This window comes from Brachyhypopomus gauderio, chromosome 9 (assembly GCF_052324685.1).
Source record: "Brachyhypopomus gauderio isolate BG-103 chromosome 9, BGAUD_0.2, whole genome shotgun sequence".
NCBI lineage: Eukaryota > Metazoa > Chordata > Actinopteri > Gymnotiformes > Hypopomidae > Brachyhypopomus > Brachyhypopomus gauderio.
Window position 1 is genome coordinate 14,579,653 of NC_135219.1, and position 60,818 is coordinate 14,640,470.

The window sequence follows — 60,818 nt, forward strand, 5'->3', positions numbered from 1 at the left end:
CATGCGCATTGGCCACGAGTTTGTGCACCTCTCGATTTTTGTGCGTGCGAAGTTACAAGGTGGAATTCATTCACTTGTACGACACTTTGAAGGTCAATTTTCTGTATTTTCCAGCACTTTCAGCTTAATTTACATATTTATACAAATACACATATACTTGAAATTATTCCAAATAGTTCGCTTTTTATCTCATTAAAGAGATGGTACCATGTTTGGTAACAGCAGAAGAGCAGCATAAGTGCTTTATAATAAGCTTGTTGCCGTTTTAAAGTACATATATTGGCACCTTCCACACCTTCAACATCGAGTGATCGTGGTGGTGAGGGTAAGGAAAAAGACCACCCTGGCCCTACCTAGAGACAGTGTTTGCGTTTGCTGGAGTGAAAGTAAATTCCTATAGGATGAAGTGCCATCTCTGCCTCCCTAAAGAGGGTGAAATATTGGCCTTCAAAAATTCACCTTCGAGAGTGCTGAGGGTAAGAGCACTCTGTTACACTAGGCTACTATACTTGGGTCATTTAGCTTTCTCATTTAGCTTTTTTTTTCAACTGATACATCAGTTGCTTCCGCTAACTCTAGGGAAGTCCATAGTAGGAGATACACACATGTGAGACAAAGTAGCCTGCTGGGCGCCTATGTTTTGGAACATGCTGTTAGAACTTGTTAGAACTGCTGAATTGTGTTTAAGATTGTATATAAGCAGGGGGACTGCCCCCCTGCCTTCAGAGTTGTCATGCTTGAATGAGACTCATGTCTGTGTCTGTCTGTCACGGTACGGCGGGCCCCCTACTGGTCGCCCCCGTCTACAGCTGCAGCTGTCCTGTCAATTGTTGCATTATGTGCGTCCCTCGGGTGGGCGGAGCCTGTGATCCGTCTCACCTGAGGGTCGTTTGTTTGCCTATATCTGTCTTGTCTTTGTACCAGTTGACCGCTGGTTATTATATCCTTGATTTGGATCAGTTCACGGGTTTTTGGTTTGTGCACTTTCTATATTAAACCATCCTTTTTCCCTGAGACTTGGCGTGATCGCTTCCATTTTATTTCGCTCACCCTGCCCGTCACACTGTCTTTGTCCTATTTATATATATATTTATATTTTTGTAATAAATTAATCATTTAACCACGTCTGAGTCCTCATCCATTTCCAGAAAATTTCCACGACAACATGATGAGATGATGGGGGCTATGATGCGAAGGTCTATGGTGATCTGTAGTCACGGGCAACCAGCTAGGCTCCCAGAGCTCAAATATTATCAAATGTAGCAGAGCAGTGTTAGTTTAGAAGGAGCCAAGAACAGTTCAAGCAGCATGCAGCCACAGACCAACAATCTGCCCATCCACATTAACAGTGCTCCTGTCAGGAATACCAGCCAGCAGTATACCAGTTTAAATCACCTCATATCATGCTGCTTAAAATATGTTTATCATTATTATATTAAATATGTTAATATAATTATATGTGTCTGTATGTCTTCATGTTCAATAAAAAAGCAGTTGTCTGAGTGTCTGTGCATGAATGTGTTTGTATGTCCACTGGTGGATGGTGCTCTGTCACTAGGGTCTGTCCTCTCTCCCCTTCCTGCACCCCATTCAGTCCCCCAGGGGGCTGAGGATCCCAGTAGAGAGTACGTTGTGCGCAATTGGCTGCCGCTTCTCGCCGGTGTGTGAATGGTAGTGTAAAAGTTGAACCTGTATTAAAATTGGAATTGGAATTCGGAAAAGGCGCTATATAAATCGAACATTCATTCGTTCATTCAATTGTAAAGCGACTTTGAGTACCTAAAAAGGCGCTATATAAGTTGAACATTCATTCATTCATTCATAATTATTGTTAATCCATTGTTCTGCCTAATATAAGTCTATGTGCAATCATATACCACTGTAGCACTGTTATTTTCAATGGCACATCTACAGTATTGAATGACAGCATGAAACCAAAAGGTGCAGCTGAGGTCGAAGGTCACTTGAATTAAATCTTTCAAGTGGCTTTTCACAAGCTTCTTATAATACTTAGGTGGAATTGACACCCACTACTCCTAGCAGAATTGGTGTAACTGTAGTAAGCCACCTTGCACAGACATGCTTTTCAGATCAGTTCACAAAAAGTCAAACCTCATCAGTCTCTTTTACCCCTTTTAAGACACACACACACACACATACCACTTAGCAAAGCACACTTCAGGCAGAGTGAATAGATACCTGGAGCAGTGAGGAGTTAGGTGCCTTGCTCAAGACACTGTAGCCATGGTTACTGCTGGTTGCAGGGATCAAACTGTAAACCTTTTGGATCCAAGCCAGCATCTCTAACATTTACACCTTTACAAGACTGTAAATCAGGGGTGGGGAACCTCCGGCCCGCGGGCCGTATACGGCCCGCCACTCAGCCATATTTGGCCCGTCGGGTAGTTTCTATATTTTTAAAAATATATATTTAGGATTTACGCAACTATCTACAACTCAATTAGCATATTTTCTACGAACCAATCAGCTGCAAGAACCATGATTGTAGGTTCATCCAATTAGATGCATCTTTCTGACATGAAGTAAGCTTGTCCGAGTTGGAAAAATGGCGAAGCGGAGGAAAGTTGGTGATGAATGTCGTGCCATTCAAGAAAAATGGACGACAGAATATTTTTTCGTTGAAGTGAAAGGAAAGCCAGTATGCTTAATTTGTAGAGAAGCCCTCGCTGTTCTCAAGAAAAGCAATATTGAAAGACATCACACCACCAAACACGCAAGTTATACTACACTGCAAGGAGCAGTACGAGCAGAGAAAATAAAGGCGCTTAAAAATAATTTGCTTACACAGCAAGCGTCTTTTACACGACCCAAAAAGGAGCTGGACAGTGTGACTGAGGCGAGTTACGTGGTGAGTGAACTGATAGCAAAGAGGAGGAGAGTTTGTGAAGGAATGTATGGTTGCTGCTGCTCAAGTGCTCGCTCCAGAAAAGCTGAAACTGTTCCAGAACGTCAGCCTTTCTCGTCGGACCGTGTCTGACCGTATTGGCGATATGGCACAGGATATTGAGAAATCTCTGAAAGATTCTGTCAAGGATTTTGAGTTCTACTCATTGGCTTTAGACGAGACAACAGACATAGCCAGTTAGCAATTTTCGTACGTGAATTATGGCGGATTTTAACACAAGAGAGGATTTTCTTTCGTTGGTGGGCATGCATGATACAACCAAAGATGAGGACATTTTTGAGAAGCTAATAATAGCAATGCAGTCCTATGGTTTATCTCTCAACACATTAAGTGGACTGACAACTGATGGTGCACCAGCTATGGTGGGGACACATAAAGGATTGGTGGCACTAATTAAAAAAGAGATGGCACGTGTTGGTGTAGATACCAGCAGTATTATTCACCAAGAAAATCTGTGCTCACAGTCACTGTGTATGAAAGATGTAATGGCAACTGTTGTTTCCTGCGTTAACTTCATTAAAAGTAGAGGGCTAAATAATCAACAGTTCAAGGAATTTTTGAAAAGCCTGGAAACAGACTATGGAGATTTGGTTTACTACTGTGAGGTGCGATGGCTTAGCAGGGCTAACATGCTCAAGCGATTTTATGAACTCCGAGATGCTGTTAAAAGTTTCATGGAAACAAAAGGGAAATGTAAAGAAAAACTCAATGATGTCAAGTGGATCTGTGATTTGGCCTTCATGGTGGACATCACAAGCTATTTGTCAGAGCTCAATGTTAAACTGCAAGGGCCTAATCAGTTCCTAGTCTCACTCCTTTCAAATTAAAGTTGTGACAAGTGCAACTTGCAAGGGGCAATGTTGGGCATTTCCCTACACTTCAGAATCACAGTCCTGTGCCAGAAAGGACAAAAGAATATGCAAATGAATGTACCTACTTGCTAGAAGCATTTGCTCAGAGATTTCAAGATGTGAAAGCAAAAGAACAAGATCTTAACATTTTTGCAACACCATTCAATGTAAATGTGGCTGATGTACCTGAATGCATGCAGCTAGAAATCATTGAACTTCAGAATAACTGTCAGCTAAAGGCCAGGCACAGCAACATGGACCTGCTAGAATTCTACAAACAGAATATAAGTGCTTGTGAATTTCCAAATTTAAGGAAACATGCATTTAAATGGCATAACTGTTCGGAACCACATACCGCTGTGAACAATTCTTCTCAAAGCTGTCACATGCAAAAAACCGAGTTTGTTCAAGATTAACAGATACCCACCTGTAGAATCAGTTACGTGTAGCCACAGCATCTTTGCTCCCAGATATTCCACAGCTGGTCAAGACCAAACATTCTCAGCCCTCACATTAAAACTGTGATAAGGTAAGGTATTTTTATACTACTATTATCATGTATTATGCCCATTCTAGTTAGCTATATGTTATGTCATGGTAGTCTGTGGCCCGTGACCTGATATACAAATATTTATCTGGCCCCCAATGGAAAAAAGGTTCCCCACCCCTGCTGTAAATGAACACTGAATGCACTGGGTTTATGACCTCTGCCAGCTAGCACAAACTGTGGTATTATGTGCGTCACAGATACCTGGCAGAGGTCAGAGGTCAGACCGTGCAAGCATCCTGGATGGATTCACCATTGTGTGTGTGAAATAAGCAGATCCACATATCATTAACAACCATGGTATTAGTTATCATCAATATGCAGATGACACTCAACTTTACATTTCTCTAGAACCTAAAGCCCTAAAATCTAAAATTTGCTCACTGTTTGACTGCATAGATGATATACAGACATGGATGTCTGACAATTTTCTGCAATTAAATAGAGAAGACAGAGGTTCTTGTTCTTGGTAGTGATTCACAAAGGAATGATGTCCAGACTTATTTAAATCAGATGAATCTGAATGCCAACAATGTGTTAAGAACCTGGGCATGACCTTTGATAATGAGCTCAGCTTCAAATCACACATCATGACTACATGCAAGACAGCTTATTTTCACCTTCGAAACATCGCTAAGGTCCGAGATATGCTCTCTCCTGCTGACAGTGAAAAACTTGTCCATGCATTTATCACATCAAGACTAGATTATTGTTACACTGTTCTATCTGCTCTTCCAAAGAACTCTATTTCTCACCTACAGCGAGTTCAGAACGCTGCTGCAAGGGTTCTGACCCGCAGGAGAAAGAGAGATCATATTAGACCTGCACTCCACTCACTGCACTGGTTACCTGTCAGCTTTAGAATAGATTTTAAGGTTCTAGTGATGGTTTTTAAATGTCTTCATGGTCTTGCTCCTCTTTACCTCAGTGAAATGATGGTTAGATATGTTCCAGTCAGGTCTCTCAGGTCTTCAAACAGTAATCTACTGGTGATTCCTAAAAGCTGATTAAAGATTGGCGAGGGTGCTTTTAGCCACTATGGTCCAAGCTCTAGAACTCTCTTCTTGAAGAGTTCAGAGGCATTTCATCCCTGCACAGCTTTAAGAAGACTGATGCAGGTGGAGGTCGTGAAATGTAAAGGTATGTATGTTCTTTTTATTCTTTCTTCTTACATAATATGCTCTGTATTATAGCATATCATATATTAATATCAAGGTATTTTTTTCTGTTCCACCAGACCCGGCGACCCTGGCTGCTTGGCGTGGCGTGGCGTGGTTGTCACTTTATTACATTACACAGGGTTACAAAAAATATTATTTGTAAATTGTCTATGTTTTGAAAACTGATTTTGTGACGCTTGCGGCATGGCGAAGGACGAGGCACGAGTCCCACGGTTTCACAGAACGTCACTTTTAATAGTACAGAAAATAGCGCAGACAGCGCACGAAGAACATGTATACATAAAGTGAGGCGAGACTCAAACAAAGACGAGCACGGGACACTGCGCGAAAGCACATTAAATAGACAAACCACAATAAACCCCAAGTGATGACGAGACGAGCTACAGGTGAGATGGATGAACACATTAAGACGCAACCGCACCCACGGAGATCCACAGACGCAGATGACTAGACGTAGACAACGTGAACACACACCCAAAAGGGAGGGGTCAGGGGCTGTAACGTGACAGATTTAGGACAATTTTGCACTGCTGAATCCGAAAATGACATTCTTTTTTTTTCATTCAGGTCAAGTTTTGCGATAATTAGATTGTTAAAAATCCAATTTTCTGTCTAAATGGATTACATTTTGTGACATTATCGGCTGACTTTTAGCAATATTTCTGATCCAAATTAGATTTCTAAAAGAGAAAATGTTTTCAGATACAATTTATTAAAGAATTGAATGTTATAGTGGGCATTGGTAAAGGTACGTACATGTTAATTGCATGTTACATCGTCACTGTTGGAAATTTAGGGCTAGAACTATCGTTTTTTGGAAATCCTAGAATGCTCAGCGACAGGGGTGTCTCTCTTCAGAGTCCAACAGTAATCAACCATCATGACTGCATCCCAGCATCCCTGATACCTGGTCTCCATCTCTTTAATGTCCTGATGAAATCTCTCCCCCTGCTCATCGCTCATTGATCCCAGATTCTCAGGAAATCAATCCATATGTAAGAAAAGTAATGCATTTTGATGGTCTTGTTGCATCTGAGGTTTCTGAAAGCAGTCAGCATATTGGTGACAAGTTCTGATTAGTTGCTGGCTTTGCTGTTGCCAAGAAAGTTCTTCATGACCAAAACAAAAGCCTTCATGATCTCTGATGAGCTGACGGATATGAGGACCATCAAAGATTCCAGCTTTCAACTTCTCTATGGTCAATCCTGGCACAAGTAAGTGACCACTGACAGTCACCATTATTGTTTAGAGATTTAGTAAACTGTTTGATCAAGCCAAGCTTAATGTGCAGTGGTGGGAAGAGTATCCTGTCTCTATCCACCAGAGGGTTGTTGATGACATTCCTTGCTCTGCAAGGCACCAATTCCTCCCTCACAGGCCAGTTTCTCTTCATGTAATGCTAAGCAGTGTCCCTACTATCCCACATGTACAGAAAGCATGGGTACTTGGTCAACCCATACTGCTGTCCAAACAAACAGTTAACCATCTTTGGGTCAACACAAATGAACCACTCATGCTGATCATACTGAATTTTCTCCAGCACATACTTCACAGCTTCATACTTCTTCTTTAGTGTAAACGAGTGAGCGAGGGGTACAGAGACAAACACATTGCCGTTGTGCAGCAGAACACATTTCAGCGATTGCTTGATGCTATCGATGGACAGTCTCCAGTCTTCATACTGGGTTCATACTGTGGCACTCCAAGCTTATGTAGGAGCTGCCTTGTCCTTGTCTTCAGAGAAAAAATGGAGATACTCTTGATGCCTGATGCCTGTTGCGGTAGAAGGTGATGCGAGAACTGTCAGAGAGGAGATTCTTTTCCTTCAATCTGGATGCCAACAGTTCAGAGAACTTTGACAAGCCGAGATCGCGAACCAGCTCAAAAAGCTGACCTGATGCAGCAAAACCAATGTGATTTTTGGATTCAGCAACTAAAAATTATACAAAATCAGCTAAAAAATTTAGACAATAAATTTTGTGTTGACCAGTGTCTTTTATTGTGTTTGTTTCCTTTTTATCTTTTTGTCTTCTTATCTTTGCTTCCTTTTAATGTTTATTATTGTCACGTTGTGGGGGGGCCCCCTGCCGGTCGCCCCCGTTTACAGCGGCAGCGGTCCTGTTTTGGTCACGTGATGTTTGTCCCTCAGGTGGGCGGGACCCGTGATCCGTCTCACCTGAGGGTCGTTTGTTCGTCTATATATGTCTTGTCTTTGTACCAGTTGACTGCTGGTTATTATCTCCTTCATCTGGAACAATGTCACGGGTTTTTGGTTTGCGCACTTTCTATTAAACCATCCTTTTTCCCTGAGACTTGGCGTGATCGCTTCCTTTTTAGTTGCTCACCCTGCCCGTCACAATTATTTTATTTATTATGTAAAGCACTTTGAATTGCATGTATGTATGAAAGGTGCTATACAAATAAAGATTATTATATTACAAATTACAAATATTATTATTATAACACAGCATCCAGCATTACAACACAGCATCCAGCATCCAAACACAACATCCAGCATTACAACACAGCATCAAGCATTACAACACAGCATCCAGCATTACAACACAACATCCAGCATTACAACACAACATCAAGCATTACAACACAGCAACCAGCATTACAACACATCATCCAGCATCCAAACACAACATGCAGCATTATAACACAACATCCAACATTACAACACAGCATCAAGCATTACAACACAGCATCCAGCATTACAACACAACATCCATCATTACAACACAACATCCAGCATTATAACGCAGCATCTAGCGTCCAACCACAACATCCAAAAGCATATTCATGGTTTCACTCCACACTCACAAACCTCTGGAAAAAGTACATGAGATGCCACACTTGAGCAATGAAAACACTGGAGATATTACGTGCCAGTGTCAAGGAGGAAGACGAGTCTGTGGTTCTGCCACCACTGGAGAGATCTCACCATAACCATATTCACCTCCACCTTATACAGACGTACAGCTGCCCTGAATGTGAGGATGATTTCACTAAATAATACAAAAAGAGATCAATCAGTTGTAACGCAGCTTGCGCTGCGGAGCGAGAGGATGGACACAATTGCTGAGAAGAGCGAGATTTATTACAGGGCATTCCATAATCATAGTCGAAGTCACAGGCAGGGGTCATAACCGGAGAGCCATCCAACTGAGACAAGTACAGGGGCATGATAAAGACAGACACGAAACAAAACCAGGCAGAATAACACTGAACAGAGAATAAACCAATCGAGAGTATAAACACCAGGAACAGGGCACACAAATCACAAAGTACGAGAGAACGAAACAACCAAACATCCAAACATCCAAAACAACCGACGAAGGACATGGGAGACTCAGGGGCTAATATACACTGAACTAAACTAGGACCAGGTGCTAACAATGATGACGGGCGTGGCAGACAATAGGGAATTAACGAAACAAACGAGCAGGGCGGGATGAACAGGCACGGAACACAGACACGAGGGAACCCGGAGTGACAGCTAAGGGAGGGGCGCGAGGCCATACGTGACAGTACCCCCCCTCAAAGCGTGCCACTCCGGGGCACGCAAGGGCAGACAGGACAGGAACCAGACTAGGACAGGACAGGGAACCATGGGTAAGGACGAGAGTCAGCGGACACGGGGCCGGACACCACAGGACAGACCAGAGGGACAGGACCAGACAAAACAGGACGAGGGACCTGGGGCATGGCAGGGACCGGAGACAGGGAGACTAGCCAAGGGCTGGGCAGGGATTGGGCAGGACAGGGGACACAAGGAGACCGGACAGGGCAGGGGCGAGGCACAGGAGCAGGACAGAACAGGACCGAGAACAGACATGTGAGTGGGGCTAGGGGACAGGGCAGAGGAAAACACAGAGGCAAAGACACCGTGAACAACAGAAACAGGCACAAAGTGGGTCACCACTTGGGGAACAGACACGGGGACAGGGACAGAGAGGACACCACCGGAAACAGACACAGGAACAGGAACATGGACACGAACAGACACAACCACGGGGACGGGAACCAACACAAAACCAGGGACAGGACATGGGAGCAAGGGGAACATGGGAAACGAGACAGTATCACAGGGCAGAGCAGGGAATACATTCAGTCCAGTCCCACACATGGGCATGACAGTCTCTTGGGGGACAGGCGCGGCCGGGCGGCGGGCAGCGGGAACAGGCGCAGCCGGGCAGCGGGAACAGGCGCGGCCGGGCGGCGGGCAGCGGGAACAGGCGCGGCCGGGCAGCGGGAACAGGCGCGGCCGGGCGGCGGGCAGCGGGAACAGGAGCCGGCAGACAGGCAGCGGGAACAGGAGCCGGCAGACAGGCAGCGGGAACGGGAGCCGGCAGACAGGCAGCGGGAATGGGAGCCAGCGTGGACGACCTCTTCTGGGTCGCGGGGACAGAAGCCGGCGCGGACGACCTCTCCTGGGTCGCGGGGACAGGAACCGGCGCGGACGACCTCTCCTGGGTCGCGGGGACAGTAGCCGGCGCGGACGACCTCTCCTGGGTTGCTGGGACAGGAACCAGCGCGGACGACCTCCTCCGGGTCACGGGGACAGGAACCGGCGTGGACGAGACGTCCTCGGGGGGCGGAGCCGCCGCACTGACGTCACCGGGGGGCGGAGCCGCCGCACTGACGTCACCGGGGGCGGACCCGCGCACTGACGTCACCGGGGGGCGGAGCCGCCGCACTGACGTCACCGGGGGGCGGGACCGCCAGGCTGACGTGGTCACGGGTCACAGCCGGCCACTCTTTGGATGAGTGGCTAGTACTTCCCCCCAAAAAATTCTTTGGGAGCCTACGGGGAGTGGCTTCCGGGATCAGCGGAGGGAGGTCCCCTTCAGGGAAGGCGACTTCTTCAGGCGCTGTGGCGGCGGGGCTCTGAATCGGGGGTGTGGTCCTCCTTCTTCCCCGGTCTGGTCTGCGCCTGGAAGAACATACAGACAAAACTGCTTCTCGGTGGCTTTCATGGTGACTCCGACTCGTCGGAGGTATCGGGAGCTCACAATGACTTTTGAAAGCCAACCGAGAGCCAAGCCAATGCTCGTCTGCACATTCATTCCGTCTGCCCGAATCTCGCGCTATAGGTTGCTCCTCCCTGCAGCGTGTATCGAGTCGGGCAGACACGTAGCGCTTATCAGGGAGCTCGTCGCTAAAGCCAGAAACCGAAAGTGATTTCGCTTTGTTTGTACAGCGATAAGACTCCCCTGTACCCACAGCGAAAGGGGAATTCCTGTCTCTGGTTCGTTTGCGCTGTAATACCGGAGAGTCGAACCGAATTAAACCAGCCAACATCTCATTACAGCGATTAAACTTACCAGAGTATCGCTCTCTCGCTGTGTCCTTGTTAGGTTGGTTGTTATGTAACGCAGCTCGCGCTGCGGAGCGAGAGGACGGACACAATTGCTGAGAAGAGCGAGATTTATTACAGGGCATTCCATAATCGTAGTCGAAGTCACAGGCAGGGGTCATAAGCGGAGAACCATCCAACTGAGACAAGTACAGGGGCATGATAAAGACAGACACAAAACAAAACCAGGCAGAATAACACTGAACAGAGAATAAACCAATCGAGAGTATAAACACCAGGAACAGGGCACACGAATCACAAAGTACGAGAAAACAAAACAACCAAACATCCAAACATCCAAAACAACCGACAAAGGACATGGGAGATTCAGGGGCTAATATACACTGACAATAGGGAATTAACGAAACAAACGAGCAGGGCGGGATGAACAGGCACGGAACACAGACACGAGGGAACCCAGAGTAACAGCTAAGGGAGGGGCGCGAGGCCATACGTGACATCAGTCATTTGTTTGCCGCTCCTCTCTTGTCATTTATTCATGTGTTTGTATCTCTCGTCCCTGTTTCATGTTCTGTTGCTTTGTTGCCCCTCCCCTGTAGTTATTCGGTTCACATGTGTTTTGAAAATTTCCTTATCTGTGTATTTAAACATCCTAGTGTGTTCATGATGTCGCGAGTCATTGTTTCTGAATACTATCATTTCGTTCTGTCTCCTTCCCAGGTTCCTTACATTAAATCTATTGATCTCTTTATTTTCTCTTTGAAGTGCATCATGCACTGCACTTGCTTACATTTATGTAAACATTCCCTAAATATAAGAATGTAGATGGCCTGGTTTTGAATCTGCATTCCATATACAAGTATTTAAGGGGTTTAATGAACAACTGGGTTGGGTTACAGTGAGCATGCAAGAATTTGAAATCAGGTTTGATGTATTAGTCTCTGGTAACTAGACCGTTCACAACTGGTGAGTGTACTCTTTTTTTGTTCTGGTTTTTAAATTTTTTTTATTGTGGTTATAGCATCTCAGAATGTATAATATATATGTAGCAATCAATAAGAAACTGTGTATCAATGCAGCAAATTATGAGTATTAAAACTATGACTCATTTTTTAAGGTCTGTAACAGAGAGATTGAAGCCATACTCAGAAAGTGGTTTGTGAAGTTTGAAATTACAGCAACTGAAAGTCTGACAGTGTTTTTGAGGAGAATTGTGTTATTTTACATAATGATTTTATGTATTTTTAAATCACTTTTGGATACACATGTCTAAATATACAGTATATCTATAATTGTACAGTATAATTAGTAATTCAGTTTTTTATGCAACATAAGGTGATGTGGGTAAGTTTACATGTTTACTTGAAAGCATGAATATTTGTGTATTTAAGTGTATTGAGACTCTAATGCTGAGGGTGCCAAAGATAAAGGGCACAACAATGGAATAAGGAAACAGGACAGAAAACCAAACTTGTACAGCAAGTGAAGAAAAGGTTCCTGGAACACCTGTAAGACTACAAAGACTACAAAAAGCCACAGATAATTTACAATTAATGTTTTATTTGCTTTCTGTCCATTTTATGTTTGTTTTCTTTGTCCATTTTATGTTTGTTTATTTTAGCACTGTTAGGCTCACCGTGTTTGTTATGTTGGAAGCGTGATGACCTGGTTTGAACCAGGTCATCATTATATATATATATATATATATATATATATATATATATATATATATATATATATATATATATATTATATATATATATATATATATATATATATATATATATATATATAAATATATTTGCTGCATTTCCTGCTTGCATTTCCTAGGACTTTGCTATACATTTCCTAGGACTAGGGATGCCTTACATGAAACCAAAATTGGTTTTCATGCAACTGTAAACATTCGTGGAGTTGTTGGTGCAGTGGACGTCACTCTGATCCCCACCATACACACTCCCAGCCTACAGTGGGGAAAATAAGTATTTAGTCAGTCACCAATTGTGCAAGTTCTCCCACTTAAAAAGATGAGAGAGGCCTGTAATTGACATCATAGGTAGACCTTAACTATGAGAGACAAAATGTGAAAAAAAATTGAGAAAATCATTTTGTTTGACTTTTAAATAATTTATTTGCAAATAATGGTGGAAAATAAGTATTTGGTCACCTACAAACAAAGCAAGATTTCTGGCTGTCACAGACCTGTAACTTCTTTTTTAAGAGGCTCCTCTTTCCCCCACTCATTACCTGTATTAATGGCACCTGTTTGAAGTCGTTAACAGTATAAAAAACACCTGCCCACAACCTCAAACAGTCACACTCCAAACTCCACTATGGTGAAGACGAAAGAGCTGTCGGAGGACACCAGAAACCGAATGTAGACCTGCACCAGGCTGGGAAGACTGAATCTGCAATAGGCAAGCAGCTTGGTGTGAAGAAATCTACTGTGGGAGCAATAATCAGAAAATGGAAGACCTACAAGGCCACTACTAATCTCCCTCGATCTGGGGCTCCACGCAAGATCTCAGCCCATGGGGTCAAAATGATCACAAGAACGGTGAGGAAAAATCCCAGAACCACAAGGGGGGATCTAGTGAATGACCTGCAGAAAGCTGGGACCAACGTTACAAAGGCTACCATCAGCAACACACTACGACGCCAGGGACTCAGATCTTGCAGTGCCAGACGTGTCCCCCTGCTAGAGAGCATTTGGATGTTCCAGAAGAGTATTGGGAGAATGTTATATGGTCAGATGAAACCAAAGTAGAACTATTTGGTAAAAACACAACTCGTCGTGTTTGGAGGACAGTGAATGCTGAGTTGCATCCAAAGAACACCATACCAACTGTGAAGCATGGGGGTGGCAACATCATGCTTTGGGGCTGTTTCTCTGCAAAGGGACCAGGATGACTGGTCCGTGTACATGAAATAATGAATGGGGCCATATATTGTGAGATTTTGGGTGCAAACCTCCTTCCATCAGCAAGGGCAATGAAGATGAAACGTGGCTGGGTCTTTCAGCATGACAATGATCCCAAGCACACTGACAGGGCAACAAAGGAGTGGCTTCGTAAGAAACATTTCAAAGTCCTGGAGTGGCCTAGCCAGTCTCCCAATCTCAACCCCATCGAAAACCTTTAGAGGGAGTTAAAAGTCCGTGTTGCCCGCCGACAGCCCCAAAACATCACTGCTCTAGAGGAGATCTGCATGGAGAAATGGGCCAACATACCAGCAACAGTGTGTGCCAACCTTGTGAAGACTTACAGAAAACGTTTGACCTCTGTCATTGCCAACAGAGGATATACAACAAAGTATTGAGATGAACTTTTGTTATTGACCAAATACTTATTTTCCACCATTATTTGCAAATAAATTCTTTAAAAGTCAGACAAAATGATTTTCTCAATTTTTTTTCACATTTTGTCTCTCATAGTTGAAGTCTACCTATGATGTCAATTACAGGCCTCTCTCATCTTTTTAAGTGGGAGAACTTGCACAATTGGTGATTGACTAAATACTTATTTTCCCCACCGTACATCTACATCTGCTGTTGTAACGGTGGTTTTACATGTACTGTTCCACTGCGCATGCGCGCTCTTGTTGGGTATCCTGCGCGGGACTGCGAGCTAGTTGTAGCATAGCCTCCGGTCTGCTGTGTCTACCCTGAGTTATCTGGACAGTAATGGTGAGATGCGTGGGTGACTCCTGCCCTATTAAACACCACCTTTACCCCGCACGGTGTGTGTCCTGTGTGTGTGCCTCCAGAGAAGCCAGGAACTAGTGTATTTTCCCTGGTGGCTCCTCCGCTACATGCTTTTCACCGATTACACTGTAAAGGCTTCTCTTTACGGGGGGGGGGGGGTGGCGGCGAACATAAGTTGTTGAGCGGGGGTGGCAAACGTAACACTTGTGACGGAGTGTTTTTTCAATGGCCCTGAAATAAATGCTCCGTTTTTTTTTTGGTCCGTATCCAGTTAATCAGGAATGAGACTGGGTCCGGACAGGACTGCGTTCGGGTCCGCCAGTTGGGTACCTCTGATCTAGGCCAATTCTGGAGTGTGTCAGATGGCTAGGGATGGTGCATTTGATGGTGAACATGTACTAGCTGACAGTGGGTATCCACTCTGAAGCTATATACTCCTGTATCAAATCCCCTGGTGTCCCTTCAGTAGATGTGGGCCCAGTATCCCCAGTGCCTTCTCCTCCTCAACAGTAAGGACACTTGTGGACATTTGACCTCCACCAGTCTTAACCCTTTTCCTTTCTTAGTTCTGTCCCCTTATTTTTGACTTGACTACAGTTTTTTGTTTTGTTTTTTTTTCTGAATTTGAGGAACTTCCTCGAGCTGGCTATACTTTTGTTTTTGGCTCAGTTCACTTGACAGAAAGTTTCATTTTCTCTGCTTGTTTGCCATGGTTTTGAATAACGTGTGAAAGGTTAATTGTGTGCCCTATTTATAGCCTTGAGAGAAGCCTACGATCAGTCAGAATTGCAAAGGTAATAATTTATGTTCTACTCATTTTTTTCCTATACTTGAAATTTCAACACTTATTAGTTGTTAGTTTTTATGATCGTCATTTTGCCAATGATACCTTTGTGGCGTAATAATGAAAAAAATGTATGTAAATCGGTGGTTCGGTTTTCGACTAGCATGGCTTTTCCAGTGCAGTTGCAGAGGCAGAGTCAACTAAGAACTACTTAGAGCTCGTTCGTAAATTTGGAGACTACGAAGGCTTTTGGGTTACATCGTTTAAAGGCTTAAAGTTACATCGTTCTTAAAGTTGTTCGTAACTTTCTAAGATTGTTCGTTATCGGGAAACCCACCCCAGGACTGTATGATTTGGACACATACTACATTGTGATTATATTATGTATACAGTTGATGGTTGTAAGTATTGTAAAGGCACTGTCCAGATACTCCATTATTTACATTCATCCAAGGGCATTGCTGAGAAATCCTGACAGTCTGGCAGATGTTAAATTCCACACAGGGGGCTTAAGTTCTCCAGTAGCAGCCTACTGATATGTAGCAAAAGTCATGTCAAGTCATAAATCAAAAACTGCTAAGCAAAGATACATTTCTTTATGACAAAATACTTTTAAAATATCGTTGTACATTTTCTTTTAAAATAAAACATCAATACACATCTTTATCACTTTTGACTTGTGCAAGAGTAACAATATGAAGAATAATAAAGTGTAACTATGTTATGAATAAACTGAAAAATCTTGGTGACAAACAAAACCTTTTTTAATACAAACAAAACCTGACACATGACATATCTCAATATGCCATTTACAGTAAATCTCAGGAAAAACCGTTGTCAGTCTGACATTTTGAATGAGTCCACCAGCTCTGGAATATCACATGGAAACACTGAGGTGACATTAACATGAATGGGAGGTTTAAAATCTCCATCATGGGCAATCTGCGTAAGTAATTACATTTTAAGTTGTGCTTGTAGTAGTATAATTATTTGTTGTTTTTCCGTTGCATTGTCCCAAAAACTTTGACTTGATGTTGTAACGCGAGGATCAGGCAGGATGCCGAGACAGATGCACACTTGAACATTTGAACGTTGAATGTTATCTGCTGTAAAAACAAAATGTACAGATCAAGACAAGAGACTACAGGATTAAACTTGGGCCTATAAAGTGCTGAACAGTGTGAATTAATTGAATATTCAAGTCTTAGTCAATCTTTATCTACAACATCTGTAATGTGGCATTATGTACAATCGTTTTGACATGTTTCTGTGATGTTGGTGGAGAGAGAAAGTCAAGAGAATCTTTATTCTCCATAATAACAATAAAAAGCTGACAATGCAGCCATAACTGCTCAGAGCACAGAATACACGCAGGAACTTAGGGTGCTTCAGAGCACGTATAGGGGACAGCTCTAGGCACATGAACACTGGCTATGTTGACAGTAGGCTTAAACCCCTCAGAGAACAACAAAATAGGGCAAACAAGAACCAGGTGATCATGATTATAATAATGTGTTTGAGAACAGGGCAGGAGGTGTGTGTGTGTGTGTGTGTGTGTAGATGCATTATAGTGAAAGTATTTATTATGGAAATGTACAACTAAAAATATCATTCTTTACTGTCACATTTACAGGGATGAAATCAAAGTTCCTGCTGAGAATTGTTGCCAATTTACTCATTCACATGTGTGTGATGGACTCACAAAGACCTGATACTTATGATTCTGGCATAGAGGTAAAGGAATAATTTAGTTTTAAAAAATCTTTTTACAATTTATTTTAGTTTATTGGATCAACTTCAACTTGAGCTGCAGGCCAAGATTTTGGTTATACGCTGCCCTGATTGAGACTCTGCATAATTGCTTTGTCGACCAGCTCAAAATGTTGTAGCTCTTCACTAGTTTGACACATTTGAAGATTGCAGAGGCGCTAAAAAGCCAAACTCCATTTATCACTCAATGTCATGACATTCGTGAGTGTCTGCGTGAACTGAGTCTTATATCTCATTATATCTCATTTCAGTTTAGCTATACAGATGGACAACTGGATCACATAAGACAAAAAAGAGAGGGTGAGAAAGAAGTATCAAAAACCTTGTTTTTTTAAGTAAATCACAATTTTTAACACAGAGGTGCTTATTTCTGAAATGCTTTTCAAAAATTTGCTCAGAAATTTAGACAAATAACCAAAATCACAGTATTATAATTATTATTATTCCCAGTACAAATCAGCAAATATACATTCTAGTGTTGGAAGTAAATGTGTCAGATATATAGATCACATATAACAAAATATATTTAAAAAGTGACGTTCTGTCTAAATAAGTTTTAAAAACAGACTGCACTGTCAGTATGTACTTGCTTTTCTGAATTCTACCATGGAGATTTTATATGTGGGTCCTGTTTCAAAGTTTTGAGTTTTGAAGAGTTTCTTTCTTTGGTTTAACCACTGAAATCTCCAACTATTACAGCTCCGATCTCAACCATCACCATGACACAATCCACAGAGATGACCACCCTCACATCCATCAGCACACCGTCATCATCCACACAGCTGACCACACCCATAACCATCACAACGCCAACAAAATCCATACCAATGAATCCACCTGCAACCATCACCATGCTAACATCAACCATACAGATGACCTCAAGATGTATGGTTACAAAACATTTGTACCATTTGTCAAAGTCAATCATAACACATAATTCTGTTATGCTGCTCCATTCATTGAGCAAAATGATAGTCACATATGTATTTCAGTCCTTATGTACTCTGTGTGAAATTTCAGGGCTTTAATCAATGTTTTTACTATGTAAATACTAATATGTTACTGGTACAGTTATTGGCCTATTAATACACACTAACTATACAAGTTAACATGAAATTCATGAGTAAGTGTAGATTAATTACTATAGTGTCATTACAATGTCTATTATTATTTATTAGTGAAGTAAAATGCTTCTCAGGGACGTCTGCACCCTTCCCTACAGCTCCTCTTGTGCTGGAATACATTATTGAGGTTGAGATTGACATGTTGGACACTTCAGTCATGAATTACCTGAAGGACCTGCTGAAGATAGTCAGTTTTCCCCATGTCATTAGTGACATCATAATTATCACTGAAATTGATATTACTACAGGTAAATTACAATTCAGTCTCAAATGAGGATTACTGACAAAGAAAATCAGACAAGACTGTAGACATGTCGTTTATAAGTATTTCAAATCTATTCAGAAATTACTGACTAAATTGTATGATGATTTAATTACTGACAGGAAATCAGAGAACAATGATGCATATAGCTTATAAGAACTACAGATGTAATTATATATTATTGAATAGAAGACTCCTACTGTATTATTTTTGTTGAAGCAAATTAAAACCATTTTCTTATTTCAAAATATGCTAACTGCAATGTGTTTGTCATTTCCCAGTGTGCCTTCCTAATAATACAGAATACCAATGCAGGTGTGAGGATCAGTATTTCTGGCCATGTGACAAGTGCTTAATGTATCAGCACTGTGATGACATCATCAGTGGCACATGTGGTTGCCTCAGTGCTATTCCAAATGATGGACAGTTCTGCCAACCAATGACCGACCTAACTAGTATGTACAAGCTTAACCTTGACAAGAAACACATATGAAGGTGTATTTTTATATTGCTGTTGTTTGATTTGCATTAGTGCTAATGGATTTTCATAAAATTCTAGGTGTCCAGCAGTTCTCGAATCAGAGTAAATGTGACAGAACCTTTCCTTATGTCTGAGTTCCTTCAATGACATTCATTTTAGAGTGTTTCTGACTCTTTCTATTGGATTCCCTTTACAGATAACACAATATGTCCAACTCAATCACCATCAACAGGTAAACACATCAAAGTAGCTGCCATAGAAAAACTGTTTAAAAGTTTGTTCTTGTCTTATTTTTATACTTTCTGTTCTATCCTATTTTGAGCTAATGTTATGTATTTACTTGTTGATTATTATTACAGAGTCATTACCATATAAATGCCAAATTATTAAAAGACGGGTTAATCAATGACATTTCCCTTTTTCCTACAGCACCTGTTGTGCTGGAATACATAATTGAGGCTGAGATTGACATGTTGGACACTTCAGTCATGAATTACCTAATGGACGTGCTGACGATAATCAGTTTTCCCAGTGTCATTAGTGACAACATTGTCATCACTGAAACTAACATTACTACAGGTAAATTCCAATTCAGTCTCAAATGAGGATTGCTGACAGAGAAAATCAGAAAACAGTGAGGCCTGTAGTTAACATGAACTGTAGATTTAATTAGAAATGATTGAATAGAAGATTCCTAGTGTATTATTTCAAAATTTCACAATATTGGTGAAACTAATTCCAAAGCATTTTCTTATTTCAAAGTCTGCTAACTGTAATGTGTTTGTCATTTCCCAGTGTGTCTTCCGAATAATACAAAATACCAATGCAGGTGTGAGGATCAGTATTTCTGGCCATGTGACAAGTGCTTAATGTATCAGCACTGTGATGACATCATCAGTGGCACATGTGGTTGCCTCAGTGCTATCCCAAATGATGGACAGTTCTGCCAACCAATGACAGACCTAACTAGTATGTACAAGCTTAACCTTGACAAGAAACACATATGAAGGTGTATTTTTATATTGCTGTTGTTTGATTTGCATTAGTTCTAATGGATTTTCATACAATCCTAGGTGTCCAGCTGTTCTTGAATCAGAGTAAATGTGACAGAACCTTTCCTTATGTCTGAATTTCCTAAATAACATTCATTTTAGAATGTTTCTGACACATTCTCTTGGATTCCCTAAACAGATAACGCAACATGTCCAGCTCCGTCACCATTAACACGTAAATACATCAAAGTAGCTGCCATAGGAAACTGTTTAAAACTTTGTTCTTGTCTTATTTATATATTGTTTGTTCTATCTTCTTTTGACCCAATATTATGTATTTACTTGTAGCTTATTATTACAGAGTCATTACCATGTCAATGCCAATTTATTAAAAGACGGGTTAATCAATGACATTTCCCTTTTTCCTACAGCACCTGTTGTGCTGGATTACATAATTGAGGTTGAGATTGACATGTTGAACACTTCAGTCATGAATTACCTGAAGGACCAGCTGAAGATAGTCAGTTATCCCAATGTCATTAGTGACATCATGGTTATCACTAAAATTGATATTACTACAGGTAAATTACAATTCAGTCTCAAATGAGGATTACTGATAGAGAAAATCAGACAACGCTGTAGACATGTAATTTCAGAAATGATACATTATGTAGACATACAGTATAACGTATTGAACAGGCAGAGAGGGATCCAAATGCGGAAGAACACCGCTTTTATTTAAATGAGACGCTGGTACAAACACAGGCAGGTGAATCACGAGTACTAGGATCAGTAGTAACAGCGTTTTCTTGGCGTGGTCAGGACGGTCCAGGGTCATACCGGGGGAGCAGAAGTCAGGAGGTACAGAGGGATTAGGCAGGAGACAAGGTCGGGGACGTAAGCGAGGGTCAGGACACAGGAGAGCAGACAGGATATAGAAAGGCTTGGTACGCGGCATGAGTCGGCAATACTTCGCAACTGAGATGTGCTGGTGAAGTGCTTAAGTAAGGCTGAAGGGGGCGTGGTAATGAGGGGCAGGTGAGGTTGATTAAGAAAGATCAGGTGGCATCCCTGACATACAGAGATTATACAAAATTCAGATATAATTATAAAGTACTGAATAACTTTTATTACACTATGAATTTTAGTGTATTATTAAACAAATTTTATCCTATGCCACTAGTGACCACATATTCATCACTCAAATTGACATTATTACATGTAAATTTGCATAACCACAGGTAAATTTTATGCTGATGATTATTGGCAGAGGAAATCATAGAACACTGTAGTCAAGAATTTCAGATATAATTAGAAAGCATTTGTCAGGGAAATGTGCTAATGTCATTTAAGATCACAAGAACATTATGATTTAGAAGATTTTCTATTTATTATATGATTTTTAGTGCATTTCAAACTTAGTGTCTTTCAAATGTTCATCATTCCATTTTTTTTTCTTTTTTCATAATCTGCTAACTAATGTGTTTGTCATTTCCCAGTGTGTCTTCTGAATAATACAGAATACAAATGCAGGTGTGAAGATCAGTATTTCTGGCCATGTGAAAAGTGCTTAGTGTATCAGCAGTGTGATGACATCATCAGTGGCACATGTGATGTTCTAAATGATGGACAGTTCTGCCAACCAATTACAGAGCTAATTGGTATGATATTATTATTATTATTATTTGGGTTATTATTATACATTTTATTATTGTTATTAGAGCTAGCATTAATATTATAGGAGTTATTGTTATTATTATTGCTATTATTATTTGCATTAACACCCCTGCCGTGTTCTCTGCCCCTTGTTATGACTTTCAGGTGTGCCTTGTTGTGTCCCTTGTTTAGTTGATGTATTTAAGTCCTGTTTTTGGTCTCTGTGGTTGTGGGTTATTGTTGCTTGTAAGTTGAACGTTGCATGTTGTCAGTGGAGCGATTAAGTCTATGTTCTAGTCGTGTGTAGTGGTTGTTGTTCAGTTATGTTCATGCTCTCTGTGTCTTTTTGTGTTAACTTGCTTGTGTATGTATTATACTCTTTTGTGTTAGTCGTTTATATTAAACCTCCGAATTCTGCATCTGCGTCCTACCTGCCCAGCCTTGTTCGTTACAACAATCATAAAAACTAACAATTTCAAATTTCAAGTATAAGAAAAAAATGAGTAGAACATAAATTATTACCTTTGCAATTCTGACCGATCATAGGCTTTTATCAAGGCTATAAATAGGGCACACAATTAAGCTTTCACACATTATTTAAAACCATGGCAAACAAGCACAGAAAATGAAACTTTCTGTCGAGTGAACTGAACCAAAAACAAAAGTATAGCCTGCTGTTTTCAATAGCTTGAGGAAGGTCCTCACATTCAGAAAAAAAAAACAAAACAAAAAACTGTCAAGTTGTGACGGGCGGGGGTGAGCAACGAAAAGGATGCGATCACGCCAAGTCTCAGGGAAAAATGATGGTTTAATAGAAAGTGTGCAAACCTAAAACCCGTGCACTATCTCCAAATTAAGGATATAATGACCAGCGGTCAACTGGTACAAAGACAAGACATAAATAGGCAAACAAACGACCCTCAGGTGAGACAGATCACGGGCTCCGCCCACCTGAGGGACGCACATGACGTCACCAAACAACAACAACAACAACCGCTGTGGACAGAGGCGGCCGGTAGGGGGCCGCCTCACCGTGACACAAGTCAAAAATAAGGGGACAGCAGAGGTGGGGACTCGAGTCACATGACTTGGACTCGAGTCAGACTCGAGTCATTAATATTAAGACTTTTGACTTGACTTGAAAAAATATTCAGAGACTTAGACTTGACTTGGACTTTTACACCAATAACTTGGGACTTGAATTGGACTTGAACCTGTTTACTTGCAAAGACTTGATTTTTTTACCCCAAATCTAAATTTTAAAACGCATATTAATATTTATAGTGCACCCCATTAATTTCATTTCCGTCCTTCTGACGCAGACCGGTGTTACACCAGATTCTGTGACCGTCGAGTTTTGTGACCACAGGGGGCGCTATTTCACAGTTTCTGTTCAGAGGCACAAATGCTTTACGAATGCTACGTAAACTACGCTGATGCACTTTCTTTACTCGTTTTGTTGGTGTCCACGAGCCAAAATATGACAGATGTTTATATTTACATTTTATCGTCTCTTAATTACATAAATGTACTTAAACAAGATTTACCATCCCCTCACCATTGCAGCCAACAAAGAAATCATGAATGGGATGTACAGGTGAGCCTTTTTAACTGGGGTCACCAATTCTGACGGCAGCCATCAGAATATGTGACCCCACTGAATCTTCAGGTAACAATAGTACACTGTGACCCCACAATAACAGAAAACAATGAAAAAATAACCCTAACCTTTTATTAGTCTATATTTAAACATTTTATCCAAATGTTTAGAATAACCATTCGTAATGACAGCATGTTGCTTACGATGAAGCTTGCTATTTTCGTGTAAAATGATGTAACGAAACATTCTTGTTTAAGTACATTTATGTAATTAAGAGAAGATAAAATGTAAATGATCTGTCATCTTTTGGCTGGCGGACACCAACAAAACAAGTAAAGAAACGCATCAGCGTAGCATTCGTAAAGCGTTGGTGCCTGTAAAAAAAAAGACTCGAAAGGACTTGAAATTCCAAGTTTCAGACTTGGGACTTGACTTGACGGTTGCCTGTCTTGACTTGAGACTTGACTTGAGTTGACTGTCTTTGCTTGAGACTTGACTCGGGACTTGAGGATAAAGACTTGGACTTACTTGAGACTTGCAAAACACTGACTTGGTCTCACCTCTGGGGGACAGAACTCAGAAAGGAAAAGGGTTAAGACTGGTGCAGGTCAAATGTCCACAAGTTGACTGTTGAGGAGGAGAAGGCACTGTGGATACTGGGCCCCACAGCTACTGAAGGGATACCAGGGGATTTTATAAAGGAGTATATAGCTTCAGAGTGGATACCCACTGTCAGCTAGGACATGTCCACCATCAAATGCACCATCCCTAGCCATCCGACACACTCCAGAATTGGCCCAGATGAAGGAGTCATGAGTACTCCCATGAGTACTCCCACAATGTCCGTAAAGAGGCCTTGGTGGTTGTATATTACTTGTATATTCAAAGCAGAGAAGACTTTACAGCAAATGTAGATGTAGGCTGGGAGTGTGTATGGGGATCAGAGTGACGTCCACTGCACCAACAGCTCCTCGGATGTTTACAATTGCATGAAAACCAATTTTGGTTTCATGTAATGCATCCCTAGTCCTAGTAAATATATAGCAAAGTCCTAGGAAATGCAGCAATATATATATCAGGGATGGGCAACTGGCAGCCTGCGGGCCGTGTGTCCTCACTCAGTGCGGCCCGCAAATAGATCAATAATAATTTAATAATTAAAAGAAAAAAAAAACGATAGAGCAGGACTTTTTTGTTCTTGTCACGTAGGGCTACGCCCCCCTCTCCCATGTCGGTGTTGTTCCTTGCCCAGTTATCCCGGCCTGCGTGTCTGCTGCCCTGGTTTCCCTCTGTTTGCCACGCCCGTGTCGTCATTTTGTTCAGCTGTGTCTAGTTTACTCCTGTGTACTTGTATCTCTGTGTTTCGCCCGTTGTCGTTTATTTGTGGTTTGTTTGGTTTTGTGGATTATCTGTCATTAGGTTTGCCACCTGTCCCGGTTTTCACGTCGCTGTCCCAGTTTTCCCGGGCTGTCCCGGTTTTCCTTCTTTTTAATATTCGGTCCCAGCAAAAAAAAATGTTTAATTTAATGTCCCGGTTTTCACTAGGTTAGTTCAAACGACTATTTAGACTGTTTCTGCACACTTTAAATCCGTCCATTCCCCCCGTAACATTTTACGTTCACCACCCCCCCCCCCCCCCCCCCCCAGTGGCAAGGAAAAACTCCCTAGATGGTGGGGAATAGGAAGAAACCTTGGGAGGACCAAGACTCAAAAGGGAACCCATCCTCCATTGGGCGACCCGTTAACACACAAGTTACACAAAAACAAATTATACAGACGAATACACAAGTCACAAACAAATCACACAATCAGGCTAAGTATAAGGTAACTAGAATGAAAGTTCTGGGTGTTGATATTGTCAATGTAAATGTTAATGCATTTATATGCATGCAGAAAATAGATGTATGTTGGTGCAATAAACATACAGATCTGAATTCATTTAAAATGTGTTCTTATTGAGAATAATTTGTAGTGTCTTTCATATCCAATTATTTAAAGTGCGTGGTCATGTGGCCCTCCAATAATAGTGCTGACAAAATTTTGGCCCTCTTTATCATGGAGGTTGTCCATCCCTGATATAATATATATATATATATTGCTGCATGGCGAAGCGATGCTTTAGTAACAGCATGCATACATTTAGATACATCAGCTTTGCTTAGTTTGTGGGCATCACCAACAGTCTGCAGAAACCCACCTGTGGCATAAAATCGGAGGGCTGTCAGTAACTGCATCGTGGGGCTAAAGGCAAAATTCTGCATTCAGGCGAACTACACTACAAAAAATATGGAGTGAAAACCTAGTACATGTTTTACACACAGAAATACTAAGTAAATTTAACATTGCGATTTTTAAAGTAAAATTTACTTGCATCTCCTTACAGTTTTTATTAGTAATACCAAAGTAATATTTACCACTGAAAGCAAGTAAATTTAACAAAGCATATATTCAAGTAATATTTACTCATAATTGTCAGTGTATTTAACTACAAATGTTTCAGTAAATGTTACTTTGCAACACGTTATGTACATGAATTATACAAGTAGATTTTACTACAACAATGTAGCACCACATTCTCTATTGGCTTTTTTATTATTTATGTAATAGAACTCATTTTTGAAGTTCTTTAATAATGCTTAACTGCCACATATTTTTATCACAGTATAAATTTCTGATATAAAACCAGCAATAAAATGTTACATGACTGTTTTAGCAAAGCATTGCACAACATTTTGTAAAGAAGCAAGAAAAATTGCTTCTTTTATTGCAACAACACCAGCTCAAAGAAGCAGTGCATCAATATCGCACAAAAGAAAAACTTTTCACGAACACCTATATAAGGCACAACCTCACTCACCTCTAAATTCTAGCTACTAGACACGGTAACGGTGGCTTAGATTAACTCAAGTGGCATTCTGGGTAAGTGAATGCCCCGCCCCCTACTAAACAACAATAACTTCAGCAGCCGTTTCAGCAAAGACGTTTACACGGCGAAGCCTTTCCAAAAACACACTTGAATCTAAAGTACATTCAAATTATTATATGTACACTGTTAATACTTTAATGGCGACCATCTGTATTTCTGAATGTAAATTCCTAATCCCAGTTAGCATAAGTTACTTTGCTAACTACTTCTGCCAGGCAGGTAAATAACCCGAACTGGAAATAAACTAACATTGCCTCAGTTAAGCTAATCGGTTGGTTCATTAACATGGCAGTCTCATCTCACATTTTAACATAATGTTTACTTAAAAAGTGAAACATGCATGTTAATCATGTAGGTTAAATCACCGCTGTGCTCTGCTGAAAAACGTTTGACTTGCTGATGTCACTGCGCATGCGTGGATCCTGCAAGTGACCTTTTACTTGCTGTTTTCAGTTTAGCTTCTCACGAAAAGAAAAAACTACAAAAATGTTGTAAATTTTACTTTGCTACTTAGACTAAAATTTACAAATGTATTTGAAGACAAACGATTACAAAGAAACACCAAGTATTGCATATAATTTTATGTGAAATTCTTAAGCAACTATCCTGTACTAGATTATTCTTTTAGATAGTACTTAAATAAACTGAATTATATTTACAAAGTCAAAAAATAATTTTTTACAGTGTACATGGCTACGTGGATTACGTCGTCTTCTTAAATGATATCTTCTATTCAAAGCCAATACTCTGAAGAGCTGTCATGTTCATCACACAAGCACAATTGCTAGCCTTAATCCAAGTTACTTATATGTGCTGCCGATTAATCGATCCATTTTATTGGTTAAGTTAAAACAAGCTTAATAGGCCAACTTGTATCCATTTTTTTGCAAAGAATACATGAATTGTGAAAGTCTGAAACGCTATTAACTGCACGATGATGAACGAATAGATTTAATTAAATATTGGGAACATATCAACTAATGCTAAATAATTCAAAGTAGTACATTTGATTTTTGTTGACACAATGTGGTATATGCAATGTAATTACTTCAAAAGAAAATAGGCTACTAGGCTAATTATACACATAAACGCAAATGTTGTAATGCCGTGATTAAAACCAGCGCAAGTGAAATTAGCGCCTCTATCCTTTTTGAGGTAGAACTGCACGTGACCTTCGAGTTAAGAACTTAGTGAGTTACAAATGGGTCCGGAGATTCTTAAGTTACTAACAACTATAAGAACGACGTAATTTACGAAGAGTTTCTGGAAACACTTGTATATTTAAGAATATTTGTAAGTATGAGATTACGAAGTACCAGAGTTACGAACATTTTGGGAAACCCACGTCTGCTCTTTTCATGACAACGGTAAAGGCAGATCTGTACTTCATTACATATGTATTGTGTGTGAAATTTCAGGGTTTTCAGAGTCACGTGGCAAAGCTTGTGCTCAGTGCTTAGAATTTCATCAGTGTGATGATATCATCTATGGCATTTATACTCATAATCACTACCCCCCATTAGGAGCCAACCCACATCGTATGTATTTGCTATATACTAATAAAATAAGCAATAAGCATGTTATGTTTTTTTATTATATTAGAATGAAAGTTTCAGGATCATATTTCAGGAAAATATATTGTTTGGTGTTATTCCAACAATAACACTAACTAGAAAATTGTAACTATCACACAATACTGCTAATTAAATTTTAATCATTTTCTCTCCCTCTTTATAGTTATCTCATCATGTTTAATCCCTTTGTCAAAAGCTGTCATAAGACACCATTTTGTAATACTGCTCTTTTCATGACAATGGTAAAGGCAGATCTGTACTTCATTACATATGTATTGTGTGTCAAATTTCAGGGTTTTCAGAGTCATATGGCAAAGCTTGTGCTCGGTGCTTAGAATTTCATCAGTGTGATGATATCATCAATGGCAATTATACTTATCATCACCCCCCCAAAGGGGCCAAGCCACATCGTATGTATATGCTATACTAATAAAATAAGCAATAAGCACATTATGTTTTTATTATATTAGAATGAAAGTTTCAGGATCATATTTCAGGAAAATACATTGTTTGGTGTTATTCCAACAATAACACCAACTAGAAAGTTTTAACTATCACACAATAGTGCTAATGAAATTTGTAACTCAATAGTAAAAAAAAAACTGATGCAGTTATTCCGCTTGAGAACACCAATAATCCCATAATTAAAATAAGTGTTAAATAAGAAAAAGCAGAGCAGCAATTAGGGAAAGTGAAATATTACTTAATAGGTATGAAAATGGTTTGAATGCAAGATATGTTAAGCAGGTTTTTGTTTGCTAGATCGAACCACAACAACATCCACCACAACCATAGCCTCAACCACTGCAACTACACCAGTGGTTCTCACACATTTTCTATCATTCTCCACCTCAGAAGAAGGGGAAACTCCACGCTCCACCTGTCCTATATCACCCAAGCAAAATGGTAATAAAATACAAATGCAAGCAAGTTTTACATTTTATAATTTGTTGACGGGGGGGTGAATGTAAAGCCTGGTTTATACTTGACGCGTTGCGAGCGGCACGAGGGTCCGCGCAGCGAAAATGACGTAATCGCTGTGGCTCCGCCAGTGCGCGAGGGCCTCGTGCGCTGTCATTCGCGAGGTCGTGCACCTCTCGAATTTTGTAACTTCGTGCGCGCCGCGCCTCAGCGCAATGAACAAAGTCGTGTTTGCAGGGTTCATACACCTTTATAAGGTGGAATTACAGCTCTTGTACGTCACTTTAAAGGTCCAGTTCAATATTTCCCAGCACGATAAACTTAAATAAGTTAAATATTTATACATGCACTCGAAATGATTCTAAATAATTTGCTTTTAATCACATTATTTAATGGTGGTTTATTTTCAAAACGCCCAATCTTAACGTCTTCACGTTTTCTCATGTTTCGTCCTGGAATTACAAGCGTAATACAAGAGAACTGTTCAGTCAGACAGCTATTTGTTGTGAAATGAAGTAGTTACAATTTAGTACAAGTACTTTAGCCTAAATTCCAGCACTTTTCAAACCTGAAACACAAAGCAACATTAAAATGCATCATAAATGTTCATTCCCCTGTTTTTGAGGGGTGTTTCTTTATACTACCACATATCGGGAGTACACTGCATGAGGAAAGTATAAACGCTTCCACCGTTCGCGCGCGGTGGGCGGAGTCACGTGCTACAGTCACGCGCGAAAGTATAAACCAGGCTTTAAAAAGGTTCATTTCTACCAATTGCTTGCACCCCCCACACTTTGAGAAACGCTGAACTACACCAACCCTGACCGTAAATACAAACTCCAACATCCCAACTGCAACCCCAAAATCTCATGGTTATAGGTAAAGTGAGCAAATTAAGTCATTTACATTTTAGAATCAAATTTTATATTTTTTTATATTATAAAAGCATGTGAACACCTAAGTTAAGTTTCCACATTTGTCAATTGTGATTGGTCCTCTACATTTAGCTATCTGTGTAACACACACTAGTGATTACTAGGTCTATTACTACACAATAGTGCTAATGAAATTTGTAACTCAATATTAAAAAAACAAAACTATGCAGTTATTCCGCTTGAGAACACCAAGAATCCCACTAACTCACATTTAATCTATTAACTAAAATAAGTGTTAAATACAAAAAAGCAGAGCAGCAATTAGGGAAAGTGAAAGTTTTAAGTGAAATTTTACTTAATGGTTGTTTTATTAACAGTGAATTGTACATGAAAATGGTTTGAATGCAAGATATGTTAAGCAGGTTTATGTTTGCTAGATCGAACCACAACGACATCCACCACAACCATAGCCTCAACCACTGCAACTACACCAACCCCGACCATAACTACAACCACCAAGATCCCAACTGCAACCCCAACATCTCAAACTATGGTTATAGGTAATGTGAGCAAATTAAGTCATTTACATTTTAGAATCAAATTTTATCATTTATAGTATACAGTATATGGATGAAAAGCATGTGGACACCTAAGTTAAGTTGCCACATTTGTCAATTGTGATTTGTCCTCTACATTTAGCCATCTGTGTAGTTAAAACACACACTAGTGATTACTAGGGGGCTGTGGTGCACACATGCCCAGAGTGGGGGCACCTGTCATGGCCTTGGGCCTGGGAATCAAACCCACAACCCTCTGGTCACAAGACTGGTTCCCTAACCGCAGATCCCAGTAGACAGTGGTACTCAGAGCCGGAGTGGCTAATCGGGAGATTCGGGAGGATTCCCGATGGGCCGGCTCATGTCAATCTCTAGTTTGGGCCGATTGGGAGGGGAAAATAATTTTGGGCCGGATTTGGGCATGAAACTCCCGGGCTGAAAAAGTGTCCCACTCCGGCCCTGGTGGTACTCCAGCCAACACTTGGCATTATGTATAGTGATTGTAGGTTTGTGTATAAAGATCTTAGGCTTGTTTGCAGATACTCAGCCATGGCATACCATTTCAAGAAGCTCCTGACACACTTAAAAATTTAGTGTCCACATTTTTTGGTCATACAGTTGTATATTTATTGTACATAAATAAATATTTATATATTTATGTTTTATTTGTTACAGCTGCCTATAACATTCCTTTGTCCTTGATGATAAATGAACCATTTGACTTTGAACTTACCATTCAAACAAGTGCCAAATACCGACAGTATAAATCAACCTTAGAGAAAACAGTAAGTGTTGCTGTCACGCTACAGCCCCGATCCCCTCCTTTCGGGCATGTGTTAATGTTGTCCATGTCTTAATATGTACGTCCTTGAGTGTGGCTGGGTGTGTGTGTGTGTGTTCACTTGTCTCGTTAGACTAATGTGTTTCACGCGGTGCTTGTTAGGCTATGTGTATATAGTGTGTGTGTTTGTATCGTTTGGTGCTCGTCTTTAATGTGAAACTGTTGTGTGTTGGACTATGGTTCCCGCTGTGAGCGTGTACTGCATTGTTCAAGTGTGATCACCTGTTGTTTCGATACGCTGTGAGCGTGTCCTGTGTCAAGCCTTGTTGATTGCTGTTTCAAACACGCCGTGAGCATATACTCAGTCAAGCCAAATAAACGTAGCCTATTTGTGAATGCACCTTGTCTTTGCATCCTCGACTCCCTCGCACCCGTTAAGGATGCCAGGATTCCGGCCATCGGGTAAGCCGTCAAGCAAGCATGGGACAAAGAAGGGGAGGCACCAACGTGCTCCCTCTCCCAGGTCCCATCGGACGTAGCCTCGGAGAGTGAGGGAGAGCGTATATGCACCTACCTGCAACTACATGCTTGCGAGGCTGAGGAGGAGGGACTGGCAGGCTACTACCGTAGACTTGCGGACAGTGTTGGGAACGTTACTTTTAAAAAGTTATAGTTATAGTTATAGTTACTCACTACTTGTTCAAAAAAGTAACTGAGTTAGTAACTGAGTTACTCTATAATAAAAGTAGCTCGTTACCAGGGAAAGTAACTATTTGCATTACAGTTAAAAAAAAATTATATGGGAACAGGGCTGGACTGGGACAAAAAATCGGCCCTGGCATTTTTGGTTTAGACCAGCCCCTCATAATTAGCGGAACACAACTGACTTGTAAGTTATGTATGTGAGGTACGACGTGAGAAAAAAAATTACTGGTTAAAGTAATTGTATTCAATCTTAGCATTATTATATCACAATCACTTTTATGATTTTATTGAAATAATCTCTATGTATTTTCTGAATGTCTCTGATTAACAGCTCAATTCTAATTCTTCAGGTTAAAGGTGCTCTCTCCTTTAAACAGCTATAACATGTATTTGTACCTGGCTTCAAACAAAGCTGCTTTATGAATTCATGCAACGCAGACATGTCTAAAAAGCATTTGACATCATTTTACTCTTATTCAGTGTGGGCATACCTTTTGCTGATATTACTTTTATATTTTATACACTTACTGTAGTCATGCTTAAATTGCAAAGCTTTTATTTATCATTCATAAGTTTTAAAATCTGTAATTTTACTTGTTTGAGTGCTTTTTAAAACATGTTGAACCACAGCATAGAGGCTACAAATTTAAACAACTATGCAGCCTTTCAACAAATATCTAAAATGCTATGATAGCCTAAAATGGACACTTGCTGCTCATCCAACACTTCTCAGTCTTGACCATTTGCTATTTTATCAGAATAAGGGCGCATGGCTGCCAGATTATGGGAAGTATGCAAATACCAATTAATATTGATACTAATCAATCACCATTGCTCATCATTCTCATGTAATAAAGTCCCTGTGTTATCCTAACATTACTACCTGCTTACGTACTACACTTTCCCCTCAGTCTGTCCCTCGGTTTCTCTTTCACAAGCCTGCATCTCTGGCTGCTGCTCTCCCTGTCTGCTGCTGCTGTCTTCACCTAGAGGACGCGGAGGCTACAGCAGTGAACATGTCTGTGATTTTTACACATTTTGTAGCATCTCTTCAATTTCTTCGTGCGTAACTACTCCGCATCCTCTTCTGTTGCTCCATGCTGCCTCTCCTTTAACAATGCGCTCAACACTAAACGTAACGGGAGTTACAGTGGGGGTGGGGCTGCTTTCGTCCTATATGCTGATTGGTTCAGTCCACTGTCTATATTGCAGATGGGCCAATGGGCCGCCCCTTCTAAATTGTGGGCCGGTCTCTTAGAAATAAAAATTAAAAAAAAAAAACGGCCCGTGAGGACTGTCGGCCCACCGGGCAAATGCCCGGTACGCCAGATTACCAGTCCAGCCCTGTATGCCAATGAATAAGGATTTTTTTGAAAAAGCAGTTTTCACAGTCAGTTGAAATGAGTAGATTATAAAGGTGTTTAACTTTTGATTTTTATTGCACATCAACAGACCAGTGCAGGATAAAATCCTTTAAAATCCCAAATCTTTGAAAAAAAAAGCAAAAGTAAACAGTTACACTATATAAAGTGCATTTACATCTATCAAATTAAATTAAATTCTCTCAACCTGAGACAACTGGTTTGTTCACAACAGAAGTAAACTTAACAATAAAACCTCTATTCTTAATTAAATAAATCAAATACCCAGTCTGGTAGACATTCAGGAACTTCAAGTATTTTCTTAAATAATGTTTATATCGCCACCTTGAAAATGCTAATTTTTCTTCGGCTTGCTCCTGACTCGCCATTTCTGCCTCTTCTCCGTTTGTGTCGTGTCACTGGTGTGCTTCGGCGCGCGTGTGAAAACACTGGCTCTGATTGGCTACTATAAGGCTGCCTTAGCCAATCGCTTACTGACTTGTTAAGTTAAACAGGTGTTACACCGAGAACTGTGACCTATCGAGATCTGTTACTCCTCACTAGCCTGGGCAGCGGTCCGCTCGCATTACTGTTAGTTTATCAATATATAGTAATGCACCGCTTTTAATGACCAGTAACGTCAACGGCATTGTAACGAAAGGAAAAGTAATTAATTATATTATCCCGTTACTGACAAAATGACGCCGTTACCTAACGCCGTTATTTTTAACGGTGTTATTCGCAACACTGCTCGCGGATGAAGCCTGGTCGAACGGTGCCTGTCAGTTGGCGAGGGACTCCTGCCCCCTGGCAAGAGAGGTGCACATAGGCACAGCAAGAGACCTGATGCTCGCCACCGGAGAGGTGGTGTTTGCGCCGCCAGAGGTCGAATTCGGGGAAGAAGTCTCCGAGGAGGAGGAGGAGTATTATCCCTCCGTGTGCTCGGAGAGCACCGTTTACTATAAATGTAGCCTATTTGTGAACGCACCTCGTTTTTGCATCCTCGACTCCCTCGCATCCGTTACAGTTACATGTGTTAATCTCCTGAGCCCTTTCATGCTGCAAGCTTTCAGCTCCTTACTGTAATCATTAGTGTTGATTGTGTCACTATTCTGTTGTAGAAACAATGGGTTTAACTGAAGTTGTTGTGTCATTAAGAAAGAAAATCTCAAAAAGCTTTTTTCTAATTTTTTTCTCCAGATTGATGCTTCTTACAGAATTTTACCTCATTACCAACCAAATTCTGCATGGGTGACTGGGTTCAGGTACTGATATTTCTTGTCAGTAACTGTAATAATAAATTAATAGATACAAATTGCGGCATTCAGATAAATAATGTAATTAATAAAAGAGTAAAAGAAAAAAAAATTCTGGGCATAGAAATAAAGCATTTTGTGTTCTGCTGAAAACATCTGTATTATGAATGGCCCAGTAGCAATTCGGGATACAAAGACTCCTTATCAAAAAGATGAACTTTTGAAAAAGGTTTTGATGATTCTTGGTCAAACACTTGGAATGGTATTCTATGTTTTCGACAGTCCTGGCAGTGTGATTGTGGACTACACTATAACAGTAACAGGTGATAACCCTGATTTGGCATCAGCAAACAACCAACTTATTACCAGTCTTATTAAACAAGGATTTCCAGCAATACAAAATTTACTCACTCAAATAGGTAGGAGCATATTTCATATTTCTATTATCAGTAGTAGTATTGTTGTTGGAACATTATTAGCAACATCAAATGGAAAACTTTGATTCTGTTATTCCTATGATACTTTATGGAAAAGACAAAAAAATGTTTAACAGGAATTGTTTATCAGGAAACAAACAAATTGACAAATTTGATAAATTGAACCTCTCAGTGAAATAAATAATTATAAGAAAAAAGTCCTTATTTAAAAAGTGCCAATAAAATTCACATCCCTGTCTTTAATTGCTGCATTTTTCCTTGCTAACATAACGGCAGTATGTTTTATGTCAATGTGTCGGATTACAATAGCTACATAAACAGGAATCTTAGACCAGTCTTTCATTCAAAACACCATATTGTAGCAGTCACAATCAATAAAATACTAGCCATATTATTAAACATTTTAAATTGTAAATATAAAAAAAAAAAAACTTTTAAAATGTGTATGTTTTGTTTTTAATTCAGTTCCATATGGCATATATGGAACTGGCAGGACAGTATATCCTGGATCAACTGTAACATTATTCTGCACAATCCAGCAAAATAATGGTGGGAAGATTGACTGGGCTCTGAACAGCAACCTTCTGCAAAGCACAACTAACAATATAATCGATATCACTGGACTCAAACTCACTCTGACAAATGTGAATTCTGCTGACAGTGGTAAGTAACATATCCAGAATCAGTTACGTCAGTGCATTTTGTCAGGGCTGGCTCGGCTGCCACTCCCTCTACCACCAGGAGGGGCACCCGAGTCAGTCCCAGACTTGCGGGACGTAATCAGCAATGATCCGTTTCAGCTGTCTGAAGGCTTCTTAAGGAAGCTTTGGGAAACGGATCATTGCTGATTTGTTGTGGTTTCCTATGCGTTCTCAGCTGGTATCCTCATTCTCTGTGGTTACTCTCTCTAGTTACAAGGTGTCACCGCTCTCTCTCTCTCTCTCTCAGTGTTTTTTTTTTTCCTGCTCTCCTTCGAGATATCTCTCCTGCGTCGTTCCCTGACCTCCCTCAAGTTTTCACAAGCCTATTTCTCTTCCTGTCCTTTTGTCTTTATTTTGGGGAAAGTTATTGTTTTGTTGCGGCGCTGGCCAGCTTTTATCTGCACAATTTTTAGTTACGTTTGTTGTTTTTTTCCTTTCTCCCGTCTCCTTACGGTTGAGCTTTTGTTTTTTCTACGTGTGATGTTCCGTTATTAACATAGGGAAACATTGGGGACCTCTAGTGGTCAGAACTTGTTGCAGTAACATTCATTTGAGCCTTCAGTGTTCCCGTAGTTAGTTCAGGTTGTATGAAGAAACTAAACAGTCACAGTTTTTTCTCTGCGTTATACGGCCAGGAAAACATTTGCCTGTGAGTATTATTGTGTTTAGTTGTTGTATAACTTTATACTGAGATTACGTCTGATGTAAACCTTGGTTAAGGAACGAAAATAAGTTATATATTCCTTCAGTTAACTGTAAATGCTAACCGCTAGCATATATATGGATTTTTCCATAGACGTTAGCCTTTAAGCTAACAGTTCTGTTCCCATTAATGTACAGTGTCACACAATTGCACTAAGGAAACGAAGGTAACTAAGATATATTTTGTATGTCTGCTTTATAGTTTTACAGTGAGTCTTGAGTAAAGCTTTTGAAGAGAACTTCAGCATCCAGCTTTTCTTGAGAAACTGTTGTCTATCTGCCGAGCTAGTAGCTTCACACACAAGCAGGGGCAGAATAGTAAAAAGGCAACTCTTCCAACGGTCAACGCACCTCCAACCTATGATTAGAAAACGAACTTAAGCAACCGTCATGTCGCAAAGCAAAGAAGATGTGGATTTTGAGGATCTGGAAACGCGATCACAAGTATCCAGCTGCTCATGAACCAGCAAACTGTCTGTAGCTAGCTCCCTTGCCTTGAGAGCACGAGCTAAAGCTGAAGCTACGCGTGCAGAACTGGCCTTCGCCAAACAGGAGGCAGAGATGTTAAAGCAGCAAGCTATGATTCAAGCTAATTTGCATGAATTGAGAATGGAAAAGGCAGCCGCTCAGGCAGAAGCTGAAATACTAGAGGCAGCTGCTGAAGATTATGATCGAACGGGCCTACCTCGACAAAGAAAAATAATTCTGCCTCAAAACCCAGCCAAACTATATGGTGAAAACACTGCAGCATAGATGTCCGTTCAACAGCCAGGTCTCCAGTCCTACCAGAGTGTAACAGCTGATTCATTAAACTTATTCACAACATCACTCCTTGATGCGAAGCCACCTATAACCTCACTTTCACCAGTGCGCCAGCCTATCATGGACAACGGTGTTCAGAGCTGCAGGAATCAAGGTGATATGCCATCAAGTGATGTCAGTGACCATGAGTTTGTTGAGTTAGCTCCACATCACTTGTCCCAGGAACAAGCCACCTGGACTTCACAACAGCATACTAGCGCTGCACAAAATAAACCATACATCAAAAGGGAATTAAACCACAATATTAACCGTACCAGCAATGAATACAAACCTTCCCAGCCATATCAAACACATTATTTCCCCATGTACAATGCTAGCCCATCCGGTTCAACGGCAACAGCTGACCTAGGGAAGTACTTGATGCGACGTGAATTGATGAGTTCAGGCCTGCTGAAGTTTGATGATAAGCCAGAGAACTACTGGGCCTGGAAAGCATCTTTTCTCAGCTCCACTGAAGATCTAAAGCTCTCTGCTAGAGAGGAACTTGATTTGCTGTGCAAATGGCTTGGGCCATCATCATGCGAGCAGGCTAAAAGAATCAGAGCAGTACACATTCATGATCCATCTTCAGGCCAAAGGATGTTATGGCAGAGACTGGAAGATGTGTATGGCTCACCAGAGGTGATTGAGGACGCCCTCCTCAAAAAGGTTGAAGATTTCCCTAAAATCTCAGTCAAGGATAATCATAAACTAAGGGAACTTGGAGACATTCTCATGGAGCTCGAAGCAGCTAAAGTGGGTGGGCACTTACCTGGCCTCTCATACCTCAACACCTCCCGTGGGGTCAGTCCCATAGTCCAGAAACTCCCACACACCCTTCAAGAAAAGTGGATCACTGTAGGATCACGCTACAAAGAACAACACAGGGTTCCTTACCCACCGTTCTCAGTCTTCGTAAACTTCATCTGTGAACAAGCAAAAACACGCAATGACCCTAGCTTCGCCAGCATAACAGGATCATGGTGCGCAGCCAAAACAGAAAAGAGTAGCTTAACCAGTAACCAGATGAGAACGTCAGTGGTTGTGAGAAGGACTGAAGTCTCAGCTAGCAACAACGACAGGGGTGATGCTGTGACAACCCAACCTGATGATAGTCACGACAAGCAGTGCCCCTTACATAATAAGCCACATCCTCTGAGAAAATGCCGCGGCTTCAGAAACAAAACATTGGATGAAAGGAAAGCATATCTGAAACACATCTGTTTCAGGTGCTGTGCATCATCTACCCACCTGGCCAAGGACTGTGTCAAACTCGTGCAGTGTAAAGAGTGTAACAGTGATAGACATCTCTCAGCACTGCATCCAGGACCTGCCCCATGGAAGGCTGAGGCGCGACAAATTAGTACAGACCATGGCGGGGAGCAGTCACAGGAAGGGGAAGCCACCCTATCAGTGAATCCCAGATGCACAAAAGTATGTGGCAGTGTTAACACCTCAAGGTCATGCTCCAAAATCTGTCTTGTGCTTGTGTATCCGGCAAGGCAGAGAGACAGAGCTATAAAGATCTATGCGGTTCTTGATGAACAGAGCAACAAGTCACTGGGCAGAACAGAGTTCTTTGAGCACTTCGGCATTAAAGGAGAAGGATCAGCATACGCTCTGAAAACATGCTCAGGGTTGTTCAAGACTACAGGACGACGTGACAGCAACTTCATTGTGGAATCGCTGGATGGCAACACAAATCCTGCTGCCTGTCTTGATTGAGTGCGACATGCTGCTAGAAGACAGGTCTGAAATACCATCGCCAGAAGTAGCCAAACACCATCCTCATCTGGAGCATCTGGTGGACAAAATTCTAGCCGTAGATCCAGATGCGTCTATTCTGCTTCTTCTTGGAAGGGACGTGATCCAGGCACACAAGGTTCGCCTAGCGGCTAGACCTTGGATGGGTGATCATCAGAGACGTGTGTCTGGGAAGAACTCACAGAACAACTAGTGTCAGTGCATTCAAAACAAGCGTACTCGCCAGCGGACGCCACTCCTTTCTCAGCCCATGCACTAGTAGTCTAGTTGTGAAGGAGAGGGTAGAGAGCTTGGGCTGGAATGTGTTTCAAAAAACACAGCATGATGACAAGCTTGGCACGTCTATTGAAGATGCGCTTTTCCTCGACCTCATGGACAGAGACGTTTACATGGATGAAGCAAACTGTTGGGTAGCACCCCTGCCCTTCAAACCAAACAGACCGTGTCTACCCAACAACATGCAACATGCCAACAATCGTCTCATGTCCCTGCGCCGCATGCTGGAAAAGAAACAAGGCATGAAGGAACACTTCTTCAAATTCATGCAAGCAATGTTTGACGCAGACCAAGCAGAACCCGCTCCAGCACTGCCATCACAACAAGAACGCTGGTACTTGCCGATCTTTGGTGTCTATCACCCACAGAAAAAAGACCAGATCCGCGTGGTGTTTGACTCCAGCGCCAAGTACGAAGGCCTTTCCCTCAACAATGTTCTTCTCCGGGGGCCTGACATGAACAATACCTTGCTGGGAGTTCTCATGCGCTTTCGCAAAGAGCCCATAGCCGTGACAGCGGATATACAACAGATGTTTTACTGTTTCATTGTCAAAGAAGAACATCGAGATTTTCTGAGATTTTTGTGGTTTAAAGAGAATGACCCAAACAAGCAGATAATTGAGTACCGCATGAAAGTGCATGTCTTTGGAAATTCTCCATCCCCTGCGGTAGCCATATATGGCCTGAGAAAAGCAGCCTTGTTTGGGGAGAAAGAACATGGTGCTGAAGCTAAGCAATTTGTCATGAGGAACTTCCATGTCGATGACGGGCTTTCCTCATTCCCCAGTGAAGGTGAAGCCATCTCTGTCCTGAAAAGTACAAAATAAATGCTAGCAGAGTCAAGCATCAAATTACACAAAATAGCATCCAACAGCCATGTTGTGATGGACGCATTTCCCCCTGAAGAGAGAGCCAAAAACCTAGTGGATTTGGAGTTAACTGTAGACCCCTTGCCACTACAACGGAGTCTAGGACTTACCTGGAACCTGCAGTCTGACACTTTCACCTTTCGCGTATCTAGAGAACAGAAGCCGTTCACTAGAAGGGGAATCTTGTCTACTGTCAACGGACTTTATGATCCCCTGGGATATGTGTCACCTGTAACTATTCAAGGGAAAGCTTTGGTTAGAGAGCTGTCTACCGAAAATGCTGAATGGGATGATCCTCTACCAGCGTTAAAGGAAGAACAGTGGAAACTGTGGACTGACTCACTTTGCAAGCTTGAACAGCTTCAGATACATAGAACCTATGTGCCCATCTCTCTGTGCTCAGCAAGATATAGAGAGATTTGTGTCTTTTCTGATGCATCCACTATGGCCATATCAGCAGTGGCCTACCTCAAAGCAACAGACACAGAGGGAAACGGTCACATTGGATTTCTCATGGGCAAGTCAAAACTGGCCCCGCATCTTCCACATACCATTCCTCGATTGGAACTTTGTGCTGCTGTCTTGGCCACTGAAATGGCAGAGTTGATCATCGATGAGCTGGACATAGACATCCACAAGATCACATACTACACAGACAGTCGGATTGTTTTAGGCTACATCCACGACACAAGCAAAACTAATAATTATAAGAAATGCTCAACATGATGCATTTGCAAAAGAGTTTAAACATTTCCAGAGGTGATGTCCTCCCCAAGTGCAGTCCTCTGAGGAAACTGAACCCCGTTGTGGATGCAGATGGTCTGCTGAGACTCGGAGGGCGCATCTCTTTGGCTGAAATACCCTGGGAAGAGAAACACCCGATCATTGTCCCCAAGAAGCACCACATAGCTACCTTATTGGTAAGGCATTACCATGAACAGGTCGCACACCAAGGCAGGCATCTTACAGAAGGTGCTGTCCGTTCTGCTGGTCTGTGGCTGATTGGAGGCAAAAGACTGGTGTCAAACATCATACGTAAATGTGTGATTTGTAACAAGTTAAGAGGAAGAATGGAAGAACAGAATATGTCAAACCTACCTGCTGAACGACTCAATCCAGGTCCTCCGTTCACAAATGTGGGTGTCGACGTATTTGGCCCCTGGATCATCAGTGCAAGACGAACTCAAGGTGGCATCGCAGAGAATAAACGTTGGGCGGTCATCTTCACCTGCCTTGTTTCGAGAGCTGTGCACATTGAAGTGCTTGAGTCTCTGTCATCCTCGAGCTTTGTAAGTGCACTGAGAAGATTCACAGCTGTCCGTGGTCCTGTTCATCTCTTCCGTTCTGACCGAGGAACAAATTTTGTTGGGGCATGCAAGGAGCTTAAAATAAACTCTGAAGACCCCAAACTAACAACTTATCTTCAAAACCGAGGCAGCACATGGACATTCAACCCTCCCCACTCCTCACACATGGGTGGAGTGTGGGAGCGGATGATAGGTGTCGCTCGTAGAATTCTAGATGCCCTGCTGCTTAAGACAAAAACACCTTCACCTGACTCATGAGGTTCTGGTGACTCATGTCTGAAGTTATGGCCATCATGAATGCCAGACCTCTAGTTCCCATCTCTTCCGATCCAGATATGCCCACTGTTCTGTCACCTGCAATGCTCTTGACACAGAAGATTGATCCAGTGTCGCCACCTCCAGGAGAGTACAACCTCAAAGATCTCTACAGCAAGCAGTGGAAACAGTTCCAGGCTTTGGCTGATGCATTCTGGAAACGCTGGCGTCAAGAGTATCTGACATCACTTCAGCCAAGACAAAAGTGGCATGTGGACAAGCCAAACCTGTCAGAAGGAGATGTTGTGCTTCTAAAAGACACTCAAGTCAAGAGGAACGAGTGGCCTGTCGGAGTGGTGGTGAACGCCATTCCCAGCAAAGACTCCAAAGTCCGCAAAGTGGATATAAGGGTAGTCAGACAGGGTAATCAGAAGGTTTATTCTAGGCCTGTCTCCGAGGTTATTTTACTCATCAAAGGGGAATAGTGTTATAAAGCATTATAACAGGCGGGGAGTGTGATGTTCCGTTATTAACATAGGGAAACATTGGGGACCTCTAGTGGTCAGAACTTGTTGCAGTAACATTCATTTGAGCCTTCAGTGTTCCTGTAGTTAGTTCAGGTTGTATGAAGAAACTAAACAGTCACAGTTTTTTCTCTGCGTTATACAGCCAGGAAAACATTTGCCTGTGAGTATTATTGTGTTTAGTTGTTGTATAACTTTATACTGAGATTACCAGGGTTCCCGCGGGGTCTTAAAAAGTCTTAAAATGTCTGAAATTCAAAACTTTAAATTTAAGGCCTTAAAAGACTTAAACAACAGCCAGATTTTCATCCAAGGTCTTAAATTTAATTTAGTCAGGTCTTAAAATTTTACCTTTAGTTAATTTTAGAAAAGTGTAGTTTAATCGAAACGTCCGGAAGTCAGTTCTGTGTTGTCTGTGTTTGTGCGGGGCTACAGGTGTTGGTACGTGTTAATTAATTAAACTACAAAACCCATAATAACCGCAGGCAGGAAACGGTCCTTGTCACGAAAAGCCTTCACGCAATTTTGTGCCTCATCCCCGCCGTCTTCGCTATCGTCAGTGCCGGGTCCCGCCGGACTCCACCGCAGTATCACTAGTGCTTCGGCTAATGATATTCGGGCTACATTAGGATAGAGTGACGGCAATGTTCCCTGGTTCGAATATCGTGAATAAGTTTTCGTGTGGACTAAACAAATCGCATATATAGCTAGATTTGGCTGGGCAGACTTCATCAAGAGAGAGTTGATACGCTCTTACCGGGCCGTATGTGTTAATGTTCGATGAAAGCTTTAATTCAACCACAAAATCCAAACAGCTGGATCTTCATGTTCGGTTCTGGAGCAATGGATATGTGCAATCGAGGTACATGGGCTCTCATTTCATGGGCCATGAAACAGCGCAGGATCTACCAAAACTTATCAAAGTAAGTGATCCTTACTTATGCTCCACAGTCTTCTTTTCAATGTGTTAACCATTTTATACAATTAGGCTACAATACAAAAACATCTCAGAACCATGTACTGTACATGGCATTGAGTTAGAGAAATGTTTCAATGCATGCTAAATCCCAGCTAGAGGAAATAAAAATATATTTACTGTGTTAAATCATGTAAAATGTGTAAAAAAAAAAAAACAACTATGCCCTGTAGATGGGTTATGTCATGTTTTGAAACATGTTCCACTGTCCCATGCTCTGTTTCATGGATTGCACATGGTTTTATTTACATTGTACTGATGTATTGCCTTTTAGTGGGCATATATACATAGGGTAAAAACAGGTAGTGTGTCCCAACGTTTTCAATGTTAACATTCAAATTCATATTCAGCATGGCTAGACAAAGTAAGTTGGTTTCATCGGGATAATAAATAGAAAAGAAGGTAGGGGGTTAAAAAAGTTTTGTGTGTTTTAAGATACAGATGGCCTGGGGAAAGAAAATTCTGAGCCTTTATTTAATTAGTTAATTTTATAATTTCATTTATTTCAGTAATTTAACCAAAATGTAACATTTTAATAAATTTTATCAGCTGCAGGGTGTGAGGATTTTGGTCAAACCATGCCTTAGACATATTGGAAGATAGGCTGAGTCTACATGTTGTTAAATGTATAATGTGTGTATGATTATTTAATTTGATGGTGTACGTCTATCTTTTTATTTCTTATTTTCCAACAAGGAGGTGGAGGCAGAAAACATGCAAGAGGACACAATTGTCACACACAGACTCATATGTGACTATGTCACAATGCATGGAGGTGTCACAGGTTCCCCTCACCAAGGAACTCTTAGCATCTGTGGGTGCAGCACGGTCAAAATACTGACTCTTTCTGGATCAGGAACGAATCAGGAAAGAAAAGGAATCCCAGAGCCAGAAAAGAAAGCTGACTAAGCATTCTTTAGAGGACTTGAAGAAAAGGAAGAAAAGCTTGGAAGACGTGTCCACCTGTCTTGCTAGAGTGGCAGATTCTCTTGCAGAAGAAGCTGAGGGCAAGGCTGGATCCAAGATGGCTCAGCTCCTTTCCAAGTTAAATGAATGAACGTTTCAATTTATATAGCGCCTTATCTGGATACCCAAGGCGCTTTACAATTGTTATCACAGCTACGTCACAGACAACCAATCACACACCGGCGAGAAGCGGCAGCCAATTGCGCACAGCGTACTCTCTACTGGGATCCACAGCCCCCTGGGGGACTGAATGGGGTGCAGGAAGGGGAGAGAGGACAGACCCTAGTGGCAGAGCACCATCCACCACTGGGCATACAAGCACACACGCATTCATACAACAACTTGGTTTTATTGAACAGAGAGAGACAAAGACACACACTCAGGGAAAGACACAGACTCAGGGAGAATTTGTCTGGGACTGCCAATTTACCTAATCTAATCTAATTTACCTAAATGCTGAGATTGGTACTGAAAAGGAAGAACTCAGATATGTAGGGTGAGGTTGTATGTAGATATGTTAGTGTTGTGTTGGTAAGGTTGCTTGGGTTGAGAATGTTACTATTTTGATTATCTGTTTTAATATTGAATTAATGTATCGCACCTGTAACTAATCCTGTAACTAAATTAATCAAAATAAAATGTTTTAAGAGTATCTGGGATCATTGGATTGTTTGTGGTAATATGTTGTGTTGGTCTTAAATTTCACTGAGAATGGTCTTAAAAGGTCTTAAAAAAGTCTTAAATTTAACTCACTGAAACCTGCAAGAACCCTGATTACGTCTGATGTAAACCTTGGTTAAGGAACAAAAATAAGTTATATATTCCTTCAGTTAACTGTAAATGCTAACCGCTAGCATATATATGGATTTTTCCATAGACATTAGCCTTTAAGCTAACAGTTCTGTTCCCATTAATGTACAGTGTCACACAATTGCACTAAGGAAACTAAGATATATTTTGTATGTCTGCTTTATAGTTTTACAGTGAGTCTTGAGTAAAGCTTTTGAAGAGAACTTCGGCATCCGGCTTTTCTTGAGAAACTGTTGTCTATCTGCCGAGCTAGTAGCTTCACACACAAGCAGGGGCAGAATACTACGCGTTGAGTTTTCCGCGTTAGCTTTGTTTGTTTTACCATGCTCTCATGGCTTTTATTTATTCCTTTTCACGCGTCAAATTTTCCGCGTTTGTTTTGGCTATTTGGTTCAGTGTGATCTCGTTCTTTCGTTGTTTGCACAGGCTGTTGTCATAAAAAAAAAGAGCAGACATTTTTGGGAGTTTGTATTTACATAGTGGAATTCATTTTGCATTTTCTATTTTTACCTTCACAGGTCAATATTCATGCAACAAGACCATTAACTCAATTACCTATGAAGCTTTGATAACAATTACCGTTCTGCCAAACCCCAATCTCCAAACAAATAGTAGCAAATCTGTGAAATGCAGTGATACCACAGTCACGCTGTCATGCTGTGCCGATACAAGCTACACAGTAAATCTGAATGTGGGCAGCAGTGTCTGCGCCCAGTTATCAACAGGTAATACACACACACACACCATTTTATATTTGACTTGGGTATCATGAATTACTGTTTAAAGTTCAGGTTAGGTAAATATTGTGTGGTAGTCTTGTCCCGTGCTCGTCTTTGTAAGTCTTGTTATTGTTATGTGCTGCCGCCAGGCTATTGATTGCAGCTCGTCGTTGTCATAAATAAAACCAGGTTTCATGAACACTCGTCTTCGCATCCTCAACCACTTGCACGTTAGAACTGCATTTAAGAATTGAATCTCAAGGCCAGACTCCTAGTTTACTTTCCCTTACATATCAGTTGTAGAAAAACAAAACATTAACAAAAACAACATTCCGCTAACATTCTGTAATATTGTGTAATATTTTTGTGATGATGGATTGTACAGTAACATCAGATGATTGTTTGTATTGAATTCAATTCAATAGAGGAAGTAAAGAGCTGGGTGGCACACCTCCAGAAAAATAATTAAGCTGCAATAGTTCAAACTTGAAGAGTTTTGATTGCATCTTTTCTCTTTAGTAAACAACTGCCCAGAAGTCTCTATGACAGGACATTCTGGAGGAGGACAGTGATAAAAGCAGTGCCTGTCCAATTCTTTAATTAAAAAGTTGATGTCAGTAGATCTTAGTGTATTCACTGATCTCCTTTATGTTTTCAAGCAGTCATAATTCACATAAGCAGAATGCTTTGATGAGAACGTGTGAATCTGGGAAAGGGGCAGTATTGCAGACAAAATAAAGTGTGAAGCCATGATTTCCCAGTGTGTTTTAAACTCTTTTTAATGAGCTCATTGGTTTCCCCTATATATTTCAACAGGGTCGGGGTGCAGCACCTGCAACTATATTATCAGGAAACAGGACTGTCAGGTCAGTGATAAAGTAATATGGGTCACATGTCAAGCCACTGGATATGATTCACATGTTTATGCGACAAATACATTCTGGATAAATGCAACTAATAAAGGTAAGAAGCATTATGAGGCAAAACCTTTAAAATGCATGCTTAAAGTTTAACAAGTTTATCTTACAGGATGTCTATGCAGTTGCCATGCCATTATTCATTAACATTTTGGTGGAAAAGCCAAATGTTTTGCAGATTCACTGATGTGTGATTTTTCCTCTTTAGAATTCAACTGCTTTGATCAGTACTTTGGAGGAGGATTTTTAAATGACACAAAAGTTGGTGACTGTCCTCAAAACATGGTTGGCAATCGAATAGCTCAGTGTAACTCATCAAGATTGTGGGACACTCTGAACCAGGCAGACAACTGTATCCTGAGAGTTATTCAGGATCTGATATACAAGGCTCAGGTGATATGATTTTATTTCTAATGAAGGGAATTTAAACATAATTTTAGAGTCTATAATGACTTTTTCTTTGTCTGCAGAATTTAGAGGTATCACAAATCCCACAAATCACAGCTCAACTCAGCAATGCTACTATAGTAAACGGTCCTACCATAATAGAGTCTCCAGGAAATGTACTTGGAATTGTTAGTGTACTGAAACAAATTGCTTCTGTGTCACAAGCAGCAGTAATCAATCAACCCATAATGATGGTACATATGTTAATATATTTATTTATTGATTATTTTTATCTAGTTTATTATTATCTTATAATTTAATACATTTCCAGTTTCATTACATTTATAAATATTTCTAGTATTCTTTGGCACAGTTTAAGTAATTAACATACTTAATTAGGATACTTAATAACTAATCAGCCTTTATTACTCAATTAGTGAAGAGTAATAAGTGTTATTTTGTTAAATTACATGACTCATGTATATTAAATTAATATTTCAATTTAAAGAGTTTCCTGCAAATCCTGGATGTCATTGCATCAAAAGATGCAGGGAACACATGGACAACTTTGAACACAGGCAATACAACCAAGAATACCAGCTCTGTACTGCTGAAGTCTATTGAGGATATGGGACAAAAACTCTCAAATGTGAATTTTGGAATAATAACCAACACCATTCAGCTCAAAAGAACTCAAATGTCTGCACCATATTCTGAGTCACTTGCTATAAATTCAACTCTGTTAATAGATATCCCTGAGATTAATATACCAGCATTCTTCACCTTTATAGTTTTCTCAACTCTTAACACTGTCATGCCTGCTCGAAATGCAACCAACAATGACAGCCGTCAAAGTGGGACCAGTATTAATGGAGATGTGGTTGTGGTCAAGGCTGAAAAAACAGTTAACAACATATCCTTTTCATTTTCACTTATAAACAACTCACTGGGAAACCCTCAGTGTGTGTTTTGGAACTTTGATCTCTTGGATGGGATTGGAGCATGGGACTCAACTGGATGTGAACTAAAGTTTGTAGAAACTCAAAGTGAAAAAGTTACATGTGAATGTAATCACATAACCTCTTTTTCAATCCTGAAGACCCCATATTTTGTGGATAATGTTGCTTTGGCCTACATAACTTACATTGGTGTTGGGATTTCAATAGGCAGCTTGGTTTTATGCCTTATTATTGAAACCATTATTTGGAAAGCCATGACAACAAATGACACATCCTACATGCAGCATGTCTCCATAGTCAACATTGCTCTGTCCCTCCTGATTGCGGACATATGCTTCATGATTGGAGCATCCATTGTGAGTCCAGGACAGGAGACACCAGTGGGTCCCTGCAGTGCAGTGACGTTCTTCATCCACTTCTTTTACCTTGCGCTTTTCTTCTGGATGTTGCTGTCAGCACTCTTGCTCCTCTACCGTACCGTCATGGTCTTTTCTGGAATGTCCAGAGCCAAGATGATGGCCATAGCGTTCACTGTGGGCTATGGGGCCCCGTTACTCATAGCTGTCATCACTGTGGCATCAACAGCTGGAAACAAAGGATATGTTGAAGAAATGAACGCATGTTGGCTGAACTGGTATCAAACGAAGGCCCTCCTGGCATTTGTGATTCCAGCTCTGACAATTGTATTTACAAATTTCTTGGTGCTCATCGTGGTCATACATAAGATCGTGAGGAGAGGAATTGGTGCATCCATTCAGCCAGATGAGAAACATGCCTTAGTGGTCATTGCCATATGTGTGGGGATTTTAACCCCTCTCTTTGGTCTGACCTGGGGATTTGGCATTGGGACCATGGTAACCCCTGTTTTGGGAATTTACGTGGTGTTTGCAACCCTTAATTCATTGCAGGTACTAATTTTATTTCATGTGTTTTTCCTGCAATTGGAATGGTGCACACTTAATGTTTTGTGCACACTACAATGCAATTAATCATTGGTATCATAACTTTAAAATATAATAAATGAGCATTTCTTTATGAATTTGTATTATTTTATTATACACAGTGTTAGAAGTCATGCATGATATGTTTAATACATAGTCATCATTTGTCTTTTGAAAGGGCTTCTTCATTTTGGTGTTTGGAACATTACTGGACAGTAAGGTAGGTATTGTCAGTCTTGAAAAAATCTAAAATGAAAAAAAATTTTCAGGCATCTCTGTTGGTTGTATTATTGGGATTTAATACAGATTATTTTTAAAAGCATGTCAACATTGCATTGGGATTTTACATGTTTTGTGGTTGCAGATCCGAGAGGTGCTGAAAGAAAGGTTGTCACGGGTGAACACCTCTAACTGCATATGGGTAAAATCTCTTTTATATCAGGTCACTTCAGGCATGAATGTTCTTGTTATTTTGGATTTATTTATTTACACTTTAACATTATCTACAGATCAAAATCTGATGTGTCTCGATTACAGAGTACTGGGAATAGACCATCATCCTCAAGCAGACACTATGACATTCTGAGGATGTGGTGGAGGAGTATGTACTAGATTTGATGGTCATGTCATTTTTTCATTATAATGTACAATCACACCTTCAACTGTAGATCAGGGTCGAAACTGGATCCTTTGAGGGTTGCAGTGTCCGATATCACCAGTTAAGCTCATGTCTTTTACAGCAGTATTTTAACCAGAAAGTAAATATAGTTACCAAGGATCAGAACTACCTAATCCACATTGCAGCAGATCCAAATTAGTCCCCGTCCCACAGGTTGTGGGCCTATGGGAGAGTGGACCCATGTAACTTGTTCAGGCTGAGCCTGGCCACGCCCCATGGGTAAAACCACCAGGCGCTTGATAATCGGCACCTTTAAATCTGAGACCAAGGTACTTAGTCAGAAAATGGTGGAATGCTGTCTCCAGGTCAAGAGTGAGTTTTGCCTCAAGTGAAGGAGATCAAGTATCTCAGGATCGTGTTCATGAGTAGGAATCACAGTGCAGATCAGTGTGGCATCTGAAGTGTCATGGACTCTGTACCGGACCATTGTGATGAAGAGAGGGTTGAGCCAAAATTTAAAGCTCTCAATTTATTGGTCAATCTACATTCTCCGGGTGCCCGGACTCCCCCTCAGAGAGAGTCTGAGGAGCATGGTCATCCAGGAGAGACTTGGAGTAGAGCCGTTGCTCCTCCACACAGAGAGCAGCCAGCTGAGGTGCTTTGGGCATCTGGTCTAGACAAGGGCATAGGAGGGAGTTGGTATTGTGGTGGGACACATTTACTGAATCAGCCCGCCTCACATTTTTCTGGGGAAAGGAACAGATCCCCCATATCCCCTGTGTGTCCTATGCCAATGACCACTCCACATTTACACTCCTCATGCTCTTCATAAAAGTATATTTAGCTACATTATTCCGTTGTCCAAGTGTATGTGTGTTTAGTTTTTTTATTGCTGGTACTTTGCCAAAATGTGTTTACCAAATATTTACCTAATATGTAAGGTTTTTTTTTTTTTTTTTTTAAGAGCATGCCACTAACATAATTATATTTTGCAGATGGCTACACCATAGCAGAAGGAAACAGTTCACCTGCAACAACCCAGACTAATTTATGAACATTTAAATGAATGCATCTGTTACCCAGTTTGACAGGCAGCGTTATGGCCAGATCAAGTGTAAAATAACTGCAACGTTCGTCATGGACATCACATCACCAGCTTCTTTTACTGTATTTGCTGTTGCGGTCGTTAGGGCGGCACTCCAAAGACCAATTTTGAGATTTGAAATTAAATATCAGTCAATTCAAGACATTTATTGAGTCCTGAATGATTAATTCAAAATTAAATTCTGATAATTATGTTCATTTTAATTATTTTTTTCTTTACCTTCTTGTTGTCTGTATACCATAGTAGGTCATATTATAGGCATACTAATAGACTCTGATCTCAGTTTTAACATTCACATAAAATTAGAAGCTAAGTCAGCATTTTATAATATTGTCATGTGTGAGGAAGGGCAAGATGCGGAGACTAGTATACTCAAAAACTTTATTAGCACAATGAACGCAGTAAACACGCACGAAAAAGATGCGTTTAAATCAGGGTTAAAAGCTTACCTATTTTACTGGTTTTGTAGGTACTTTGGCATAATACCTCAAATGTGGCATTATTTTTTTACTTATTCTTATGTTATTGTATTTTTATTATCTTTGTAAGTAACCCCCATGTTGTATGTTGTTAAGGCCAAATTCATTGTATTTTATTCTGAATGTTTAAATGTAATTTCCTGTCTTAAGTGAAGCACTTTTATTTTGAAAGTTTACCTCCTGTTTAGCGCAGTTCAGAACGTGAAATTTGTTCACTCGCGTGCAAACGTAAGCTAGGTATAGCGAATCTCCAACGTTTCACTTTATAATGGCAGCCCCTCCGAAGAGGCAAAAGGTTGGTTAAACAGCTGATATATATTTTTTAGCATTTGTATGTATATGTTCGTTTTGTATAAATATAAGGCAGCAAGTTAAGCTTGTTATATTTTGTATGTGTTTCAGCTCTTACAGTGATTGAATGGGTATGGTGATAAAAAATGGTTACAGTGATTGCTGAAATTGAGAAGAAGTTAAATAAAACCCATAAAATCCTCAGTAAGTCTCATCCTGGTTCGTGGGGGTATGCTACAATCTTATTTAATTCTTAATGTATTCTTTATCTTAATCTTATTTTAATTTCTATCAATCAACGGTTTTATTATTTAAAACTGTTTTCATTTGATTTCCTTAAAGTATTTATTCAATTAATTCAATTTCTATTTTATTCCTTTAGGTTCTTGTTTTTAATTTTTATTTCAAATTTAATTTAATTATAATAACACACCCCTTCATCAGTACACACACCTGTTCCCTATCCCGTTTGTCTGTCTTTCTCCCTATTTATACCCACAGGTCCCGTGCGTGCTACATTATTCTCATTTATTTGAGAGCCAGAGAGAGAGAGAGATTGTCAGGGCTGGCTTGGCTGCCACTCCCTCTACCACCAGGAGGGGCACCCGAGTCAATCCTAGACTTGCGGGACGTAATCAGCAATGATCCGTTTCAGCTATCTGAAGGCTTCTTAAGGAAGCTTTGGGATACGGATCATTGCTGATTTGTTTTGGTCATGCCTATGCATTCTCAGCTGGTATCTGCATTCTCTGTGGTTACGTTCTCAGGCTACAAGGTGTCTCATCACCGCTTGCGCTCTCTCTCTCTCTCTCTCTCTCTCTCTCTCTCTGTGTTTTTTTTCCCCTGCTCTCCTTCGAGATATCTCTCCTGCGTCGCTCCCTGACCTACCTCAAGTTTTCACAAGCCTGTTTCTCTTCCTGTCCTTTTGTCTTTATTTTGGGATAGGTTTGATAGGTTTTCTGTCTAGTCCTTTGCATGTTCTCCCTTGTCTGCTTGCCTCCTTACTTGTTTGCTCTCCATTGTTTAGTGTTTTGTTTCATTTATTTAATAAATCATTTGAATACTAGCATTTGTGTCACACCCGCCCCCGTGATTCGTTACAACACGACACCTATCACCAGCCCACTCCCCCCAAATCGCCCCCACGCACTCTGCGCCCCTCGTTACTGTTTCTCTGTGGGGGAAAAAGACAACATCACAAAGTGAGTGACATCTCCCCGTAAAGATGTCAAAAAGACAGAAGTCCTCTGGTGCCCAGGATAGAAAAATGAGAAAACTGGAGGAAGAATAAAAACAGGGAATATAATGGTAATATATGGTGAATTGACTGTATGTTGTACTGTTAAAAATTCTCTTCAGAAAGGTAGTTACTAGCTAGCAAGTTATAGCGTCAGTTACCCCCTTCCCTAAACTTGTTAAGGAAATTTGAAAAGACCTCCATAACCCCCCTATTCTCACTAAATAAGCAGGTCTTAATCCTCATTGATTAGAGACTCTACAATAAGCAGAAACTTCAGATGTCGCTAATGTATTTGCCTTCTATTGTCTCTTTTGTATTTTTTGTATTTGGCAAAAGCTCCAATTAAACTGGTAACTGAGTCGGGACTTTTCTAACACTTGCTGAATTGTAATTAAAGGGTGCTTCGTTTTAATATGAGAATGCATGTTTGATGTGTTTCCATCTTTGGCGGAGAATTTCTGTAAGCAGATCTTACACACTGACTCATATAGGTTTGCTGGCTCTCCTTTTTATTTAAAACAAATCCAAAATGCTGCCAATCTGTAGCGGTGGTGTTTTTCTTTGAAACCAGCTCGCTTGACTCGTCGTCATTGTGGCTTTTCCCCCTCTATGATATTAGTGAACACCACCACTCTATAACCAATCAGTGAGCTCCAACTGCTTATCCCTCCCACAAATCTTTTTAATGAATGCGCCAAATGTCTTAAATGCCCCATTTTTCAAAGTACAGATTTGGCATGTTGCGTCATATCACATGGTTAATATACTGCCTGTAATGAATCAAGGGGCGGGTGTGACGCAAACGCAAGATTAGGGTAAATTTATTCAAAACACAGGTAACGGATTAAACAAAGAAAGACAACGACATATAGGTAAGTAGACTGAAGAACATGCGAGTAACGAAACAGAGAAACTACAAGGATGATGAAACAGACCAAGTACAAACGTGCCACAACAGACTTCTATACATATAACTAGAACACAACTTAAACAGGACAAGTACACTGCTAGCGAACACAGGTACACGCTCACGATACTACACATGAACAAGGAGCGGAAGAGACACACTACAATAAACCAAACTACCAGGGAAACCACTAGCGAGGAGTAAACTATAGAGGAGAAGAACACAGAAAGCAGGGTGGTGAACAATATCTTTACATGACGAAAGGAAAGACTAATACTCAAACAAAGGGACCAAGAACCAAAAAGGGAAGACAAACCAGAACTAACCCGAGAAGCGAGGAGAAGGCGCAGGCTACAGACTGTAGAGAGGAGCAAGCACAGGGGAGACAGGGAACACAGCAAACACAATGACCGACAACGAGCGGATAAGACAGAGGGGATTAAATACATGGGAACAGGGAGGAGAAACGAGACACAGGTGTGGGCACTGAAGACAGGGGCGTGACAGACAGAATGGGAACCAATGAAACGGGGAATCTAGGCGGGACTAGGGAGGAGGGCGGAGCTGGACATGACAGAACCCCCCCTCAAGGCGTGCAACACAGGGGCACGCCAAACAGGGAGGGAGGAACAGACACCGGGAACAGGAACAACCCGATGCAGAGGGGGACCGGTGGTCGGGGCCAGGGCAGGGAGAACAGGCACGGGACAGGACGGACGCAAGGGACCACGAACTAGGCTGAAAGGACTGGGACGAGGAACGGGCCGAGGCATGGGAACAGGACTGGAAGCGACAGGTCTGGGAACAGAAATAGGAGGTGGAACCGAGGGGGCTGGACCAGACTGGATCAGGGGCACAGGGCAGGACACATGGGGAGACCGGGACTCAGAGGACAGCAGGCGGAGGACAACGGAGATCGGGACGGGAACAAAGTGGGTAACGACTTGGGGAACAGACACGGGCACAGGGACCTGGAGGAAACCAGTAGACACAGGCACATGGACGCAGACACGAACGGACACAGGGACAGGGACCAACAGGAAACCAGGCACGGGACAGGCAACAAAGGGAATACAGGCAGGCGCAAAACAGGACAGTCACGGGGAACATCAACACCGAGAGGGACTGCAGGAGTCTCAGGCCCACTGGCGGGTAAAGGAGTCTCAGGGGAAACCTGCGCAGTCAGGAAACAGTTCACGGGGCCAGCAGGAGCCGGGTCAGGGTCTGCGGGGACCGGCAGGTCAGGCTGACGAGGCAGGGGGACCTGCGGAGTCCGTCGGCGGGCAGCGGGAACAGGCGGGGTCCGCCGGCGGGCAGAGGAGACATCGTCGGTGGCCGAGGCGGCAGAGGAGACGTCGTCGGTGGCCGAGGCGGCAGAGGAGACGTCGTCGGTGGCCGGGGACGCCGTGCAGGCGCCGTCTGGGGCCCGGGACGCCGTGCATGCGTCGTCTGGGGCCGGGGACGCCGGGCAGGCGCCGTCTGGGGCCGGGGACGCCGGGCAGGCGCCGTCTGGGGCCGGGGACGCCGGGCAGGCGCCGTCATTGGCAGCAGGGATGGCCGTGGCGACGTCATCGGAGGCAGGGATGGCCGTGGCGACGTCATCGGCGGCATGGATGGCCGTGGCGATGTCATCTGGAGACAGGGATGGTGGAGAGGCGACCTCGGAAAGCGGGACCGCCAGAGAGACGTCATCAGGAGGTGGGACCGCTGAGGCAACATCCTTGGAAGGTGGGACCACCAATGCGATGTCCTCAGGAGGCGGAGTCGTCGGAATTATGTCATCGAGGGGCGGAGCCGCAGGACAGGCGTCATCGGGAGGCAGAGCTGCAGGGATGACTGCATCGGTAGGCAGAGCCAGAGGGACATTCTGTGGTAGCATGGAGGCCTGAACGTCGCTGGCACTAGCCCTCAAGCCCATATTCCCCCCGACCTGGCCGATGGGGCCTAATAGCTGAGCCATGAGAGGTCGGTGCCTTGAGGAACTGCCTCCCCCAAAATCTTCTTCGGGGATCAACTCCACTGTATGTCCCTTAAGGCGTGGGAAAGGGAGCTGACTGGCATGTTTAGCAAACCTAGTGAGTAGTAAGCTACTGAAGCCTTTTACAGTCCATGCCTCTCCCAAACGCCTTGACAAAATTATGTCTGCCCACTCAAGTGCCTTAGTTTTTAGCAGGGAATGCATAAATAGCACCAATACTCTCTCAGGAGGTGGGGGGCAAGTCAACACCTGAATGTACATATTACTCTGTAAAACAAAACTGTCTGCGGACATGTTTTCCCCATTGTATTCCTCCGGGCAGGGGGCGAGAGATGGCAGACCAACGTATTTACCTCCAGAATCCTTAACTAGGAGGGATTGTAGGTTATCCAACTTTGCCAAAAAGGAGTCCTTCTCAAAGAGAATTTCCTCTCCATCAGGAGAGCAGGAATCCTGCTGCGTCACTTTGAACTGGTCGGTCATTATGTAATGAATCAAGGGGCGGGTGTGACGCAAACGCAAGATTAGGGTAAATTTATTCAAAACACAGGTAACGGATTAAACAAAGAAAGACAACGACATATAGGTAAGTAGACTGAAGAACATGTGAGTAACGAAACAGAGAAACTACAAGGATGATGAAACAGACCAAGTACAAACGTGCCACAACAGACTTCTATACATATAACTAGAACACAACTTAAACAGGACAAGTACACTGCTAGCGAACACAGGTACACGCTCACGATACTACACATGAACAAGGAGCGGAAGAGACAAACTACAATAAACCAAACTACCAGGGAAACCACTAGCGAGGAGTAAACTATAGAGGAGAAGAACACGGAAAGCAGGGTGGTGAACAATATCTTTACATGACGAAAGGAAAGACTAATACTCAAACAAAGGGACCAAGAACCAAAAAGGGAAGACAAACCAGAACTAACCCGAGAAGCGAGGAGAAGGCGCAGGCTACAGACTGTAGAGAGGAGCAAGCACAGGGGAGACAGGGAACACAGCAAACACAATGACCGACAACGAGCGGATAAGACAGAGGGGATTAAATACCTGGGAACAGGGAGGAGAAACGAGACACAGGTGTGGGCACTGAAGACAGGGGCGTGACAGACAGAATGGGAACCAATGAAACGGGGAATCTTGTTCATTGCAGATGCACTTTTGAAATAATAACAATGTTGCTGCTAATTAATTTCTTTAATACTGATACAATCAACCCGATGATTGATGATGCCGGGGGCACCAACCAAAATCTCGCCTAGGGCACCACATTGGTCAGGGCCGGTGTTCTGTCGAGTTGTGCTTTGCATCGAGTTGTGCTAGTTTGCGTTTTTGCGCATGCACAGACCCACAGGCTTGTTATTTGTTTCCACGCTATGCTCCCTTTCTGTCGAGTTTACATTCAGGTGATAATTTCTTATCTTTTTTATTATGTTTTTGTTAGCAAACACGTGCATGGGTCTGTACTGGAAGCATGATTTGATAAGGGAAGCATTATTCGATGTATGATATCAGCCTTTCGAGATATGCTATCCATGTAAAATGTTAATAAGGAAGCTATAATGGATTTAAATCCATGGATTTGTCCATACATACAGTGCACGTACTTGATTTTATAATTACAATGCGTCATAATACTGAGTTAGGCTATACTTTATGGGAAACGCACAACTGCAAGCATTTTTCGACAAAGTAGCACAACTCGACAGCACTGGTTTTCAGTATCCTGGTTGTTTAGTATGTTATGCGTTTAACCTGTGTTTTGTTTAAAGTATAGCATTCGGTTGTCTTCGTCTTTAGTTCTCCTGCTTGTTCAGTCATGTCTCTCCGTGTTGGTTATGTTTCATGTTCTGACTCCTTGCCCGATATGACCCATGCCTGCCTGTTTGACTCTGACTTCGGAATTCCCTCCATTAAATCTCACTATCCTCAGCGTTTGTGTCCGGCTCCTCACTCCGCGATGCACAAAACGTTACAGAACCTATTATTGTGGGCAGGCCAGTGAGTCAACCTATTGCTGTGGGCTTACCAGTGAATGAACCTATTACTCTGGGCTCACCAGTGAGTAAACCCATCGGCGCAGATGGAAATTCTGAAGTGAGGGGGACCAAGCTGTACAATATATACGTTTATGCTTGTAGATGCTAGATTTCGGATGGGGTCAATATAAATTACTATGGGCTCACCAGTGAGTGAACCTATTACTGTGGGCTCACCAGTGAGTGAACCTATTACTGTGGGCTCACCAGTGAGTGAACCTATTACTGTGGGCTCACCAGTGAGTGAACCTATTACTGTGGGCTCATCAGTGAGTGAACCTATTACTGTGGGCAGTCCAGTGAGTGAACCTATTACCCTGGGCTCACCAGTGAGTGAACCTATTACTCTGGGCAGGCCAGCAAGTACAAATAATCATTTGCCAAAAATGATAATAAATTCACATTTAAAACCAGATTTTAAAGCAATAGAATGTAATAGAAATTAAAATAAATTAGAGAATTTTAAGAAATCACCAAATGGTTTAAAATAAAGATTTAAATTAAAAAATAAATTAAAATAAGATTAAGAACACTAGAAAACTAGAAAAAATGCTAAATTTTAAGTACAATGTTTCAGTACTATTATAATAGTAAATCTGAGTGTCACGTTGAGGACCCCGGCCCCTCCCTTTTGGGCGTGTATCAACGTTGTCCACGTGCTTTGTCGGCGTCAGTGGATATCCGTGGTTAGGGTTTTGTCGTGTGATTAATAAGTCTCACCTGTGAATCGTCTCGTAATCACGTGGGGCTAATGTGGTTTGTCTATTTAATGTGCGCTCGCGCAGTGTCCTGTGCTCGTCGTTGTCTCCACGTTGCTGTGTGTGTGAGAGTTGTGTGTTGCTCGTGCGCTATTGCGCAATCCTTTGAAATAAACAAAGTGACATCAGTCCAAAGAGGATTCTGTGTCTCGTCCTTCGCCGACCCACGAACGTCACAGAACGACGAGCCGTCCGAGACACAAAAAGAATGCCAGGCTACAAGCCGAAGCTGAAGAAGGGGAAGAAACCCTGCAAGCGGCATCACCGCTCTTCTTCCTCTCCTCCACGCCACAAAGCCCCGCCGACTCTGGCACAGCTGATGCAGGACCCCGAGTGTGCATACCTGCTGTGCGCGGCTCGGGAGACCTCCATACCCGAGCTGGCAGAGGAATACCGCAGGACAGCCGCTCGGGTATGGGAGGAGCGGCATCCCTCTCCTTCTCGGGAGCTATCGCCCCTGCGGGTGGGCGTCCTCGAGCTGGAGGAAGACCCCCCCGGTCAAGAGGAGGGCTCCTCCGCGCTCCAGGAGGCGACGCCCACGCAGGAACAGCTGGAGAGGGACCCTGTGTGCGCTTCCCAGCTGTCTGCGGCGCGTGAGTGCAAGGACCCGGAGATGGCGGAGATGTTCCGCGAGGGCATCTCCACTCGTCTCCTTCCCGCGCCCTCTCGCCTCCGAGGGTGGGCGCCTGCACGATCGGCGCTACCGCGTCAACTCCGGAGGAGGAGTTCGGAGAGGAGGAATCTGAGGAGGAGGAGCAGGAGGACGAGGTAGAGGACTACCCCCCGTCTATAGGTGACGCCTCCACCATAGACTACGGTGGAGAAGGGGAGGAGGACTACCCTCCATCTATAGGCGACGCCTCTACCATCGATTACGGTGGAGAAGGGGAGGAGAACTACCCTCCATCTATAGGCGACGCCTCCACCGTCGACTACGGGGAGGAGGAGGAGGAGTCGGAGGAAGAGGATTACCTCCCTCCGCCCGTAGGTCCCTCTACCACCGTAGGGAAAGGCGGGGAAGATCACCCCGATGACGATGATAGGGAGGAGGGGTACGGAGATTACCCTCCGTCCGAGGGCTCGTACACCGAGGAGGAAGAGGAGAGCCCTCCCGCCTCGGACCCATCGGCCGAGAAGTTTAAAGGGAGGTGGACCCCGTCCTCTACTCGCTCTAGTGGAGAGAGCATGGACTGCTCCCGGGGTGGCAACCCGGAGCAGCCCATGAGCTGGAGCCAGGACAGTGAGGCGACGGACATGGAAGTGGAAGCGCCCACTGTCAACTCCAGAGGACAGTCGTGGAGCGAGGTGGACGTGCCATACAGCCAGCTGGGGGGAGAGTACGCCAGCCGCGCTGCACCGGGCGCGTCCGCCAGCCGCGCTGCACCGGGTGCATGCGCCAGCCATGCTGCGCCCGGTGGAGGGTATGCAGCAGGGGCAAGAGGAACACCGCAGTGCCTGCAGGACCAGTGGCTCACGGTCTCTCTCCCTTACTCGCCCTTCTCTTGGCGCGCAGCCTGGCGCCTATGTCGTGTGTGTGTGTTCCTGTAATCGTAAGTCTGCCCGTATGTGTACCAAACCCCCTTTTCCCGTTTGTGTCGATGTGTGTAAGCGTGCCTGTTTGTGTGTTTGTTCCTGTACCGTTTAATGTGTCTAACGTCTTTTCCCCCGTCTTCCCAGGGAGGGTGTGCTAGGCGATTCGTCACGGACGCTTCGCCAAGGGCAGTCACCTCCCAGACGCAGGACTGAGCGCGTTGGATCCGCCCATCGTCGTGGGTTCGGGGCACTCGGTCCTGTTGGCACCCCGGGACGGGTAGTGCCCTTGGAGGAGGCGTCTGTCACGTTGAGGACCCCGGCCCCTCCCTTTTGGGCGTGTGTCAACGTTGTCCACGTGCTTTGTCTGCATCAGTGGATATCCGTGGTTAGGGTTTTGTCGTGTGATTAATAAGTCTCACCTGTGAATCGTCTCGTAATTACGTGGGGCTAATGTGGTTTGTCTATTTAATGTGCGCTCGCGCAGGGTCCTGTGCTCGTCGTTGTCTAAGTTTCCACGTTGCTGTGTGTGTGAGAGTTGTGTGTTGCTCGTGCACTATTGCGCAATCCTTTGAAATAAACAAAGTGACGTCAGTCCAAAGAGGATTCTGTGTCTCATCCTTCGCCGACCCACGAACGTCACACTGAGATGTGAAACTTAAGACTTTTTCTGTGGCTGTACACAAATTTTGAAAACACTAATATATCTGTATGTACATGCAGAATTTCCAGAAATAAATCATCACACTCAGATCCATGTTTATATCACATGTTGCAATATTTGCGCACCACTAGGTGTCACTGTGCTGTAAGTTGTGAAGGTTGTGTCCCCCTCATGTGAAATGCCTACAAGGTAGAGAGAAGTGCACCAGACTGACATTTCCTATTGGACTGGCAACATGGGTTTCCCAGGGGAATGTTATGACTTCATCTTCAAGATTAACTCCTATACATCATGCCAACACAGGCGACTGGTTGTTTTAGCATGTCAATCAAATTTCCCTCTGCCAGTCTACATCCATTCATTTCCCTTTCAGTGTTATACAAAACTTTCCTTTCCTCATGTCTCCCCCTCCAGTCAAATTCATCAAGAAGATTTAAAATTCACTCAGTATAATGGAGACAATCAATGAAAACATAAAACGAAGAGCACCTTGGGGCCTTATCTATATGTCACACAAGGGCACTGTGACGGGCAGGGGTGAGCAACTAAAAGGAAGCGATCACGCCAAGTCTCAGGGAAAAAGGATGGTTTAATAGAAAGTGTGCAAACCAAAAACCCGTGCAATATCTCCAAATTAAGGATATAATGACCAGCGGTCAACTGGTACAAAGACAAGACATATATAGGCAAACAAACGACCCTCAGGTGAGACGGATCACGGGC

The 60,818-nt window shown here is 42.2% G+C and overlaps 1 protein-coding gene across 3 annotated transcripts; it reads left to right on the forward strand.

The window, feature by feature from the left end:
* Positions 1-11,725: 11,725 nt before the first annotated feature.
* Positions 11,726-51,166, forward strand: LOC143523177 (uncharacterized). 3 transcript variants are annotated; one of them, XM_077017447.1, is made up of 31 exons: positions 11,726-11,794; positions 15,289-15,325; positions 16,131-16,261; positions 16,949-17,049; positions 17,337-17,385; positions 17,785-17,970; positions 18,308-18,457; positions 18,753-18,926; positions 19,149-19,184; positions 19,382-19,531; positions 19,748-19,921; positions 20,144-20,179; positions 20,376-20,525; positions 21,444-21,605; positions 27,545-27,664; positions 27,994-28,110; positions 28,463-28,606; positions 29,934-30,056; positions 30,729-30,838; positions 34,101-34,165; positions 34,439-34,575; positions 35,059-35,256; positions 45,063-45,269; positions 46,080-46,226; positions 46,389-46,573; positions 46,651-46,821; positions 47,076-48,434; positions 48,646-48,687; positions 48,832-48,888; positions 49,005-49,068; positions 50,082-51,166. In XM_077017447.1, the coding sequence occupies exons 3-31, from the start codon at positions 16,222-16,224 to the stop codon at positions 50,138-50,140; spliced, it is 4,713 nt and encodes a 1,570-aa protein (XP_076873562.1). In that variant the 5' UTR covers positions 11,726-11,794; positions 15,289-15,325; positions 16,131-16,221; the 3' UTR covers positions 50,141-51,166. The 3 variants fall into 3 exon arrangements, with proteins under 3 accessions (XP_076873562.1, XP_076873563.1, XP_076873561.1); XM_077017448.1 differs by lacking the exon at positions 15,289-15,325 and having other exon boundaries at positions 11,771-11,794; XM_077017446.1 differs by lacking the exon at positions 11,726-11,794 and having other exon boundaries at positions 14,794-15,325.
* The last annotated feature ends 9,652 nt before the right edge of the window (positions 51,167-60,818 follow it).

What these genes read in the sequence shown, in the direction of transcription:
- LOC143523177 (XM_077017447.1), top strand. Translation starts at nt 16,222, where the DNA reads ATGAATGGGAGGTTTAAAATCTCCATCATGGGCAATCTGC. An exon ending in CATAAGACAAAAAAGAGAGG is followed by an intron (nt 17,386 to 17,784) that starts GTGAGAAAGAAG and finishes CAACTATTACAG; the next exon opens with CTCCGATCTCAACCATCACC. An exon ending in ATCTCAAACTATGGTTATAG is followed by an intron (nt 30,057 to 30,728) that starts GTAATGTGAGCA and finishes TATTTGTTACAG; the next exon opens with CTGCCTATAACATTCCTTTG.